At 36.4% G+C, this 72089-nt stretch overlaps 5 protein-coding genes and 1 pseudogene across 9 annotated transcripts; 1 reads left to right on the top strand and 5 right to left on the bottom strand.

The window, feature by feature from the left end:
- Nucleotides 1-14234: 14234 nt before the first annotated feature.
- Nucleotides 14235-18724, top strand: LOC111370537 (ubiquitin-like modifier-activating enzyme atg7). Of its 5 annotated transcripts, none has more exons than XM_022992283.1 (10): nt 14235-14386; nt 14884-15029; nt 16862-16974; nt 17064-17118; nt 17203-17297; nt 17465-17654; nt 17763-17868; nt 17951-18096; nt 18216-18345; nt 18396-18724. In XM_022992283.1, exons 1-9 carry the CDS (start codon nt 14373-14375, stop codon nt 18299-18301), a joined length of 951 nt encoding a protein of 316 aa, XP_022848051.1. In that variant the 5' UTR covers nt 14235-14372; the 3' UTR covers nt 18302-18345; nt 18396-18724. The 5 variants fall into 5 exon arrangements, with proteins under 5 accessions (XP_022848051.1, XP_022848050.1, XP_022848049.1 ...); XM_022992282.1 differs by having other exon boundaries at nt 18414-18724; XM_022992281.1 differs by having other exon boundaries at nt 18216-18724.
- Nucleotides 18725-19170: 446 nt separating this feature from the next.
- LOC111370294 (senescence-specific cysteine protease SAG39-like) lies at nt 19171-20613 on the bottom strand. Its single transcript, XM_022991969.1, has 2 exons — nt 20006-20613; nt 19171-19894 (listed from the first exon to the last, which is right to left on the bottom strand). The coding sequence occupies exons 1-2, from the start codon at nt 20439-20441 to the stop codon at nt 19305-19307; spliced, it is 1026 nt and encodes a 341-aa protein (XP_022847737.1). The 5' UTR covers nt 20442-20613; the 3' UTR covers nt 19171-19304.
- Nucleotides 20614-22216: 1603 nt separating this feature from the next.
- Nucleotides 22217-23496, bottom strand: LOC111370538 (senescence-specific cysteine protease SAG39-like). Its single transcript, XM_022992286.1, has 2 exons — nt 23061-23496; nt 22217-22948 (listed from the first exon to the last, which is right to left on the bottom strand). Exons 1-2 carry the CDS (start codon nt 23494-23496, stop codon nt 22359-22361), a joined length of 1026 nt encoding a protein of 341 aa, XP_022848054.1. The 3' UTR covers nt 22217-22358.
- A 2668-nt stretch (nt 23497-26164) lies between these two features.
- On the bottom strand, nt 26165-27283 carry LOC111370540 (senescence-specific cysteine protease SAG39-like). Its single transcript, XM_022992287.1, has 2 exons — nt 26848-27283; nt 26165-26754 (listed from the first exon to the last, which is right to left on the bottom strand). The coding sequence occupies exons 1-2, from the start codon at nt 27281-27283 to the stop codon at nt 26165-26167; spliced, it is 1026 nt and encodes a 341-aa protein (XP_022848055.1).
- Nucleotides 27284-39221: 11938 nt separating this feature from the next.
- LOC111370082 (senescence-specific cysteine protease SAG39-like) lies at nt 39222-40405 on the bottom strand. Its single transcript, XM_022991789.1, has 2 exons — nt 39932-40405; nt 39222-39838 (listed from the first exon to the last, which is right to left on the bottom strand). Exons 1-2 carry the CDS (start codon nt 40365-40367, stop codon nt 39222-39224), a joined length of 1053 nt encoding a protein of 350 aa, XP_022847557.1. The 5' UTR covers nt 40368-40405.
- A 7016-nt stretch (nt 40406-47421) lies between these two features.
- LOC111370295 lies at nt 47422-62807 on the bottom strand (annotated as a pseudogene).
- Between the last annotated feature and the right edge of the window lie 9282 nt (nt 62808-72089).

Consider the following 72089-nt stretch of genomic DNA (forward strand, 5'->3'; position numbering starts at 1 on the left):
TTGTAAGCCAAGTATAGAGGAACATAGAAGACTGAATCCAAACATGAAGGAAGTAGTCAGGACAGAGGTACTAAAATTATTGGATGCAGGCGTTATTTACCCAATCTCAGAAAGTGCATGAATCAGCCCAATTCAAGTTGTGCCAAAGAAAGGGGAAATTACAGTGGTTCAAAATGAGATGAATGAGTTAATCCCCACCAGAACAGTAACAGGATGGAGAGTTTGCATCAATTATCGCAAACTCAATGTAGCTACACGAAAGGATCATTTTCCACTACCATTTATTAACTAGATGTTGGAGAGATTAGCAGGGCATTCACACTACTTCTTTCTTAATGGACACTCGAGCTACAATTAGATACCAGTCGCGCCAAATGATCAGGAGAAGACCACTTTCACTTGTCCCTACGACACTTTTGCCTACTGTAGGATGCCTTTTGGCCTTTGCAATGCTCCGACCACATTCCAGAGATGTATGATGGCAATATTCTCCGATATGATTGAAAGGTTTATCGAGGCGTTCATGGATGACTTCTCAGTATTTAAATCTTCATTCGATGAATGCTTGGAGCACTGAATTTGGTATTATAGAGATGCAAGGAGACTAACCTGGTTTTGAATTGAGAGAAATGCCAATTTATGGTGCAAGAAGGATTTGTACTTGGGCATCGAGTTTCAGCAAAAAGAATTGAGGTAGGCAAGGCAAAAATTCAAGTTATTGAGAAGTTACCACCGTCTACATCAATTAAAGGGTTCGCAGTTTCTTGGGGCATGCAGGGTTCTACTGGAGATTCATAAAGGATTTCTCAAAGATCACTAAATCGTTATGCAATCTGCTAATGAAAGACGTACCCTTTGGGTTTAGTGAAGAATGTCTCACAACATTCAACACTTTGAAGGAGAAACTCACGATAGCACTGGTAATTGTGGCACCAGACTGATAACTACCTTTTGAATTAATGTGTGTTGCCAGCGACCATGCTGAGGGTGCAATATTGGGACAGCGGAGAAACAAGTTTTTTCATATGATCTACTATGAAACAGAACTCTAAATGAAGCACAGATGAATTATGCCACCACTGAAAAGGAGCTTTTAGCTGTGGTATATGCGTTTGATAAGTTTAGGTCATATCTTGTGGGATCTAAGGTCATTGTCTACACAGATCATGTTGCACTGAAGTATCTGCTCACAAAAAAGGATGCAAAGTCGAGATTGATTCGTTGGGTGTTATTGCTATAAGAATTTGATATCGAAATAAGAGACAAGAAGGGCAGTGAGAATGTAGTAGTAGACCACCTATCCCGATTGGAGCCTAGGGAGACAAAAGAATTAGTGGACATCAATGAAATCTTCCCAGATGGGCAGATGTTGAGAGTAGATGAAGCACCTTGGTATGCAGACATCGTCAACTACTTGGACAGACCCATCCTACCGCCTAATTATTCAAGTCATCAGAGGAAAAAGTTCTTCTCTGAACTGAAGTACTATTTTTGGGAGGATCCAATTCTCTATGGGTGAGGGACTGATTAGATAGTAAGGAGATGCATACCTGAAGAAGAAATACCCAAGATTCTTGAGCACAACCATTCATCTGCATATGCAGGGCACTTTGGGGCTTCGAAAACGACTGTAAAGATTTTGCAATCAGGGTTTTACTGGCCTACACTGTTTAGGGATGCCTTCGAGTTTGTCAAGAGTTGTGATAGATGTCAACGTACTAGAAATATCTTAAAGTGGAATGAAATGCCACTGAATGACATTTTGGAAGTGGAGATATTCGATGTCTAGGGAATTGACGTCATGGGACATTTTCCTCCTTCGTTCTGAAATCAGTACATCTTGGTAACTGTGGAGTATGTATCTAAATAGGTGAAAGCAGTTGCACTACCAACAAACGACGCGAAGGCAGTGATTGGATTCTTGAAGAAGTATATTTTCACCCGATATGGTATACTGCAGGCTATAATTAGTGACAGGGACAAACACTTCTGTAATCGCCAGTTTGAGCAGTTGTTGAATAAATATGGCGTAAAATACCACGTAGCTACCCCATATCATCCACAAACCAGCGGGCAAGTTGAAGTATCTAATTGGTAGTTGAAGAGAATACTTGAAGTTACAGTAAATTCATCAAGAAAAGACTGGTCGTAAAAGTTGAACGATGCACTGTGGGCTTATAGGACAGCATTCAAGACACCGATAGGCATGTCTCCATACCGCCTAATTTTTGGAAAAGCGTGCCATCTACCACTAGAGATTGAACACCGGGTATGTTGGACTGTGAAACAGTTAAACATGGATTTGAATGCCGTCGATGAAAAGCGTCTACTGTAACTTAATGAGTTGGTTGAGTTCAGAATGGAAGCTTATGAAAACTCAAAGATCTACAAAGAACGAACTAAAAAGTGGCATGACATGCATATTCAAAGGCGAGAGTTCGAAGTGGGACAGAAAGTTCTATTATATAACTCGAGACTCAAGCATTTCCCTAGAAAATTAAGGTGAAGGTGGTCGGGTCCTTTCATTGTCACTAAAGTTCTACCATATAGAGCCATTCAGGTCAGTTATGAAACAAAAGGTACATTCACAGTCAATGGGCAAAGGCTGAAACATTACTGGGGCAGTGACTTCCCCAAGCAAAAGTCTACCGTTCAAGGGGTTCGTAGAAGTTACAACCGCCTACATCAGTTAAATGGGTTCGCAGTTTCTTGGGGCATGTGGGGTTCTACATGATATTCATAAAGGATTTCTCAAATATCACTAAGCGACTATACAATCTGCTAATGAAAGGCGTACCCTTTGAGTTTAGTGAGGAATATCTCATAGCATTCAACACTTTGAAGGAGAAACTCACGATAGCACCTGTAATTGTGGCACCAGACTGAGAACTACCTTTTGAATTTATGTGTGATGCTAGTGATCACGCCGTGGGTGCAGTATTGAGACAGCGGAGAAACAGGGTTTTCCATGTGATCTACTATGCAAGCAAAACTCTAAATGAAGCACATATCAATTATACCACCATTGAAAAAGAGCTTTTAGCCGTGGTATATGCATTTGATAAGTTTAGGTCATATCTTGTGGTATCTAAGGTCATTGTCTACACAGATCATGTTGCACTGAAGTATCTGCTCACAAAAAAGGATGCAAAGCGGAGATTGATTCGTTGGGTGTTTTTGCTGTAAGAATTTGATATCGAAATAAGAGACAAGAAGGGCAGTGAGAATATAGTAGCAGACTACCTATCCCGATTGGAGCCTAGGGAGACAAAATAATTAGTGAACATCAATGAAATCTTCCCAGATGAGTAGATGTTGAGAGTAGATGAAGCACCTTAGTATGCAGACATCGTCAACTACTTGGCTAGATCCATCCCACCGCCTGATTACTCAAGTCACTAGAGGAAAAAGTTCTTCTCTGAACTGAAGTACTATTTTTGGGAGGGTCCAATTCTCTATAGGCGAGGGGTTGATCAGATAATAAGGAGATGCATACCTCAAGAAGAAATACCTGAGACTTTTAAGCACTGCCATTCATCTGCATATACAGGGCACTTTAGGGCTTCGAAAACAGCTGCAAAGATTTTTCAATCAGGGTTTATTAGCCTACACTGTTTAGGGACGCTTTCGAGTTTGTCAAGAGGTGTGACAGATGTCAACGCACTAAAAATATCTCAAGGAGGAATGTAATGCTACTGAATAACATTTTGGAAGTGGAGATATTCGATGTCTACGGAATTGACTTCATGGGACCTTTCCCTCCTTCGTTCTCAAATCAGTACATCTTGGTAACTGTGGGTTATGTATCTAAATGGATGGAAGCAGTTGCACTACCAACAAACGACGCAAAGGCAGTGATTGGATTCTTGAAGAAGTATATTTTCACCCGATATGGTACACCGTGGGCTATAATCAGTGAGGGGGACAAATACTTCTGTAGTCACCAATTTGAGCAGTTGTTGAATAAATATGGTGTAAAACACTGCGTAGCTACCCCATATCATCCACAAACTAGCGGGCAAGTTGAAGTATCTAATCGGTAGTTGAAGAGAATACTTGAAGTTATAGTAAATTCATCAAGAAAAGACTGGTCGAAAAAGTTGGATGATGCACTGTGGGCTTACAGGACAACATTCAAGACACCGATAGGCATGTCTCCATACCACCTAATTTTTGGAAAAGTGTGCCATCTGCTACTAGAGATTGAACACCGGGCATATTGGACTGTGAAACAGTTAAACATGGATTTGAATGCTGCCGGTGAAAAGCGTCTGCTGCAGCTTAATGAGTTGGTTGAGTTCAGAATGGAAGCTTATGAAAACTCAAAGCTCTACAAAGAATGAACCAAAAAGTGGCATGACATGCATATTCAAAGGGGAGAGTTCGAAGTGGGGTAGAAAGTTCTGCTATATAACTCGAAACTCAAGCTTTTCCCTGAAAAATTAAGGTCAAGGTGGTCGGGTCCTTACATTGTCACTAAATTTCTATCATATAGATCCATACATTTCAGTCATGAAACAAAAGGTACATTCACAGTCAATTGGCAAAAGTTGAAACACTATTGGGGCGGTGACTTTCCCAAGCAAAAGTCCACCATTCAACTCGGTTCGCCTAATTGAAGCAGAAGTGGAAAAGTCAAGCTATCGACTATAAATTAGCGCTGGGTGAGAGGCAACCCACTGTATCCTTTTAATTTATTTTTCTTTTTGCATTAGCTTAGGAATCTTTCAATTTCTCATTTACATTCTTTGATGTTTAGGTCATCGATCATCCATAGATGTTAAAAGAGTCTAAGCATGTTCCACCCAAGTCCCAATACATTTAGCACGAGTCATAATCGTGGATAAGATATTTTGGTGGTTGGGTGTGAGTTTCACGTATTTCGAGGCATTAATGAGGTTGTCTAAATTTTTTCGGGATCAAAGTTTGTTTTCAAGTTTAAAAATCAATTTTGGAACTATGTTCATGACATAAGCACAAACCCATATGGTTTAAAATGGTTTTGACACGTTTTGGGATGGTAGAAGGTCGGGTCGAGTCATATGTTGAAAATCGAGATTCGAAGAAAGTGTGACTAAAGTCGAGTTGTTTTTTTTAGAAGTCAAGTGTATTTTAAAATTTTTCTTTCATGACCATTCACTAAATTTAAAAAAAAAATGCAAAAAATAGCTTAATAATGCTGGGCGAGCACTCACCCAGCCTGATTAAGGGCCAATAGGCCTTTAATCATTAAAATGGGCAGCTGCCCGATTTTATACTGGGCAACTGCGCAGTTAAGCTGAAAAAAAAGATTCAGATTTTACAAAATAAAACATGCACACACACACCACCAACACAACACGGACACACACACACACACACACACGACCCAACACAAACACAAACACACACAACTCATGGATTAATACCCAAGATTGTTGGTGCAATTCAATCCATTGCATTCAATCAAGGAATTCAAGTTATGCATTTTTTCTCCTATCTCTTCTCTTCACATTTTGAGCCGAAATTTCAATCATATTCCTAGGCATATTGAGGAGTTTGGGATGAATTAAATGGTTTAGTGGATTTGTGTGTGATTAAAAAAAAAATGAGGCTTTGATTCAAACATTACTCTCTTGCAACTTAGAACAAAATTTAGTGCCTTTAAGGTGTATGATAAATTGCCTAAGACGAGATTATTAGGTAAGTAGGGAAAGTCTAGTAATTGGAAACAATGATATGTGTTGGAGATTGTTTTTGGTATTGAAATTCGCAAAAATTGCATTAGAAAACACCAATAATTTGAATTGTACACCATGGATACATATCAACAAACTCAACACAAATTTCGTCCCTCCCCCCTTCATCTAGCCCAAACAACCTCCATTTAATCTCAAATTTGGGCGTGAGTTGGACCAACATATAAACTTTCATATGCCCAGAGATCGCTCTAGAAAAGTTCATTCTTTCCTAAAGTAGCCTAGTGGTGAAAATCCTTAGTCAATTTTGGGGTACAAATGTGTGATCAATCTTTTTATGTTAGTTTAGGGAATGTGAGTGGTATTATATTCATTTATTCGAGACATACCCTATACAATAACATTTTCTCAAGCATGGAATAGGTTGTTACATTTTGGCACATGAAAATCGGCAAAGTTTGGGGGTATTCTCCACTTTACCTTATTTTTATGCTTGTTACCTATATGCTTACATTCTCTATATTCATATGTAGGTACAAAATGCCACCAAAAAGAAAGGTTTCAACTCAAGAAAAAGGGAAGTCTAAAGTTAGCGAAACCTTGACCCATCGCCAACGGGTAAATGGAAATCTGGATGACGAGGATATTCTATGGTTTGTGAACGTTGAGACTCGTGACAATTTTGAGTCGAAGTGGAAAGATAAGAAAGTTTATCAAGAGCGACGGGTCATACTTGAAGATTTCGGAGGAATGTTATTGGAGAGAATCATACACCATTGTGGGTGGGAAAAAGTTATTGATACGCCTCACGCGACATACCCTACATTGGTAAAGGAATTCTTCGCCAACTACAATGCTGACATTGATAACCCAGAATCTTCACATAGAAATCAAACATGGGTTAGAGGAAAATGGATCAAGTTCGGCCCAACAACAATTGACAGGTATTATGGGTTGAATCACACTCATGTAGAGCCATTACCTGGGGAGCAAGACATGGCACTAGTAACACATTCTCTATATGGTAGAGAAGTTGATTGGACACTTAATTCATCTCGATTCCTGCATAACGAGCTAACTCCAGAGCTCAGACTCTTGCACATCATCTTCTGCACAAACATTTACCCTACATCCTAGAGGACGAGATTCAATGAAGAAAGGGCAAGGTTACTTTATCGTATGGCAAGAGTGCGTAAGTTTGACCTGGGAGCCCATATATATGCCTCCATACAAGAGTTGGCCTCGTCCATAGATACTCAGCACAGTATTATGTTTCCTTGCTTAATCAGTGGGATTTTTCTAGTAGCCGGGGTACCACTGTTGCCAAGAGAAGAGAGTGTAGCTCCCGATGCACCAATCAGTAAAAGAACAATTGAAAATTCAGAGGCTAGATTGAGAGGAGTAGAGAGAGTACATTGTCTTGAATCGGGACCTCATCAACCCCAGCAAGTCCCAGATGCTAATATAGTCCTCCTTAGTAGATAGTTGTCTTAGATGCAGGTAACTCAAGTAGAGCTGGGTAGATCTATTGGCACCATGACAAATGCTTTGGAGGCAATGAGCGAACACAACTGGATATGCAGAAGGAGTTGCAAAGTGGAAGTGTACAAGTGTGAGGGTTCCAGCTAAGTGATGACTGAACACGCTATGATCAAAGAACAATCACTTTTGCTTATAGTCAAGTAAATGAGCAGATGATGGGTTTCGGGGGTCAACTGGAGATAATGATCGGAATGTACACTGGATAGCAAGAGCCATCAAATCTCTTAGAACCACAAGTTCATCCAGCCAGGCAGACCAACCCGATACCTCTACTCATCAGCATCCACCCTCAGAAAATATCTGATCTTTTACTCTTTCGTTTTGCGTACTTTTGCTCTTGCATTGGGGACAATGTAATATTTTGTTTGGGGTGGCATAACTTTGGTTTCCATTTTTCGTCCCATTATTTATATTCATCAGCAGCTGTATTTAATTTTTATTTTATGTGTGATTGTTGAGTGATAAAAAGAAGTGGAAAGTTCCAATGTTTTGTCTATTTCTTTTATAAATTTGTGTGCTTGTGTGGGTTTGATAATCTTGCCGGCTATGATGTGATTATCGGACATTTATAAACTGTGGATATGATGCTGAATAGATTAACTAATACTTGTTGATGTAATACTTGACACTCTTTATCCACGTCACTCATGACTGCATGTTGAGTTAGTGATTGAAATTTTTTTGACACAAGGTAGAAGAAGAATGATAATCCTCTACTGAATTAACTCGTAAACCACCTTAAAACGGTTTGGAAATGGTTGAGCAATTATAGGGCTACATTGAGATAAGTGGGGGCTCCATGAGTGAATTTTGTTTCGTGGATTGCCTAGATAAGTGAGGTGAAGATTAGTTGAAAGCCTTAAGTTGGGTTGGTTTTTGAAGCTAAATGTCTAGAAAAATAAAGAGGGGCATAAAATTTAGCTTGTGTAAACATGACACTTCTTTCCTAGCCTTTATTACTTGAGCAATTAAACCTGCAAGGGTTTAAAACTTGGTGCCTTAAAGCCAACTGGTTTGGGAGTCATGGCCTAAAGCTCGCTAAAGGAGTCATATAGAAAGCAAGAAAGGGAGAAGTTGACAAAAGGTCATATGATCAAGCCTTTATAAGTCGAGTGAATAAGCCTGCAAGGTTTCAAAATCTGGTGCCCTAAAACCAATTGGTTTGGAAATTATCGATCTAAAACTCGTTACAAGGGTTATATAGAAAGCAAATGAGAAGATGATAGAAAAAAAAAATAAGAGACAATAACATGAATAAAACCCCTCTGACATTTGGTTGATAGAACTATACCTTTGATGTGAGGCAAGTGGCTTAGTTTAATCTTAAGGTTTGAAACAATCAAATTAGGAAAGTGTTGACGTAAATTTGTAGTAGTGAGATCTATCCAAACTAAGAGAAGGTAAGGCTTTTAATACTTTAAATTCTAACCTTAGAACACTTTGGGATTATTGAGTGAAAAGAATAAGCTTGGGGTGTGTATCTCTCGAGCGATGAAATGATATATTTAACCACTATGGGTAAGGAATAAACCAATCATGATCTTGATATGTTGACATGAGTTCACACACACGTTAAGTCTTGCATTTGACATGTAAATGTGGATTTTATTCTGGCACTATTGAAACGTTTCTCATGTTGATTACTGAATTTCAATCCCGAGACATGGTAGGTTATTAAGCCATGTTTTGTGTAGAGTTAAGTTATTATCTTGTTTGAGAATAAACAATAGTTCAAGTTTTGAGGATTTGATAAGTGTATTTTTTACACACTTATTTGGCCACAAAACATGATTAAGTGTTGATCAAAGCATTTGAATTATGGTTAATTTTATGTAATTATATTTTGTAGGACTATATTGATGAATGTAGCGAAATTCAAGAGAAAAGAAACGAAAAAGGATAAAAAAAAGGAAGAAATCCAAAGTATGAGGACTAAGTTGTAACATTTCAATAGTTGATTCAGACTACAAAATGAAGATTAAAGATATTACGGGTTCAATTGGATGCAATTGAAAGTTAAAGGGTTGAAAATGCAAGAGAAAGGGCTTAAAAGAATAAAAAATCGACTTCGAGGACTAAAATGTAACATATGGAAGAAATTTTACCTGGGCGACAGCCCAGTTATAAAAATCGGGCAATCACCCCATATGTTTTTCTTATTACCAAGAAGAAAATCGCCCAGGCCAATCGCGGCGAAATTTTTCTGATTTCCTTTTCTAATTAAAACTCTTATGAAAACAAATCTTTGGAGTCTTTTAAAAGCTCTAGGGACGTCCAAAAATGAGGAGAACACATTGGGATGCAAGAAACCACATTTTGGAGAGGATTTTGAGTGGAATTAACAAAGGATTGCACGAAGATCAAGAAGATTTATCAAGAATTCATAACCCGATGATGCTTCTTCTTCAATATATGATGTATTTCGATATTATTTCCATGTTAGGCTAGATTTACATGTACTAGGAGATCGATGTACCATGTGATGAGATCTTTAAATTTCTAGTTTTACAATTTGATATCAAAACACGTTTTGATTGTTTGAATGATTTATATGCAATTATTGCTTTCCGCAGTTAAAGACTCGTAATTATGTGAGTTTGAATGACTTGTTCTTGCATTTGAGGGAAATAGAATAGGTTCAACACTGTATAAATCATCATAGGGTCCGATAGGGAATAGAAATATACTATTATGCCCTACGTGAATCTATAAGTGCTTACAAAATCGCATGCATTTTTATATATACACTTTTCATAGAGATATAGGCCGGTGATATGTAAAAATCTGTTCAATACATCTTCAGAGAGAATATTGGATAGATTTAGGAGCATTGATTCGTCAATAACTCAATCTTGTTGTCACATTGTAAAATTAGGGTTTGAGGTGATTGTTGCATGGGAAATTGTGATCCTAGTACGCTTAATTTACATTGAATACTACAAATTTACGTTTTTGACAGTTGTTTTGCATTCTAGGTTGTTAAAAATCGTGTCTTGTATATTAATCTTATTTCAATCGTAAAAATTGCATAAACTAGGGTTTGCATTCCAATTTAGGGTTTTCTTTCTAAATTAGGGTTTATTTAGGTAAACATTCATATTGAGTAATTTAGTTTCGATTAAGACTACGACAGGTAAAATTAAATTACTCAATCTCTATAGGATGATATTCAGACTCTAAAAATTCATTTTATTACTTGTTAACAAATCGTGCACTTGCGGTGATTTTAATCGAAAGAAAATATTTCGTGAACAACATACCTCGTGAGTATAAAAGTTTACCACTTTGTCTAGCATTTGAATCCAATTACAAAATTTGTGGAGGTGCATTCATTTGGATAAATTGTTTTATCATGAAATAGCACAACTTCTTGTTTATATAAATTTAGAAAATTTATTTAAGGAAGGAATATTTTTTAAGTTATGATGTTAAGTTTGAGTCTATCTTAGGTTTGTGGGGAGGTTAGTATTGGTGGTGTAAATTGCTTTCTCAATTTTAGTTTGGATCTACCTAGGACTTCCGGGATAGAGATTTTGTCTAAAATTATATCTTTAATAGAAGTTAGAAAAGAAGAATGATCACTTCAAGATAATAACTTGAGCCACGATAGAATTAGAATTTATTGCTCTAACAGTGCAGGTAAAGAAACGAATGATTTAGACATTTCATATTAGATATTCTATATGGGTTTTTCTTCTTTTATAGTCCACGTCGAACCCCTCATGTAAAGGGGCTGTGAACAGTGTTGTGTGTCCTTTCTATATAATCAGAGCATGTGTCAACCGAGCTATAACAGCTAGATCGGAAAATTTTGTGCATAACAATAATTCAAGACATATACATCATGGACATAATATCATTGGAAAATTGCTCTCAACTTGAACAATATTGATTAATTTTGTCAAGTCGAAAGGACACCTAGCGAATCTATTTACAAATGGTTATCTAGATAGAGAGAATGGACTACGCATCAAGAGAACTAGTTGTAAAGCCTAATTTTATGGGTCAACTTAATGGAAACCTATCCTTTTTTATTGAAAATCTCATAGACTAGGTTCAATATGAAAATTAATCATGACTATCTCGATTGTAAGCACTTACAAATTTAACTTCTCTCCATTTTTATTATGTAAATAAGTTCCAACTTGGTCAGTTCTATGAGAATATTTTTTTTAATTATTTTTTTAACGATTTTCTTGAATGTACTTGTAGAACTTAGAGTTCATGACCAAAATATTGAATAAAATAAGGAATCAAATTTGATATGAGAGATAATATGTTAATTCTGTTACATAGATCACTTACACTATTGACTGATTGTTCAAAATGTTGTTTCCATTGTTTAGTCAAGTAAGTTCAATGGATTTTTACTAAAGAAATTTTGAAAGAAAAAGCTACCTGTTACCTTTTAGATTGTAGTCGTCATCCTCTTTTATTTAGTCAACTTATTACATTCATGTGAAGAATGTTGAAATTTGCATATTGTTTAATGATTATGTTTGAATCGATTAAGTCTCCAATGGATAAAATGATTTGGTGGGTCTATTCAAGGGCAATGAGGGCATAAAGGAGTCGTGAGTCATGAACTTCGAATGGAGTGTGATCTTGACCACTACATCATATCTCAATTTGAAATTGTGTGATCTAATAGTTAGAATAAATTTTCGTGCAATTATTCCAAATAGACAAACAAATCATGCTTCAATGTCATGGAATTTTACCAAGCATTTTGCCAGGTTTACACTTGGTAAACTGAGATTGGCAATTAGATACAAAATAATTTTAATACTGTCAATCACAATCACTCATTCCCCCCTAGCACAATTTCCTTGTAATATCCCCTGTACAAGGGGCTTTATCGTAGACATATTGGAATCTATAAATTGGACTCACATAATTTCATTTTATTTATCCATATTGAATTCTAGAACAAATGATTTATAAAAGTCATTCTCCTTCCAAACCTATTAAAAATAGTTTTTAAATTATCTTCGAGTTATAGTGTTTAATATTATCCAGAATACGATCAAGTTTGGCTTGTTCAACAAAATTAACATTATCTTGTGTTAATTTTTAAAGAACCATGGTGCCATGAAAGTCTTACGTCCTTTTGATTAATCTATTTTAATAAGATTTGTAATTAAATGCCTCTCTTTCGTTCTTTTCTCTTTTCTTTTTAATCTCCTTATAATTTTGAGAAGTTAGAAAAAGTCCGCTGAAGTGAACAAGATGAGTGGCTTTTTTTTTGCTATATTGAAAGTTTGTTTGGTATAGATTTAAAGTCAATTAAAATCAATTTTTTGACTGTTATTTCACTATTTCAGCCTTCATTTTTGAATTCTTTTCTCACAGATAAGATCTACTTTATCTCTAACGATCAAAAAATTGATTTCAAAATTCCTCCCAAACAAACTGGTGCTCAATTCCAATTGTTCCTCCATTTCTAGCAGGTCTTTATTTTGTTCATTTTCATACCCATGTCTTGATTTTGATTGGTCGAAATTTTATCCAATATTTTGTATATTAATTAGACGAATAGAATATAAATAGGGTAATTATATCACCACTACAAATTTTACTAAATACACTATAATTTTCTTATTTACTAAAATAATCATAAGTAAAATTACATAATTAGAATTTTAATATACTTTTTAATTAAATAAATTATTATCACACCACGAAAGTAAAACTTAATTTCTTTCTTCATTTTTTCTCAACATTTTAGTGTTCATAGTTTTTCCAGCGACTTTTGCCTTCTTTCATGGTGACAAAATAAAAATTTTCCTCACTGTAAATGAATTCATTTTTTCTATTTATTTGTCGAGTTTGAAAATTAAGGATCTTATTTTTTGTTGAGTCAAACAGATTTATTATGATTATAAAACAAGTAAGTAAAATTATAAATTTATGTTTCAACTTTCGAGAATTTTTGTGTATGAGATCTATTAGTTTCCTTGGATTTTTGTGTAAGTATATGAATTTCTCTCCATCTATAATACACCAAATCATAAAAAAAAATTGAGAAAAAAAGAAAAAGGATGATGGGAAGTCAAACATAGAATCTTTCTGCAAATGGTCTGAATGTACTTTAAAGAATTTAACATGATGTTACAATTAAAATCTCATTAAAAGCAATTAGAAAGGCTATTGTGGTGCAAAATTTTTGTGACGAAAAGATTTTTTTACCAATAATGCACTTGGTACAAAATCTCTATGACGAAAAGATAATGCAAATTCTTGTTTTAGAATTAATGAAAATGTTTAAATGATGAAAAAAATGAGAAGTAATATTGGGATGATAAGTACACCACTTTTTTTTTTTTTTTTTTTTTTTTCCTTTTTTTTTTTAAAATAATATTGTACGGCTAACAATTCATTTATTTTCAATTTGACCCATTTACTATGTATTATTTGATTGAATAATCCTTTATATTGGAATGGATGAAGAGTCAAAAGGTTAAATCCACGCGAGGGGATGAGTCAAGCGAATTTTGAATTAGAATTCTAAACTTTTGTCCATCCTTCGTCATAATAATACCTCAAGGTTTGTCGCGATAACTTGGCATTATGGCATATCTACCATACGCCATTTTTAGTTTTTATTGGATACTAAGTATAATTGTAAATTTGTTGTAGTGTATTTGTTGAAAATATATTTTAATTTTGGTGTGATTATAATGTGGTGTAGGAAATAAATGTTGTGGTGGTAGTTACCCATATAAATATGCACCAAAGTTTTTCAACCTTCAAATAAAATAAGGAAAAAAGGCTTCCGAGGTATAGTCTAGTGATGTAAAGGACAGGAGAGAGACAGTCGTAATGTGGGGGTTCGATTCATGAAATATGAAATTAGATTCCTTGTAGGCGTAATGTACAAATCGCTCTTGTTCCTTATGTGACATATTCCACAATTTATCTCCCCCAAAGCTCTGAGGATGGGACGGTGAGGCCTCAAATTTGGGTTTCAACCTTTTTATTGATTTATTTTTTCTTTTTTAATAAGGAAAAAAGGAAGAAGGAAAAAGAAGAGCATATGACAATCGTCCATCTGTATTTGACTCTCTGTGCGGAGTAACCTTAACAGCATCAAAAGCAACGTGAGGTACCTGTATCTCTATTTCAAATTTCTGTAAATTTTTTGGGAAGTCAATGCAGAGTTACAGGTAATATTTTTTGGGAGAAAATTATAGAATTTCAAGATGTGCATCGATTATTCTGCTCGATTTTCTATCTGGGTCTGGATTTTTTGTTGAAACTCTCGCGATTTCATTGTGTAGTTTTCAGTTATGGTTGATTAGTTTGGTGGGGGTACATTTACTCGAATCTTGAGTCATACTTCAATACTGTAGTTTTTCATATAGTCCGTGCAGCATTCTTGAAGTGATGGTGTAATATGCCTTCAATAAGAGCTGTAGTTTGTGGAACTCAAGAATAACGTCAATTGGTTGGGTTATTAATATTTGCATTCACTGGTTTAAGAATTTGATTTTAACTTTTTAAAAGTAACAAATATGGTTTTCATAACTTAAATTTCCGAACCTAATGCATTGGATTCTTTCTTGTTAATTGTAATTTAGCTTTATGCTTTCATTCATGTTCTATAAGATATTTTTGTTGGAGGAACCTTTCTTCACCTAAACTAAACTGGAGACAAAATCAGACTGGCCAGAATGGTGGACCATAGGAAGGAAACCACTCTTCAATTTGCACCTTTTCAGAGTGCTGTGGAAGAGGGTTTTTGGCGTAGTTTGTCTTCATTGAAGCTCAACAAGCTATGGCTCGATGAGTCTCCAATTCCAATAACTGGTAAACCTTCTGTTACATTTGACTTAGATTTACATGCCAAGAAGTCATCCCTGATTTTTGCTGTTTATAGCCCGTTCTTCAAAAGTTACAATTTGTTGGAGGGAATTTTGCACCTTGATATATTTTTGGCTTATTTTCTGTCTTGTAACCAGGAAAAGATCAAACTAATATTTTACAAATCATGCATAGCACCTAGTTTATGCTTGCACAAATTGCAAGTTTAGGGGTTGGCTTAAGCTAGAGAGAAAAGGTTCATGCTGATCTGTGGATCTATGTGTTGGCGATGTGTCATCTAAGGTAGGCAGGGTGGTGTAAACTAGAAAGTGATTAAAAAATGTGTATTTTTCATTTATGAAACATGATACTGTCAATACTGCATCAGGAATGACTATTAACCAGAGTTATTAATTAAGATTGTGCATTATTGTATCAAAATTGATGAATAAAATACGGGAAGCTCTTGGGGTATAGGGTGATTGCACAAATTTTAACAGTGCTTTGCCAAGGCTTTAAAGCCTTAAATTCTCTTGGGCATCCTTTCATATTTGTCAATCCTGGAGCAAATGTATCATCTCTTGAAAATTTATGGGAGACATTATTATGAGTAATTTTGACCTAACCAATGATGGATGATGTGAAGAAAGGATAGCATTGACTATTGGATAATGAACATATTTTATGTGGCACACTAAGCCTATCTTTGGCTCATGTTTATAAACTGTTTATAAACCCTTAAACCACTTTTTATTCTCACATCTCAAGGATCCTACAAGTACTACCCACTCATTTCTATCCATTTATAATTTAAATTGTTTACAAACACTTCCTAAACATGTTCTAAGGTTCTTAGAAGGGTTTTTACATGGTTAGATGGTTGTTTTTAGCATTAAAGGAAAAATGAGTTTTGGAAAGCGAGAGGCAGAGTGCACAGGTTAGGCCATAAAAGCTCGTATGAGATCCTAACAAAGTCATGTCATGCTCAATTATCTCTTAATCTAGGCTTATTAGGCCCTTTAATCATTGTTGTAGCTCACTATGTGTTCCATACCCCGTTATCTCCATGTAGCTTCTAAATAGTATGGTAAACAACTATGGGCTCTATATCGGCTAGAGTGTCATCCTCTTAATTTAAACTAATGGACCTCCAAGCAAACACAATGATATAATGGAAGCATAAAAACAGGTGGTCTGCTAACCATGAAATGGTCTTTAGCCTTGGCTATAATTTTATTTCTTGTATTTCTTGTATTTCTTGGTTTCCTATCTCTGATTGCATTCCTGATGAATAAAGCATAATATCCTGTCATGATGTCTGAGCATGTAGGATTGTTTCGTCTGATTTCATGTCAGTTTATTTTTGCACCATGCTCACATCATCAAGTGTCAGAACATTTAACTCGTCTTTCCGAATTATTGCCTACTGAATCAAGTGAACAATCAGCAGTGCTAGAACCAAGCCATAGGAATAGGAATAAGTGTTCTGTCCCTGGCATTCTCTATAATACAAATATATATGAAGGCTTCCAGGCTCTTGACAAGCAAAATTTTACTTAACGCAGAAGCGAAGAAAGTATCTTTGTTGTACATTTCAATATGCAATCCATGTTTTACAATATTCTCGGTAATGAACTTTTAAATTGTTTAGGATACCTTCCATGCCACACCCGAAACTACTAGTGTAACCAGATAAAAGGCGGATTACCCAGGTGGCAAATATGCATCTCATATCAGCTTACTTTTCTTTAAATGTCTGATCTGGGAGATCATTCATTCGGGAAAAGCTGAGGACAATAGCACAATTTTTTCAAGATTCCTTGTTATCTCATTTGCAGACTTAATTAAATGGAGCTTTTATTACTGGTTTGCTTTCCCTGCTCTGATGCTTGATCCTCCTGCAACCTCGGTTATGTTGAAGCCAGCTTCCCACTTGTTTAGCTTAGAAGAGGTGATAGGAATATTAATAATATGGAGAATACTTCTAGCTACTCATTGAGATGTTGGTTTTAATTTAAAAGATACTGTTGCGGCTTATAGGCTGAGTCCCTAGCAGTTGCTTGTAATGAGTGGCATAACCTGTCATCAACAACAGGTAGAGGATTTCATGAGCACGTGTTGATCCATTGTCAATGCTTTTCTTTGTATTTGTGGGGCTAAATCCTCTAGTCTCTTGCAGATATTCCATTCTTCCTGGTTTCTATTGATACAAATTCAATTGCTACTGTTAGGCATCTGATTGACTTTGAAGACTGCCGAAGTAATGGTCATAAGGTCTGTTAATACCACTTAAATATTTGGAAATCTATATGATTATATAGTAATCAAAATGGCTGAAATCCTATTACTGACAAAAACTAATGGAATTCTATATTAGCTTCAATTATTCATAATGGAAGAAACATTTAATTTACATAAATGCATGTCTTTATTCCCTGCTGGTTCTGTTTGGATTTTATGATCCTTATCATCTTCCAAATAATCCCGGCTGGCCTCTTCAAAACTTTCTATTATATATTCATGTAAGATGGAGACTTGAAAAAGTTCCATTTTTATGCCACCGCGAGAATCGTGGTTTTGCGGATCTTGGACTGTCCTTGGTGGGTGAAGCATTGATATCAAATTCACAAGGTAGGGCAGTGGTAATTGAGCAACAACACTTTTCGGGTTCACTTGTCTCATATATATAATTACAATTTTATATGATAAGAGATCTCTGAAAATGTGAACTTTATTTAGGTTGGAAAACCAATTATAATATGCCAAATGCTGTGGGTTGGGAAAGGAATAGAGGAAGAATGGTTCCAAGGTTTATCAGCCTTGCTAACACCATGGATCCAACTAGGTATCTTCTATAAATTATCACTCCACCTACAGAACAGTATTTTTGGTTTTTTCCTCACTACTTTGTGGCTCATTGTTAACAGGTTAGCCAGATCAGCTGCAGATTTGATCTTGAAGCCAATGAGATGGCGTGCCTTGCCTTCATTAAACCTCGATGTTTTGTCTTCGGCAAGATGCCTCCTCCTTGGAGCTGGCACACTTGGATGCCTAGTTTGCTCGAATGCTTATGGTTAGCATTTGAGCACTCTGGTTAAAATTTTATCATTTGTTTGGCTTGATAATCGAAAGCTTATATCTTGAATCGCATTGCCGTCTCTGCATTATTTTCGTATGCACATCCATATTTAGCCATCCGGTGCTCGTACTTCTCAACAATGGATGCTTCATTGAAGGCTGCAAGAAGTTGCCAGGCAAGAAGATCTCCCAAGGACTAACGAAAGAGCAAGAATAAATTTTTGATCAAATTGCAAATCCATAGGTAAGTATTCCACTTCATATGGCACTACAAAAATAATATATTTTCACAAGTTTATATGGTTTTCGTAGGGTTAATTTGAATGAAAAGGCATACAAGAACAAGGTATATATGGATAACAAATTGTTTCTTCAATGATTTCTGTCTTAAGTGAAAGCATTACCACTGTAATGTGAATATCTTTTTGCGGCTTTGACAAGGAATTGCCAAGCATAAAGGCACCGGCGGGTTATGTATGAATTGACAACAATTTCAATTACGTGGACGTTGCTACTGTAATTGGTTTTTTGTTTTGTTAACATTACATGCATTTCATGTGTGTATGCAGTGTGTTTTGGATACTGTTTCGGATCTTAATCCAATTTCAAGTATATTTCTATCATATTTTGATCACTAGCGATTGGACATAAAAATATTAATATATTATTTCGTTGGTCTGTATTCTATAATCCCACAATTTTTGGGATGTAAAAAACTAAAAATTATGATAATCTAAACACGGATCATTCAATGGATTCGGTTCATTTGAGAAAAGTAGTCATTAAACACAAGGGTCGAGCTGGTTACGCAACTCAACTCAATACCTTAGGATATTCATGAACTAATGAGCAGAGTCTTTCAGGAACAATGCTCCAATGCTTGTGCTAGCATTCAGAATGCAATATAGCGATAAACTAGCAACATAGTTTAAGAATGGGGATCACATCATCTATCTGATGGAATATTCCTATATGAAGTTTCTTGAAAGTAGGTTTTGTTTTTTTTTTTTGTTTTTTTTTTTTTTAAGTATATGTAGATACTTGATGTGATTATGCAAACTGCTGGCGATTATAGCCTATTGTTTTTATATATAAATTTCATACAAGTTCTATTTACATGAGCATGAGTAGGTATTTTGACAACAGATATACACAAGGTGAAATGACGAAATCTTGTTCGAAATGGCTTCTTATCTTGCTGTTTTAAGCAGTTGGATAAGAAGCTTGCATCGCAATGCCACAGAGTCCTTCCTCAGCATCAATGCCCCTCTGCATTCTAATGTATCCATTCTCACCCCAACTTGTCCCCCAAGAATTCTTAACCAACCAATACTTAGTACCATCACTAGCTGTCCCATAACCGACTGCTGTAACGCCATGGTCCAGATCAGTCCCGCAGTCTCCAGTGAAAACTCCACTCTTATAGAACTGGAAGTCGGATCCACTAGCATCAATGGCAACAGATACCGGTTGTTTAGCCACGGCTTTAAGCAATGCTGACTCGCTATTGGCTGGAACATCCTCGTATCCTGTAATCTTGGCAGCATGGGAGGATTCCTTCTTACTGTTGCAAGTGTTGTCTGTTCCGGCATATGGGTAAATAGATTCAGTTGTAAGTCCATGATTCTTGATGATGAACTGAAACGCATTATCCATTAGACCTCCACTGCAGCCCATATCTTCACTTGTGTCGCAATCCACAAGTTCTTGTTCAGATAATGAAATCAATTTTCCTGTTGAAAGCTGGTTTATTCCTTCAGTGGCTGCAACAGCTGAGAATGCCCAGCAACATCCTATTGTATTTTTACAAATAGTTAGATAAACATAAAAAAAAAATATAATGTTAGAAGCAGATCAAATATAGAACAAAGAAAATGAGTTAAAAGATTAGTTTGTTAACCAACCACATTGGCCTTGGTCCTTCACACCAGTAACAGCTCCCTTCTTTCTCCAGTCCATGCTCGATGGAGCTGCGGTCATATTTTCATACCTAAATGACGACGCTTTAGGTGACTTTAGGAAAGGGGACATTTTGTATCCATTCCGAGATGCCTGAAACTCCTTGTTTGTCAGATCAGCAAATTGATTTATGCCAAGCTGGTAAGATCGAGTGCCTGCTTTATTAAAAGTCTCGATGTACTCCACATTCTCCTTGAATATTTTGTATCGCGTAGCCTTCTCTGCGCTATTCTTATACTGGCGTCCATATTGTGTCATCCATTGCTCGTGTTTTTCCACCATGGATGCATCTTGCAATGAACGAGCTATGGCTTGAGATGCCCACATCTCCAACACCAGAATTGCAACAAAAATAAGCTTCCAACTGCGAGTCGAAGCCATTCTTTTGAGTAGGAGAGTTTAATGTATTTGAATTTAATGATCTGAAGAAATGTGTTGTGCATCCATTCGAGAGACACAGAGGTATTTATAGAATTCATGGGGTTCATTCTTCTTCAAAATATCATCTTGTTGCATATCAAAGTCCCTGGAAAGTCCGGCAAGTTATGGATGAAAGGGAAATCATGGCTCAATTCCGTGGCTGCTGCTTCATTACATTCAATTAATTAAAGAATGCTTTTATGTCCCGATGAAATATTTTTTTTTATTATTAATAAAAGCATTCAATGAATTCCGTGGCCGATGCTTTATTATTATAAAATAAAAAAAACTGTCTTATCAATTGCTTATGCATTTCTTACTCATTTTCAGCACTAATACTGTACTTATTAATCTCAATAGCTGGTAGAAGCATCGAACTGGGAATTTTTATATTTTTGAAGGAAGATTTGAATTAGAAATACCTAATTCAAGATGCATAGGTTTGATAATGTTGCCACCCTAAAATGTTGAAGTTCTTGACAAGTAATTTTAACTCAACAATATCCATAAAGTAATGGGAACAACACGCGTAGAAAATTGCTTCTTCACTATCTTGATCATAAGCGTTTGCAATCTGCAACGTAATATTGCAACTGCACAAGTCATGAATAAGTTATAAAGTAATGAGAAAAGTTGAATCCTAAGAAGACTTACCTATTTGTGTTTTAGAGATTTATTACTAGTTGATTGAATTGTTAGAGATATACATAAATTAGGTTGATCATTTTAACAAGCCAATCAATTGGCAAGCAACTAATAAAATTAAAGCAATCAAAACTGATAACATTAGCTTAGAGAATATTTGAATGTGAGAAAGTACAAGGATTTTAACTTCACTTAATTATTCACTAATTTCTATCAAGTTCTAGGTTATATTTAATGTTGACGACCGATGTCCCTTCAATGTTCGACAGTTCCTCTCGAGTAAACTCAAAACTTATTATGATGTATGGACTCTCGGTATAATTAAGATTAACAAACGAAAGTGTTAATCACAACCAATATCATCCACTATCACACAAATCACGGTGATATATTTCCCTTCCCTTCAAAATCTTTGTTAAGAGAGCTAAACACACCTTTCAAATTCGAACTTATTTTCGTTTTCTTTCCATTTTCATCAGTGGAGCTCACATTCGGAAGAAAAAAAAAAAAAAACAAAATCAATAATAATGAACTTTGAAATACCCTATTCGTATATCATAAAGCCTTTGTTTAAGAGTCTTATCAACACTATCATATCAATTATCTAATAACTACCAAGGTTTCAATCGTGTTGCAGAGCCTATTGTACAATGGTCTAGCTAGTTGCCAGATATTTTGGCATCATAATATAAATCATCACCATCTGTAAATCCTTGAAGAATCCGAAATGTAAATTTCTTTTACTTGATGTTGATTTAAGTTGTAATCCAGTGTAGTCTGGTATAAAAATTCTAAGGTCCGTTGAATAGTTCGAGTATGTTTCATTGGACTCGTTATACAATGTATAAAATTATAATTTCTTCTTCTTCTTATAAAGTGCAATTTGCTATAAAGTCAACTGCTACTGTCAAGAACATAATACATCCTTGAAGTTGGATTATTTGAAAATGGAATCCAGTTAATTTTTCACCTTTTTCTTCCCCTGAATGCTATGGAATTCCATTTTACGAAGTTTCTTCAAGTATATTCTTTATTCACACATTGGAATCATCATTTGATAGAGATACTTAATGCAAACCACTGGCAATAATTGCCTATCATTTTCATATAAATTTCATTACAGTATTCATTTACAGAAGCAGGAGCAGAAAATTTGACAACAGATATACACAAGGTGAGATGAAGAAGTCTTGATGGAAGTAACTATCAAGTGTGAGACGATATCTTGATGTTCTATGCTGTTGGATAAGAAGCTTGCATGGCAATGCCACAGAGTCCTTCCTCAGCATCAATATCCCTTTGCATTCTAATGTATCCATTCTCACCCCAACTTGTTCCCCAAGAATTCTTAACCAACCAATACTTAGTACCATCACTAGCTGTCCCATAACCGACTGCTGTAACGCCATGGTCCAGATCAGTCCCGCAGTCTCCAGTGAAAACTCCACTCTTATAGAACTGGAAGTCGGATCCACTAGCATCAATGGCAACAGATACCGGTTGTTTAGCCACGGCTTTAAGCAATGCTGACTCGCTATTGGCTGGAACATCCTCGTATCCTGTAATCTTGGCAGCATGGGAGGATTCCTTCTCACTGTTGCAAGAGTTGTCTGTTCCGGCATATGGGTAAATAGATTCAGTTGTAAGTCCGTGATTCTTGATGATGAACTGAAACGCATTATCCATTAGACCTCCACTGCAGCCCATATCTTCACTTGTGTCGCAATCCACAAGTTCTTGTTCAGATAATGAAATCAATTTTCCTGTTGAAAGCTGGTTTATTCCTTCAGTGGCTGCAACAGCTGAGAATGCCCAGCAACATCCTATTGTATTTTTACAAATAGTTAGATAAAATTAAAAATATATATATAATGTTAGAAGCAAATCAAATATAGAACAAAGAAAATGAGTTAAAAGATTAGTTTGTTAACCAACCACATTGGCCTTGGTCCTTCACACCAGTAACAGCTCCCTTCTTTCTCCAGTCCATGCTCGATGGAGCCGCGGTCATATTTTCATACCTAAATGACGACGCTTTAGGTGACTTTAGGAAAGGGGACATTTTGTATCCATTCCGAGATGCCTGAAACTCCTTGTTTGTCAGATCAGCAAATTGATTGATGCCAAGCTGATAAGATCGAGTGCCTGCTTTATTAAAAGTCTCGATGTACTCCACATTCTCCTTGAATATTTTGTATCGCGTAGCCTTCTCTGCACTATTCTTATACTGGCGTCCATATTGTGTCATCCATTGCTCGTGTTTTTCAACCATGGATGCATCTTGCAATGAACGAGCTATGGCTTGAGATGCCCACATCTCCAACACCAGAATTGCCACAAAAATAAGCTTCCAACTGCGCGTCAAAGCCATTCTTTTGAGTAGGAGAGTTTAATGTATTTGAATTTAATGATCTGAAGAAATGTGTTGTGCATCCATTCGAGAGACACAGAGGTATTTATAGAATTCATGGAGTTCATTCTTCTTCAAAATATCATCTTGCTGCATTTCAAAGTCCCTGGAAAGTCCGGCAAGTTATGGATGAAAGGGAAATCATGGCTCAATTCCGTGGCTGCTGCTTCATTACATTCAATTAATTAAAGAATGCTTTTATGTCCCGATGAAATATTTTTTTTATTATTAATAAAAGCATTCAATGAATTCCGTGGCCGATGCTTTATTATTATAAAATAAAAAAAACTGTCTTATCAATTGCTTACTGCATTTCTTACTCATTTTCAGCACTAATACTGTACTTATTAATCTCAATAGCTGGTAGAAGCATCGAACTGGGAATTTTTATATTTTTGAAGGAAGATTTGAATTAGAAATAACTAATTTAAGATGCATAGGTTTGATAATGTTGCCACCCTAAAATGTTGAAGTTCTTGACAATTAATTTTAACTCAACAATATCCATAAAGTAATGGGAACAACACTCGTAGAAAATTGCTTCTTCACTATCTTGATCATAAGCGTTTGCAATCTGCAACGTAATAATGCAACTGCACAAGTCATGAATAAGTTATAAAGTGATGAGAAAAGTTGAATCCTAAGAAGACTTACCTATTTGTGTTTTAGAGATTTATTACTAGTTGATTGAATTGTTAGAGATATACATAAATTAGGTTGATCATTTTAACAAGCTAATCAATTGGCAAGCAACTCATAAAATTAAAGCAATCAAAACTGATAACATTAGCTTAGAGAATATTTGAATGTGAGAAAGTACTCGGATTTTGACTTCACTTAATTATCCACTTTAATTTCTATCAAGTTTTAGGTTATATTCAATGTTGACGATCGATGCCTCTTCAATGTTCGACAATTCTTCTCGAATAAACTCAAAACTTACTATGATGTACGGATTCTCAAAATGATTAAAAATTACAAACTAAAATGTTAATCACAACCAGTATCATCCACGATCCCACTTCTATTCCCTTCAAAACCTTTGTTAAGAGAGCTAAACCACTTTTCACCTCTCTAAAAACTATCCTAAAATTGGCCAAGAAATAAGAAATCAATTAACTCTATGACAAGTAATAAAACATCCAGTAAATGTTTGGAAACTAAAAAAAAAAAAAAAGATCATGGAAATTTAATCTTCAACTTAGGCTTCACATCATCTTCACAATTTAGCACATTTTGTGAAAACGAGAGAAAATACAAAAGTACAAGAAATACACTACCAAACCATGTAATTGAAGTAAAAATGAGAGAAAAGACTTGGAACCCCTCCCTAGGAAAGGATTCAGGAGTGGAAATGAGTTTTAATCTCCTTCCCTTTCAATCTTCTCAATTTCTTCAAAGTTCCTTTTCTATTCTTCCCTATTGTTTTCCCTCTTCTTTGAGCATCCAATAAATGTTCAAAAATCCTCCCCAAAAATGTACCCAGGATAAGCTAGAAAAGTGAAATTTTGAAGGGTTGTGCTGTTGTCCTATATGTTTCTAAGTTCGAAATTCAAAAATGCCATCTAGAAAAAAATGAATTACATAGGAAAAATGTCCTAATTTCATTTTGGAACAATGCTTATATAGCATAGAAAAATCATAAATTTTTTTTACAGAAATAAGACTTGATAGGTTTCCACCAAAAAAAAAAAAAAAAAAAGGGACAACAGAGTGCTGACACGACATCAACCTGTCAAAAGCCTGTGAAAAAAGCCTATGCCTGAGGCTTTTTTCTACATTTTGGCCATCTTTTCTATTTTTTATTTGAATTTCCCAATTCACCGTAAACATGTTTTTTTCCATCTCTATAATCAAAATCACAAAAGCTCAGTCTTGACCCTTTCACTTTGCTTCAAATTTAAACTCATTTTCGTTTTCTTTCCATTTTCTTCAGTGTAGCTCACATTCGAAAATAAAACCCAAAACATGAAAATAAACCAAAATCAATAATAATGAACAAGGAATAATACTCAGTATATCATAAAGCCTTTGTTTAAGAGTCTTATCAATACTATCATATCAATTATCTAATAACTTACCAATGTTTCAATCCGGTTGCAGAGCCATGTGTACTAGATTCTTCCTAGTTGAAGAATACTTTTACTTGCTGTTAATCTAAGTTTAGTCTGGTATATAAATTCTCTAAGGTCCATTGAATAGTTCGAGTATATTTCATCGGACTCTTTATACAATGAAACAACTTTAATTTCTTTTTCTTCTTTAATAAAGTGCAATTTGCTAAAAAAGTCAACTGCTATATTATACTGTCAAGAACATGAATACATCATTGAATTTGGATTATATGAAAATGGAATCCAGTTTCTTTCACCATGTCGTTTCCTGATTGCTATGGAATTCCCTTTTAAGAAGTTTCAAGTATATTCTTCACGCACACATTGAAATCATCATTTGATAGAGATACTTTATGCAAACCACTGGAAATAATTGCCTACATATTCGTATAAATTTCATTACAGTGTTCATTTACAGAAGCATGAGAAGGAAATTTGACAACAGATATACACAAGGTGAAATGACGAGGTCTTGATGTAAATAACTATTTAGTGTGAGATGACATCTTGAAGTTTTATGCAGTTGGATAAGAAGCTTGCATGGCAATGCCACAGATTCCTTCCGCAGCATCAATGTCCCTTTGCATTCTAATGTATCCATTCTCACCCCAACTTGTTCCCCAGGAATTCTTAACTAACCAATACTTAGTACCGTCACTAGCTGTCCCATAACCGACTGCTGTAACTCCATGGTCTAGATCAGTCCCGCATTCTCCAGTGAAAACTCCACTCTTATAGAACTGGAAGTCGGATCCACTAGCATCAATGGCAACAGATACCGGTTGTTTAGCCACGGCTTTAAGCAACGCTGACTCGCTATTGGCCGGAACATCCTCGAATCCTGTAATCTTGGCAGCATGGGAGGATTCCTTCTTACTGTTGCAAGAGTTGTCTGTTCCGGCATATGGGTAATTAGATTCAGTTGTAAGTCCTTGATTCTTGATGATGAACTGAAACGCATTATCCATTAGACCTCCATTGCAGCCCATATCTTCACTTGTGTCACAATCCACAAGTTCTTGTTCAGATAATGAAATCAATTTTCCTGTTGCAAGCTGGTTTATTCCTTCAGTGGCTGCAACGGCTGAGAAAGCCCAGCAACATCCTATTGTATTTGTACAAATTACAAATAGTTAGATGAAAAACAGATTTGATGTTAGAATCAGGAAATATATAACAAAGAATTGAGTTAACCAACCACATTGGCCTTGGTCCTTCACACCAGTAACAGCTCCCTTCTTTCTCCAGTCCATGCTCGATGGAGCTGCGGTCATATTTTCATACCTAAATGACGACGCTTTAGGTGACTTTAGGAAAGGGGACATTTTGTATCCATTCCGAGATGCCTGAAACTCCTTGTTTGTCAGATCAGCAAATTGATTGATGCCAAGCTGATAAGATCGAGTGCCTGCTTTATTAAAAGTCTCGATGTACTCCACATTCTCCTTGAATATTTTGTATCGCGTAGCCTTCTCTGCACTATTCTTATACTGGCGTCCATATTGTGTCATCCATTGCTCGTGTTTTTCAACCATGGATGCATCTTGCAAAGAACGAGCTATGGCTTGAGATGCCCACATCTCCAACACAAGAATTGCAACAAAAATAAGCTTCCAACTGCGAGTCGAAGCCATTCTTTCGAGTAGGAGAGTTTAATGTATTTGAATTTAATGATATGAAGAAATGTTTTGTGCAACCATTCGAGAGACACAGAGGTATTTATAGAATTCATGGAGTTCATTCTTCTTCAAAATATCATCTTGTTGCATTTCAAAGTCCCTGGAAAGCCCGGCAAGTTATGGATGAAAGGGAAATCATAGCTCAATTCCGTGGCTGCTGCTTCATTACATTCAATTAATTAAAGAATGCTTTTATGTCCCGATGAAATATTTTTTTTATTATTAATAAAAGCATTCAATGAATTCCGTGGCCGATGCTTTATTATTATAAAATAAAAAAAACTGTCTTATCAATTGCTTACTGCATTTCTTACTCATTTTCAGCACGAATACTGCACTTATTAATCTCAATGGCTGGTAGAAGCATCGAACTGGGAAGTTTTATATTTTTGAAGGAAGATTTGAACTAGAAATTAATAATTCAAGATGCATAGGTTTGTTAATATTGCCAGCCTAAAATCTTGAAGTTCTTGACAATTAATCTTAACTCGACAATATCCATAAAGTAATCGCAACAACATGCATAGAAAATTGCTTCTTCACTATCTTGATTATAAGCGTTTGCATTAATCTGGGACAACGCAAGTGCACAAGTCATGAATAAGTTATAAATTGATGAGAAAAGTTGAATCCTTAGAAGACTGCCCTATTTGTGTTTTAGTGATTTAATACTAGTTGATTGAATTGTTGGAGATATACATAAATTAGTTTGATCATTTTAACAAACTAATCAATTGGCAAGCAACTAATAAAATTAACGCAATCAAAACTGATAACATTAGCTTAGAGAATATTTGAATGTTAGAAAGTACTAGGATTTTGACTTCACTTAATTATCCACTTTAATTTCTATCAAGTTTTAGGTTATATTTAATGTTGACGATTGATGCCTCTTCAATGTTCGACAGTTCCTCTCGAATAAACTCAAAACTTACTATGATGTACGGATTCTCAAAATGATTAAAAATTACAAACTAGAATGTTAATCACAGCCAATACCATCCACGATCACACTTCTATTCCCTTCAAAACCTTTGTTAAGAGAGCTAAACCACTTTTCACCTCTCTAAAAACTGATCCTAAAATTGGCCAAGAAATAAGAAATCAATTAACTCTATTACAAGTAATAAAACATCCAGTAAATGTTCGGAAACTAAAAAAAAAAAAAAAGAAAAAGGTCATGGAAATTTAATCTTCAACTTAGGCTTCACATCATCTTCACGATTTAGCACATTTTGTGAAAACGAGAGAAAATACAAAAGTACAAGAAATACACCTCCAAACCATGTAAGAAAAGTAAAAATGAGAGAAAAGACTTGGAACCCCTCCCTAGGAAAGGATTCAGGAGTGGTATTGAGTTTTAATCTTCTTCCCTTTCAATCTTCTCAATTTCTTCGAAGTTCCTTTGTATTCTTCCCTATTGTTTTCCCTCTTCTTTGACCATCCAATAAATGTTCAAAAATCCTCCCCATAAATGTTCCCAAGATAAGCTAGAAAAGTGAAATTTCAAAGGGTTGTGCTGTTGTCTTATAGGTTTCTAAGTTCGAAATTCGAAAATGCCATCTAGAAAAAAAGGAATTACATAGGAGAAATGTCCTAATTTCATTTTGGAACAATCCTTATATAGCATAGAAAAATCATCAAAAATTTTATAGAAATCACACTTGGTAGGTTTCCACCAAAAAAAAAAAAAAAGGACAACAGAGTGCTGACACGATAGCACCCCGTCAAAAGCTGTGAAAAAGCCTGTACTCGAGGCTTTTTCTTCATTTTGACCATCTTTTCCTTTTTTTTATTTGAATTTCCTAATTCACCATAATTATGTTTCTTTCTGTATAATCAAAATCACGAAAGCTCAGTCTTGACCCTTTCACTTTGCTTCAAATTCAAACTCTGTGAGAAGAAGAGAAGCTGGTGAAGCTGAGCAAGAGAAGAGAGGAAGGGGGCTGGTTCTGCTGGTTCTGCCGGGCTTCTAGGCGCCAGGAGTGGGTGCCCAGGCGCCCAGTTTCTGCCTCCCCGGCAGTAACATGGCGCCTGGGCGCCACTTCCATGGCGNNTGTTCTTCATGTATTTTGGATTTTTTCACTTTGCCAACTTAGTTTGTTTCTTGGGCATTCATTGGGAATTGTTTTCCCAACAAACTCATTTTCGTTTCTTTCCATTTTCTTCAATGTAGCTCACATTCGAAAATAAAACCTAAAACATGAAAATAAACCAAAATCAATAATAATGAACACGGAAATACTCTGTTAGTATATCATAAAGCCTTTGTTTAAGAGTCTTATCAATACTATCATATCAATTATCTAATAACTTACCAATGTTTCAATCCTGTTGCAGAGCCTAGTGTACTAGATTCTAGCTAGTTGAAGAATACTTTTACTTGCTGTTAATCTTGTAAGTATTATGCCTTAAATTCAATCAATTTTGAATATAAATATTTTTGATATGTAATTAATCCAATTAAATGACAGATCTATTGTTTAATTAATAGACAATTAAATAAATAATAGAGTCCGTAAATTCAAATCTTTGTAATTGTTAATCACAAGGAGTTGTGATTGTGAGATACAAATTACATCTGATTGAATTTTAAATCATCCGTGATCGTAAGTAATAACGAGATACGGATATCGTTATTACGGATAGACCATCACGTATGACATTTCTTACTTGTGAAGTAAGTAACTAATTTCATAAGTTAAAGTGTGGTGACACTTAAATGAACACATGGATGTTCTATTATAGAACAAAACATTGGAGATCCATCGAGAGATTCCCCATGGATAACTATCTGAGTGTCAGTGGTTAATCTCTAACGTTCGATAGTGGAATTGGTCCTTTGACTTGAGATCGTCATGGCATCTTATATGAGGACAGTCATATTTTGGCGGTGTTGGATGTTGCTCTGCAAAGGGCCACTAATACGACATCGTTCAGGTACGTCAAGAATCGTATGAAGGTTGTGATTGATCAATAAAGGATACGTCACTCATAGATAGTAGGAGATTATGATCTGTGTTTCATTCAATTAAGTCGATGATGGAATTCTTGGCCAAGGTGTACTTATAAATCGAAAAAGAGTTTTCGACTTATATTGACTTAATAGTGGAGTGAAAGATATGATCGTTAATCGAGATTGACACACTTCCATATCTCGTAATTGATCGGATCATATTGACGAATGGATTATAGTTTCACGGTAAACGAACGAATTTGGTTTTGTCATACCACGTGACATTTTCCGTCACATGTATTGTTCTGACACATTGCTAGATGTCAATCTGGGACGGCGAGTGTGAACTGATGATAAATTAAAAGGGTGTTTTAATTTATCAATTTTGATTAGATCAAAATAATATTTCACATCATTAGGCATCGTGATCGGGAACCTGATGGGTCGCACACAAAAGAGAATAGGAATATTGCAAATTTGTCAATTAATTAATTTAACAATGTTGGATAAATTTATTAATTGGGTTTGTTATTTATAGGCCTGAATGAATTAATTTGATTAATTAATTTACGGACCGGATTTAATTAAATAGATTAATTAAATATTGGATCGAATCGAGCCAGACCCATTTGGGCTTATATAAATACATGGCTAAAGTTTTCAATCCATATGATTTTTCTCATAATTATTCTTACTAGCACAAGAGGAGAAAACTCTAGTAGCTGCAATCCTATTCTCTGTGTGGATCACCGTTGGAGGCTAGATAATTGGACAGTTGTGGGTGGCAAATCAAGATTGGTGGAACGAAAAGAAAAGCAAAAGGTTTGCAGAATTCTTCAAAGATACAATTTTTATCACGATTTCTATCTAAACACAAAGGGATTCTCGGTGGGAATCGAAATAATTTTAATTTTTCACTGTACATATATAAGTAGATTCCCAACAGTGGTATCGGAGCCTACTTTGTGTTTGTTAGAAATTGCTTTGCATGTTGGAACAATTAAATGTTAATTGTTTTTCTTGTTTTAACGATTAAGGAAATAAATAATTTTTCATGTTCAAAATCAGATTTTGAATAGAAATTATCTTTGGGATTGGAATAATATATGACATCTGTTTACAAAAAAAAAAGAGACAGTATGTCAAGGGGCAGCCGAAGACGCGACGCAGCTGGCAATGGCGCCCGGCAGCTGCATGCTTGCCACTGCTGAAGCGACGAGCTCGCCGTCGGGCGAAAGCAGCGGCATACTACAGCAGCGCATGGCTGCTGCTGAAGGCAAGGAAGTCGCCGCTTTTGTAAGCGGCGACTCCCCGCTGCACATATTGAGTCGCCGCCTCCTAAAACCAAGAAGGGAGCGCCGACAAAGAAGGAATTAATCTAGGGTTTTCAGTCGCTGTTGGGTGTGAAGTTGGGGACGGGGGCTTCTCGATAAATTTGAGAAATTGGAGGTCCCTCTCTGCAATTTAGTAGTAAGGGTCAGTTTTGCAATTTCTGAACTAAGACTTGTTCTGAAATTTTCGAAATATGAAGGGCCTGCTTAAAATTTGCGAAATTGAGAGGTCTTGAGTATAATTTGAAAATGGGTCAAAATGTAAATTTCAAAAGGGGATTTGAATTTAAAATATAAAATGTTTTTAAATTTGATTTTAAATGGGTTTGACCTATAATTTCAATTTTTGACCCAAATTAAAATTTCATTTAAAATTGACGATTTTTTATATTTACTTTAAAATTAGATTTTAACTTAAATATTAAACTTTGAGCCTAATTTTAATTTTATTTTATTTAGTAGTTTTATCCTAAATTAAAATGTTAATTCAATTTAAATTAGAATTGGATTCTAATTTAGTGTTTAATTAAATTATTCACCAAAATATATTCTAAAAATTAGCATTGGATTCTAATTTGACATTTAATTAAATTTTGATTTTAATTAATTTGTCCTACCTTAAAATTTGACCCTAAATTGAATTTTATTTTATTTAAGAGTGTTATCCTAAATGAAATATTAATTCAATTTAAATTAGAGTTTGACTCTAATTTAATACTTAATTAAAATTTGATTTTAATTAATTATTCACCCAAATATGTTATTGAAGTTAGCATTGGATTCTAAGTTGACATTTAATTAAAATTTGATTTTAATTAAATCAATTCACACTAAAATTTGTTTCAATTAGAGTTGGACTCTAATTTCATATTTAATTAAGATTTGATTTTAATTAAATTATCCCACCCTATACTTGTTGAATTAGAGTTGGACTCTAATTCGGTATTTAATTAAAATTTGATTTTAATTAAATATGTCCGCTAATTAAATAATTGATTAATATGATTAATTAATTATTTAATTGTTCCGATCCATTTGTCTGAAAGAGTTTAGACGGTCTTAATTGTTAGAAACTTGAAACATGTTTTTATATAATATTAGATATTATATAAGAATACATTTATGTGACAAATGCATTATTAGTGAATGATTATGGACTCAATCATATGGATGTATTGAATTGTTGATTTTTATTCTTGTTGTTTTGTGGGCCGTGAGCTCTTAATTATTTTGGGCCTGCGAGCTCTTAATCGTTTTGGACCTACGAGTTCGTTATTATTATTATTATTATTACTATGGGCCTGCAAGTCCAATTTCATTTAGGTCTGTGTGCCAAATAGTATAGGAGACAGATTGTAGCTGGACTAATTGAAGAAACAAGAAGAGGAGGGGACCATGGAGATGGTACATTGATACTGTTCAATACTATACCCCCTAGGAATTGACCAACTAGTCTTCCTTATAGCTCGGAAAGACTAGATAGTAAAAGTCCATAATCATCCGCACCATTATATTATGTTACATATATATTTATTTGCATGGTAGATGTATAATAACATATATATTATTGTTACGATGAGACCTTTGAATGCAAAATCCCTCCACAAAATATTAAGTCACATTTATAATTGTCTTCCATCATTATAGTGAAAAATCAGAGTCCCAAATCGTCTCAACTTATTGAGTACACTCAAGGCTGGTCTATTAGGGATATGTTTAACACTATGAAATATTAGATATTTCTGAATGATGGGTTCGACTTAACTAAAACTTATCTTTTGTTGAGTACACTCAAGGAGATAAATTTTAGATGCATCTTAAGCTAACACATAAGATGTGTGAAAACAAAGAGTTGTCAGTTTAATGATCTGGGAGTTGTATGGAGATACAATTGATAATAGTATCTACCCAAATGTTATATTAAGGTTTGTTGAGTACACTCAAGGTCTTAATATAAAAGATGGGATCTCAGCCCACTGGGAGTCAAGTATGAACTCCATAAATTTATGTAAGATTTATGTAACAGGATCATAAATTTTATTTAAACAGTGGGAGCATAATTAATTTAATAAAAGTCAATGTTAAGTTAATTGATGCATTTTATATATTATTCTTTTTCTTTTCGTCATTTATATTTATTGAATCAAGAGTAACCATGTGAGTTTGAGAGGCATATTGGATGCCAAGAACCAAATTAAATCTTCTTGATTAGGCACTGCAATTTGAGAATTGTTCTCAAGAATGAGAAAGTTGGTTGTCCTTAAGTAACATTTTCCAGAGACATCTGGTGATGACTCAATTAAGGAAGAGGTGGCTGCTATAATAAACGCAGTGATGACAATAGTACTGCAACGTATATGATGCTTGCAACTACGTCACTGAATTATAAAAGCAACTTGAGAGTATAAATGTTAACACATAATTCTTCATTACAAAGAGTTGTATGATAATAATCATGTGTGGAAAGATATGAGACTTCCAAACAACTATACTGATGCAAAATGACAGAGTTATCTTCAATCGATGCTTAGACACTGAAGATGATTAACGTCGAGAAATGTCTCAATTGAGTTCAATCATAAACCATGAACTAAGTAGTAACTTAGTTCTGCAATCTCTATTAGAGAAAGTTATTCACAACTAATTATGAATTTAAGGTGAATAAGCTCGAATGCACAATTATTAAGTTGCTTAACATGCTTAAGATTGTTAAGCCCAACATCAAAGTTAGTAGTGGGCAAGCCATTGATTCCTCTAAAGATATTAAGAGGAAGTCTAAAGGGGCTTTGTGAAAGCATCCAATATGGTTAAGGCCGTCAAAGTGAAGGATAATACCAAATCTAATGACCCTCGATTTCATTATAGAATGAAAGATCATTGGAAGAAATATTGCGTGGCTTACGTCTACTTCACGAGTTTTTTAGGTATTTGATACCAGATGTAGATCTCATATTTATACAAATATAGAGAAACTAAATAGAAATAGACCACTGTGAAAGGGAGAAGTTGACCTACACGTTGGAGATGAGCAAAGGTTGCTGCATTGCCTGTAGGAATATATTTCTTGCCATTGCCTTTTGGTTTAGTATTGGAATTAGAGAAATGTCGCTTTATACCCACCATAGCTGGAACATTAAAATGAATTTCATGTTCGGACATGAACTATTTTAATGTTAAGGATAATTGTTGTTCTTGTTTATCTTGATAAAGATTCTAATAGCCATGGTAAATTACAAAACGACGTTTATATTCCTTAATACTAAGATTCTATAATGAGAATAGAAATTATAAGGCATAAATGCGATAATCTAATTATTACTGAAATCTTGCATGGCGGACTTTGTCATATAGATGAAATGCAATTCCAAAGTTACATAAAGATGTATACTCAAGATTAATTGATTTTGACAAGTACAAATTATGCATGTCTGGTACAATGATCAAATCTTCTTTTACTAGAAAAAGAAGAATGGTCAGCATAATTACTGGTCTAATGCATAGTGATGCATATGGACTCATGTCTATTGATGTCAGGAAATATTTATCTTATTTCATCAATGATCATGTATACTTGATGAAACTCAAATATGAAACTCTTGAAAAGTTCAAGGGATTCAAACTAGAAATAGAGAAACAAATAGGTAAAGATACACTCACATTAAGATTCGATCAAGTGAGAGTATCTTAAAAATAAAATCTAGATCATCTAAGAGAGAATGAGATTCTCTTACAGTGAACTCCTCCATATACACTGCAGCATATTGGTGTATCTGAAAGGAAAAATCGTTAACTATTAGATATAACGCGATTAATAACAAGCCATGCGAATCTCCTAAAATTTTTTTGGGGTCATGCATTGATTGCAGTGTGCAATACACTAAATCATGTCAAATCTAAGTTGGTTAACAGAAATCTATACGAGTTATGGAAAGGCAGTAGTCCCAATTTATCTCATATAAAAGTTTGGGAGCCATGATGCTTATTTGAAGCGCCTTGAATCAGATAAGTTTGACACTAAATCTGATAACTACGTATTTGTGGGGATATTCAAAACAGACATTTGAATATAAATTTTATTATCATGAATAAAGTTTTTGTCTCACGACATATCGTCCTTTTAGAGAAAATGTTTACTCTAAGGGAGGACAGTGGGAGCAAAATAGAACTTGAAAGAGTTCAAGAGTCCACAGATATAGTTAACTAAGTAGATAAATTCGAGTTTGATCCCTCATCTGATATGGGACATACTCTTAACCAGGAAGTAAAGACTCCTGAGGGCATATTAGCTCTATGTGAATCTAGTAGGATCATTCGACCCTCAAGAAGGTGCGAATCCATGATTACTAATCAAGTATTACGGATCCAGGATAATGAACCTGCTAGTTGCAACAAAATAAAGTCAAGTGTTGACTTGGAAAAGACAGCAAGAGGCCATGATACTCGAGATGAACTCGTCGTATGTGAACAAGGTTTGGACCTTGGTCGAGCCTCCTCATGGAATAAAACCTATAAGGTTTTGTAAAAAGTTTACAAGGGAAATGTCGATATGGATGGGAATATCCATATATACAAAGCAAAGCTAGAAGCAAAGGTTAAGTGTTGACTTTGGTGAAACCTTTCTCCTGTGGCATTGCTGAAGTCTATTCGGGTTTTGCTTGCAACAGTTGCATACCGTGACTATAGGTTAAAAGAAGTCTCTTCGAGCTAAAATCTTCGATTTGATAGAAAAGTCAAAGTGTTTGATTTTATCAAATTTGAAGACGAATTGTGTTGTCTACAAGAAGATAGTGGAAGTATTGTCGTATTCCTAATATTATAGAAAACGACATCCCTATGTTTCAATCGTTAAAATAATAGTTGTTAAAGGACTTATTCATGAACAATATGGAAGAAGCAACTTGATCTATAAAGATAGATCTAGAAAATTGCCTAACTCATCGCAATTTACATAGATGAGAAGATTTCATATGGAGAAACTTATTTACTCTTAAGCGGTATGTTGAAAAGGTTCCAAACGTGAAGCAACCGTTGATTCAATAATAGAAACCTAATACATGACTATTTCAGAAGAAGCAAAGAGTTGCAATCTAGATCATGATGTGCATAAATGAACTTGGAGTAGTTCCTGATATTATTGATCACATGCCATTGTATTGTGATAACAATAGAGTCATTGCGAAAGCGAATGAACTAAGGTCTCATCAATGATCCAAACATATATTAAGGCGTTATAATCTCATCGGAGAGATAATAAATAGAAATGATGTAAAGAGAAGAACAAATTCCCAGATTTAACAATATTGCAGATCCACTGACAAAGAGTTGTCGTAGCATAAACATGATTGTCATGTAGACTTATTATATTGGATACATAAGTGATTGGATCTAGTGCAAGTGGGAGTTTGTAAGTATTATGCTCTAAGTCCAATCAACTTTGGACATAAATACTTTTGATATGTAATTAATGCAATTAAATGGCAGATCTATTATTTAATTAATAGACAATTAAATAAATAATAGAGTCCATAGATTCAAATATTCGTAATTGTTAATCACAAGGAGTTGTGATTGTGAGATACAAATTACATCTGATTGAATTTTAAATCATCCATGGTCGTAAGTAAGAACGAGATACGGATATTGTTATTACGGATAGACCATCACGTGTAACATTTCTTACTTGTGAAGTAAGTAGCTGATTTCACAAGTTAAAGTATGGTGACACTTAAATGAACATGTGGATGTTATGTTATAGAATAAAACATTGGAGACTCGTCGAGAGATTCCACATGGATAACTATCTGAGTGTCAGTGGTTAATCTCTAACGTTCGGTAGTGGAATTGGTCCTTTGACTTGAGGTTGTCATGGTATCTTATATGAGGACAGTCATACTTTGGCGATATTGGATATTGCTCTACAAAGGGCATCTAATACGACATCGTTTAGCTACGTCAAGAATCGTACGAAAGTTGTGATTGATCAATAAAGGATTCATCACTCTTAGATAGTAGAAGATTATGATCTGCATTTCATTCAATTAAATCGATGATAAAATCCTTGATCAAGGTGTACTTATAAGTTGAAAATGAGTTTTCGACTTATATTGACTTAATAGTCGAGCTTTTCGACTTATATTGATTTAATAGTGGAGTGAAAGATATGATCGTTAATCAAGATTGACACACTTCTATATCTCGTAATTGATCGGATCATATTGACGAATGGATTATAGTTTCACGGTAAACGACTGAATTTGATTTTGTCATACCACGTGACATTTCCCGTCACATGTACTGAAATGAAAAGTATTAATCCCACACGAAGTTTGTGAATAAATGATTGTCTGATAATGAGCAAGGAATACCCGTCTTTCTGTTAAACAGGATGTATTGAACTCATAATTCAATAGATACTTTTTATGAATGTCAACTAAGTATCGTAAGTAAATTGCTCTCGGTTGTTCAATCATTTGATAACCAAAGTCATTCTTTGATAAATGATCACTGCTCTGACACATTGCTAGATGTCAATCTGTGACGGCGAGTGTGAACTGATAATAAATTAAAATGGTGTTTTAATGTATCAATTTTGATTAGATCAAAATAATATTTTACATCGTTAGGCATCGTGATCGGGAACTTGATGGGTCGTACACAAAAGAGAATTGGAAAATTGCAAATTTGTGAATTAATTAATTTAACAATCGTTGAATAAATTAATTAATTGGGTTGGTTATTTATATGCCCGAATTAATTAATTGGATTAATTAATTCATGGACCGGATTTAATTAAATTGATTAATTAAATATTAGATCGAATCGGGCCAGACCCGTTTGAACTTATATAAATACATGGCTAGGATTTTCAATCCCTATGGTTTTTCTCATAATTATTCTTGCTAGCACAAGAGGAGAAAACCCTGGTAGCTGCAATCTTATTCTCTGTGTGGATCACCGTTGGAGGCTCGATAATTGGACAGCTGTGAGTGACAATCAAGATTGTTGGAACTAAAAGAAAAGCAAAAGGTTTGCAGAATTGTTCAAAGGTACAATATTTATCACGATTTATATCTAAACACAAAGGGATCCTCGGTGGGAATCGAAATAATTTTAATTTTCCGCTATGCATGTATAAGTAGATTCCCAACAAATCTAAGTTATAATACAGTGTAGTCTGGTATATAAATTCTCTGAGGTCCATTGAATAGTTCGAGTATGTTTCATCGGACTCTTTATACAATGAACACAACTTTAATTTCTTTTTCTTCTTTAAAGTGCAATTTGCTATAAAGTCAACTGCTATATTATACTGTCAAGAACATGAATACATCGTTGAATTTGGATTATACGAAAATGGAATCCAGTTTCTTTCACCATGTCGTTTCCTGATTGCTATGGAATTCCCTTTTACGAAGTTTCAAGTATATTTTTTATGCACACATTGAAATCATCATTTGATAGAGATACTTGATGCAAACCGCTGGCAATAATTGCCTACCATATTCGTATAAATTTCATTACAGTATTCATTTACAGAAGCATGAGAAGGAAATTTGACAACAGATACACACAAGGTGAAATGATGAAGTCTTGATGTAAATAACTACTAATTGAGAGACGACATCTTGACGTTTTTTGCAGTTGGATAAGAAGCTTGCATGGCAATGCCACAAAGTCCTTCCTCAGCATCAGTGTCCCTTTGCATTCTAATGTATCCATTCTCACCCCAACTTGTTCCCCAAGAATTCTTAACTAACCAATACTTAGTACCGTCACTAGCTGTCCCATAACCGACTGCTGTAACTCCATGGTCTAGATCAGTCCCGCATTCTCCAGTGAAAACTCCACTCTTATAGAACTGAAAGTCTGATCCACTAGCATCAATGGCAACAGATACCGGTTGTTTAGCCACGGCTTTAAGTAACGCTGACTCGCTATTGGCTGGAACATCCTCGTATCCTGTAATCTTGGCAGCATGGGAGGATTCCTTCTTACTGTTGCAAGTGTTGTCTGTTCCGGCATATGGGTAAATGGATTCAGTTGTAAGTCCGTGATTCTTGATGATGAACTGAAACGCATTATCCATTAAACCTCCATTGCAGCCCATATCTTCACTTGTGTCGCAATCCACAAGTTCTTGTTCAGATAATGAAATCAATTTTCCTGTTGAAAGCTGGTTTATTCCTTCAGTGGCTGCAACGGCTGAGAAAGCCCAGCAACATCCTATTGTATTTGTACAAATTACAAATAGTTAGATAAAAAACAGATTTGATGTTTGAATCAGGAAATATATAACAAAGAATTGAGTTAACCAACCACATTGGCCTTGGTCCTTAACCCCAGTAACAGCTCCCTTCTTTCTCCAGTCCATGCTCGATGGAGCCGCGGTCATATTTTCATACCTAAATGACGACGCTTTAGGTGACTTTAGGAAAGGGGACATTTTGTATCCATTCCGAGATGCCTGAAACTCCTTGTTTGTCAGATCAGCAAATTGGTTGATGCCAAGCTGATAAGACCGAGTCCCTACTTTATTAAAAATCTCAATGTACTCCATATTCTCCTTGAATATTTTGCATCGCATAGCCTTCTCTGCACTATTCTTATACTGGCGTCCATATTGTGTCATCCATTGCTCGTGTTTTTCAACCATGGATGCATCTTGCAATGAACGAGCTATGGCTTGAGATGCCCACATCTCCAACACCAGAATTGCAACAAAAATAAGCTTCCAACTGCGAGTCAAAGCCATTCTTTTGAGTAGGAGAGTTTAATGTATTTGAATTTAATGATCTGAAGAAATGTGTTGTGCATCCATTCGAGAGACACAGAGGTATTTATAGAAATCATGGAGTTCATTCTTCTTCAAAATATCATCTTGTTGCATTACAAAATCCCTGGAAAGCCCGGCAAGTTATGGATGAAGGGGAAATCATAGCTCAATTCCGTGGCTGCTGCTTCATTACATTCAATTAATTAAAGAATGCTTTTATGTCCCCATGAATTTTTTTTTTTAATTATTATTAATAAAAGCATTCAATTGATTCCGTGGCCCATGCTTTATTATTATAAAATAAAAAAACTATGTCTTATCAATTTCTTACTCATTTTCGGCACTAATACGGCACTTATTATTTATTAATCTCAATAGCTGGTAGAAGCATCGAACCGGGAAGTTTTATATTTTTGAAGGAAGATTTGAATTAGAAATTAATAATTCAAGATGCATAGGTTTGATAATATTGCAAACCTAAAATCTTGAAGTTCTTTGACAATTAATTTTAACTCAACAATATCCATAAAGTAATGGCAACAACATGCCTAGAAAATTGCTTCTTCACTAACTTGATTATAAGCGTTTGCAATCAGCGATGTAATGCTGCAAATGCACAAGTCATGAATAAGTTATAAAGTGATGAGAAAAAGTTGAATCCTAAGAAGTTAATACAAGTTGATTGAATTGTTAGAAATATAAATAAATTAGTTTGATCATTTTAACAAACTAATCAATTGGCAAGCAACTAATAAAATTAAAGCAATCAAAACTGATAACATTAGTTTAGAAAATATTTGAATGTGAGAAATTACTAGGATTTTGACTTCACTTAATTATCCTCTTTAATTTCTATAATCAAGTTCTAGGTTATATTTAACATTGACTACCGATGCCCCTTCAATGTTCGACAGTTCCTCTCGAGAAGGCTCGAAACTTATTATGATGTACGAATTGTCTGTATAATTAAAAATTACAAACTAAAGTGTTAAGCACAACCAATATCATCCACGATCACACAAACCACTGATATATTTCCATTCCCTTCAAAATCTTTGTTAAGAGAGCTTAACACACTTTTCACCTCTCGATAAACTAATCCTAGAATTTGTCAAAAAATAAGAAATCAATTATCTCTATTACGAGTAATAAAACATTCAGTAAATGTTTAATTAGAAACTAAAAAAATGATCGTAGAAATTTAATCTTCATCTTATGCTTAATCTTCAACTTAGGCTTACATCATCTTCACAATTTAGCACATTTTGTGAAAACGTGAGAAAATACGGAAGTACAAAAAATACACCCCCAAACCATGTAATTAAAGTAAAAATGAAAGAAAAGACTTGGAATGTTAGGGAGAGAACGCGTGGGTCGACTTTGGCTAACAAGTAATGAAATTGAGAAAATACAGCTAAAAATGGACACAAGTATTTACGTGGTTCACCCACATTTGGCTACGTCCACGGGCAAGTATAGGAGGATTTTACTGTAATGGGAGAATTACAACAACTCTCTAAATACAAGGAGATAACAAAAATTAATCTCTCTTGTAATAGAAAAACCAAGTAGGAAATACTTTAGGAAGAAACAATAATTTTTCTCTCTATTTTTATCTCTCTACTCACAATTTTCTCTCCACTTAATCTTTTCTTTTCTCTCTATTTTTTTCCTCTCTTTTCTGGCTTGTGTAGCTGCCACGTATTCTACCTCCGTTGTAGACGTAGCCACGATAGACTGTAGTTTCGAAACCCAGCTTATAGCTCCTCTAGCAAGAGTAAACACATATCCTGTGGTGGACTTGCTTTTGTCAAGATCACCTGCATAATCTGAATCAACATAGCCTTTGACAACAAAATCTGATCCTCCATAACATAGTGTAGCATTTGAGGTACCTTTGACATATCTCAGGATCCTCTTTACAGTACTTCAGTGCTCTTTACCAGGATTGGCCATGTATCGACTAACCACTCCCACTGCTTGTGCAATGTCTGGTCTTGTACAGATCATAGCAAACATCAGGCTACCCACTGCTGATGCATACGGTACTCGAGATATCTCCACTTTCTCTGCTTCATTGCTAGGACTCATACTTGAGGATAACTTGAAATTAATAGGAAGAGGGGTAGAGATTGGCTTACAATCTTGCATATTGAAGCGACGCAAGATTTTCTTCAAGTAGTTCTTCTGATTAAGCCAAATCTTCCTATTATTTCTGTCTCGGTAAATTTGCATCCCTAGAATCTTGTTTGCTGGTCCCAAGTCCTTCATTTCAAACTCCCTAGCCAACTGTGCCTTCAAATTTTCAATACTATCTTTGTTGGGGCCTGCTACCAACATGTCATCAACATACAACAACAGAATAATGAAATCATTATCACCAAATCTCATGTAGTATGCACACGGATCTGAACTAAGTCTGTTGTATCCAAGGCTCATGATGAAGGAATCAAATCTCTTATACCAACACCTTAGCGTCTGTTTGAGACCGTATAGAGATTTGTTCAACCTGCAAACCAAGTTCTCTTTTCCTTTTTCTTCAAAACCTTCTGGTTGGAGCATATAAATCTCTTCTTCAAGTTCTCCATGAAGAAATGCAGTTTTCACATCTAACTGCTCTAGGTGTAGGTCAAATGTAGCACACATCCCCAAGACTACTCGAATTGTTGTGAGTCGAACCACAGGAGAAAATATTTCATTGAAATCTATACCTTCTTTCTGAGCATACCCCTTCACCACCAGTCTCGCACGATACCGCTCCACTTGGTCATTGCCATCTCGTTTTATCTTATAGACCCATTTATTCCCAATGGCCTTCCTTCCATGTGGTAGTGGAACAAGATTCCATGTCTTGTTCTTATGAAGAGCTTCAATTTCTTCTTGCATTGCAGCCATCCACAGAGAAACTTCTTGGCTATTTATAGCCTCATGGAAAGTTGATGGCTCTCCATCTTCTGTCAGTAAGCAGTATGCAACATTGCCCTGCATAATGTATTCTGAGTGCCAAGCCGGTTCTCTTCTCTCCCGAGTTGATCGTCAAACATCTGGAGTACTAGATTCAGCTTGATCTTCGTGCTCTAGTGTTGCTTCAGAAGAATCTATATCTTCTCGTTCGTTTCCAACTTCGACTGTAGTAGTCTCTGATTTTTCTTTTGAAGTGTTATCATTTCCTTTTTCCTGTATTTTGCCTTCCGCAAATATGACATCTCTGCTGATTATCACCTTGTGGGCAGTGGGATCCCACAGTCGATACCCCTTGATTCCATCAGCATACCCTAAGAAAATACATTTTCTGGATTTTGGATCCAGCTTTGATGTCTCTTGGGTGTTGTACATAACGTACACATGACTTCCAAATATATGTAAGCGAGAATAATCAGCCGGTTTATTAGTCCACATTTCCATCGGCGTCTTCAAATCAATTGCGGTTGATGGCGACCGATTGATCACATAACAGGCGGTTTTGACTGCTTCTGCCCAAAATGACTTGGCTAAATTTGCAGTTCTCAACATTGCTCTTGTTCTTTCTAACAATGTTCTGTTCATCCGCTCTGCCACTCCATTTTGCTGTGGAGTGTATGCCACCGTGAACTGCCTCTTGATACCTTCTTGTTGACAGAAGTTATCAAATTCATCACCAGTATATTATCCTCCATTGTCAGTCCTCAGACACTTGATCTTCTTTTCAGATTCAAGCTCCACACGCGCTTTGAATATTTTGAAGACTGCAAACACGTCTGCCTTCCTCTTGATTGGATACACCCAACATCTCCTGGAGTAATCATCAATAAAAGATACAAAGTATCTTGCACCTCCTAAGGACATAACCGGTGCTTGCCAAACATCTGAATGGACCAGTTCCAAGATGGTTTTACTTTTAGCAGTAGAACTACTGAACTTCAATCTGTGCTGTTTACTAGTAATACAATGCTCACAAAAGGGTAATGAAACCTTTTTGAGCCCTGGAAGAAGCTTTTGTTCTGAGAGAATTTTCAAACCACGTTCAGACATGTGACCAAGCTTGCGATGCCACATCATCGTTAATTCTTCTGCTGAACCTGTCGATGCGATAGATGCTTCTCCTTCTTGTAGTGTTTCTCCTTTAAGCATGTACAAATTTGCAGCTATCTTTTCCGCTTTCATCACCACAAGCGCACCTTTGATTAATTTCATAATCCCATCTTGTATATGGGTTTTGCAGCCAATGCTATCTAATTGTCCTAAAGACAATAGATTTTTCTTCAAGCCTTTTACGTGCCGTACCTCCTTGATAGTGCGAATTGTACCATCATACATTTTCAATTTGATGGTACCAATACCAGCGATCTCCAAGACATGATCATTTCCCATAAACACAGATCCTCCTGGGATAGTTTCATATTGATGGAACCATTCCCTCATTGGTGTCATGTGCCATGTAGCTCCTGAATCCATAAGCCAAACATCAGAAAATTTCTTTCTGCCTTCAACAACTGTTGTTGCCTCGCTATATAAAATTTTACCATCATCTGAGGTGCTTGCTACACATCCCTGAGCTTTTGACGTCTCAGGACCTTTTCCTTTGGCTTCTTCATTCTTCTTGAGACTCCAACAATCCCTTTTTAAATGCCCTTTCTTGCCACAGTAATGACACTTGACATTTTTCTTACTCCTGGATTTTGATCTACTCTGATTATGACTCCTACTAGAGCCACGTTCCGTTGATCTCCCTCTCATCATCGTTAAAGCTTCCGCCTGATGCAAACTTGTCGATCTATCCTCCTTGTTTTTTCGCCGACTTTCTTCTTCAAGAACAGCAGCTGCAACATCATCGAAGACTAGAGTTTCAATGTTGTTGGTTAAGTTGATGATGAGTTGATCGTAGGAATCTGGCAGACTTTGAAGTAAGATTTCAGCACGTTCACCCACCTCTATATTATGCTCCATTGATGTGAGCTGTGAAAATAGAGTGTTGAGGGTGTTGATGTGGTCGGTCACCGTAGTTGACTCCATCATCCGAAGGGTGTAAAGCTTCCTCTTCAAGAAGTTTTGTTGTGTAACGATTTGGCCTCGTACAACTTTGTCAGCATATCCCATATTTCTTTCGCCGTCTTTTTCTCTGCCACACTTGACAATACTCCATCAGCTAGTGCAAGGTGCAGATTAGCAACTGCGTTGCTATCCATCTCGTTCCACTTAACATCGTCAGTGATCTCCACGGGCCTCTGTCCAATTGTCGCCAAAGCAGTTATCTTTTCTCAAAACGGCTTTTATTCTCATTTTCCATAATGAGGAATTGTTCCCATTGAACTTTTCAACCTCATACTTTGTCGCCATTTTTTTCACCAATACTATGATTTAACAACGACCCTACACAGAACCTTGCTCTGATACCACTGTTAGGGAGAAAATGCGTGGGTCGACTTTGGCTAACAAGTAATGAAATTGAGAAAATACAACTAAAAATGGACACAAGTATTTACGTGGTTCACCCACTTTTGGCTACGTCCACGGGCAAGTATAGGAGGATTTTACTGTAATAGGAGAATTACAACAACTCTCTAAATACAAGGAGATAACAACAATTAATCTCTCTTGTAATAGAAAAACCAAGTAGGAAATACTTTAGGAAGAAACAATAATTTTTCTCTCTATTTTTATCTCTCTACTCACAATTTTCTCTCCACTTAATCTTTTCTTTTCTCTCTATTTTTTTCCTCTCTTTTCTGGCTATTTCACTTGGCACGGTGGTTCTCTATTTATAGAGAAATTTGGCTGTAACCGTCTCAAACTGTTTGGCCCAAAAACTCCCAACAAGGTGGTGATGCAAGAGGATGGTAGGTTGCATGTTGGAGACTTGTTGGGCAATTAATAGCCATGCATGTGGGAGTCTTAATCCTAAAGAAAGCGGCTGAAAATTCCACCACCTGTTGTATTAAATGCTTGCAGGAAAATGTCATTTTTGTTAGTCAACATTAGTGGCTTTAATTTTCAACATTTTGCTCTATTTTGTGATAGTCAGAGCGCTTTGCATTTGGCAAAGAATCCAGCATTTCATCAGAGGACAAAGCATATTCGAGTCCAGTATCACTTTGTTCGCGAAAAGGTGGAAGAAGGAAGTATGGATATACAGAAAATCCATACAATGGACAATCTAGCAGATATGTTGACAAAGCCAATCTGTACTGACAAGTTCATATGGTGTCGATCCTCTATCGGCCTAGCAGAAACGTAATGGCATGGAAATGACAAGTATGGGAAGGATTGAAGTAGTCAACAAAAGTGACTTTAAGTGGGAGAAATGTTGAAAATTAAAGCCACGCGTGGGTCGACTTTGGCTAACATGGAACCCCTCCCTAGGAAAGGATTCAGGAGTCAAATTGTGTTTTAATCTTCTTCCCTTTCAATCTTCTCAATTTCTTCAAAGTTCCTATTTTATTCTTCCCTTTTGTTCTCTCTCTTTTTCGAGAATCCACTAAATGTTCAAGAATCCTCCCCAAAAATGTCCCCAAGATAAGCTAGAAAAGTGAGAATTTAAAGAGTCGTGCTGTTGGGTTTATAAGTTTGAAGTTCAAAAATGCAATCTGGACAAAAAGGAATTACACAGGGAAAAAATAATGCTATGTAACCCCGCAGGGGTCATAACCTTAGTCTAGGTATTGTTGGATGATAGATTGAATGGAAAATGAAATTAACTGACTTATTTAATTTCACCAATCATTTAATGCCACATTAATGCCACCTAAACTGGGTTATAACCTCTGTTTAGATAGCGTTAGATGATAGATTAGATGAAAAATGAAATACATCCCTGAAGTTGGATTATTTGAAAATGGAATCCAGTTAATTTTTGAATGCTTTGGAATTCCCCCATACGAAGTTTCTCTAAGTATACTTTTTTATGCACACATTGGAATTATCATTTGATAGAGATACTTAATGCAAATCACTGGCAATAATTGCCTATCATATTCATATAAATTTCATTATAGTATTCATTTATAGAAGCATGAGCAGAAAATTTGACAATAGATATACACAAGGTGAGATGAAGAAGTCTTGATGGAAATAACTATCAAGTGTGAGACAACATCTTGATGTTCTATGCTGTTGGATAAGAAGCTTGCATGGCAATGCCACAGAGTCCTTCCTCAGCATCAATATCCCTTTACATTCTAATGTATCCATGCTCACCCCAACTTGTTCCCCAAGAATTCTTAACTAACCAATACTTAGTACCATCACTAGCTGTCCCATAACCGACTACTGTAACACCATGGTCTAGATCAGTCCCGCATTCTCCAGTGAAAACTCCACTCTTATAGAACTGGAAGTCTGATCCACTAGCATCAATGGCAATAGATTCCGGTTGTCTAGCCACCACTTTAAGCAATGCTGACTCACTATTGGCCGGAACATCCTCGTATCCTATAATCTTGGCAGCATGGGAGGATTTTGAAAAGGGTGTTTTTGCACACTTATTTAGGTCACAAACATGACTTAAAAACGAGCAAAATGATTGAATTATGACTTAATCTTATACATTTGTGAATTGTAGGGAACAACTATGAACATGGTGAAATTCAGGAGAAAAGACGCGAGAAAGGACTAAAGTGACGCAAAGTGAGTTCAGGGACCAAAAGTGCAAATATCCAAAATTTGATCCTATGAACAAATCGAGTAATCGATTTAGCCAATTACCAATTTACGATATCGTGGATTGATGAAATGAAAAGAATGAAGCGAAAATGCCAAGAAATGAAGGATACAAGTGGGAGGACCAAACGCACATTTGTCATAGTAGATAGTACTATGCGACCGCATAGTACTATCCTCTATGCGGTCACATAGTAGCATACTACAAACAAGATGCCCCAAAATCTTACTCTATGCGGTCGCAAAGAGCAAATATCGAGGAAAAATTTAGTTTCCTTTTTCTTCCAAAACTCTTATGGAAACAATGTTTTTAGGGTCCTATAAATACAAAAACGTAAGGAGGCCATTTTTACATATTTTTGGGAGATTTTGAAGGAGAAATAAAGGATAGAACAAGAGAACAACATCGCGCCAAGTAAAGATCGGATTGAAGATTGATTTGGGTGATGTCGTTTCTTCAAATATTTTTATGTTTTATTCTTTTTAGCATGTTAGGCTAGATTTATCACTACTAGGAGATCGATGAACCTTCTAATACTACGTTTAATTGTTGTTTTGGATTTTTGACGTATTCGAACACAAGTTTCGGATTTGATTGATTTATTGCGTTTTTATTTTCATATGATTATTGTGCACGTAATTATATGATTGTGGTGGCCTATTTTATGCATTCGAAAGAAGGAAAAATAGGTTCGACATAGTATAAATCATCATAGGATCCGATAGGGGGATATAAATATACCTTTATGCCTTGTGTGAATCATTGGATATTCGTGAATTTATAATGCATTTCGGTATGTTAGTATTCGTCATAGAAATATAGTCGAATCATATAGTGGGATAGGTTTGGCATTGCTCAAGAGAGATTGCTAAATTAAAATAGGAATATCGATTCATCTTTTGTGGAATTGTGTGTCAAAGTTGCATAATTGACAATTGAACGGGTATTGCTTGGGGATTCGTGATCCTAGTACGTTTGTACATCCATTAACTCCATAAAATTCTAGTTAAATTGCATACAAGTTATTTTGCACTTAGTATAATTCTTCATTCATAATTACATCAACGGTTACATTTTGTTAGTTAAAGTATAAAACCTCAATTTGGTTGTCGTGTTTCGGTTAAGGTCGTACTAGATTAATTTGAACTAACTCAATCCTCGTGGGATCGATACTTGGACTCATAGACCATTTTACTACTTGTTAACGAACCGTACACTTGCGGTGGATTTTAAATAGGAATAAATAATTTTGTGAACAAGTTTTTGGCACCGTTACCGGGAATTGATATTTAGTTTTAATTTCATCTTTTGTGACACTAATTCGAACTTATTTAGATTAGTAATAGTTATCTTACTAGGTTTAGTTTGTTATTACTTCAATTTAATTTTGTGTTGATTTTACATTCTCAGGGCTTGTATGCAAGAAGCACCTGATCAAGACTTGGTTCTCATAGATTCAGAGATTGAACGTACATTTCGCCACAGGCAAAGAGAAGCAAGAGCGGCACAACAAATGGCTAACGAGTAAAATCAACCGGTAATTCCACTCAACGAAGGCATGACAGTTGAAGATGACGGGAATACAGTACTTGGGGACTTTATGGCTCCGTTGGTGGTCCAAAGTCAATCTAGCATTGTGTATCCTCCATTTGGGCAACCGAATTTCCAGCTGAAAACCAATGTAATTTAACTATTTCAGAATAGGCATCAATACCACTGGATGGCTAGTGAAAATCCGCATACACACATATCCCGATTTCTGGATATGTGTCAACACTTTAGGTATCATGGTATCTCGGATGATGTTATAAGATTGCGGCAGTTCCCACACATCTTGCGGGATAAAGCACTTAAATGGCTGGATTCACTTCCCGTCGCAAGCATCACCACTTGAGCTAGCCCACAAATTTTGCACCAAGTTCTTCTCACCAGCTAAGGTAGCCAAGATGCGGCATGATATCTCTATATTCAATCAATGTGCGTCCGAATAATTTGAAGAGGCATGGAATCGTTTCAAAAATATGTTAAGGAAGTGCCCACAATATGGCTTTGAGAAGAAGACACAGATCCGATTTTTCTACACTGGACTACTTCCATCCTTCAAGAGCATGGTGGATTCATCATCTGACGGATCTATCTCCACAAGAACAATTGATGGAGCATGAGAGCTATTTGAGAGTATGGCTACAACTTCAACCATGTGGTCTATAGATCGAGTAGTTCAAAAGAAATCGTAGGGCGTTTATGAAGTAGATACTTATTCAACACTGTCTGCAAAGATAGACCCTTTGTTCCATAAGGTTGAGAGCATTTCACAGACTGCCACTACTAAACAAGTCAAGAAGCCAAGTTGTGAAAAATGTGGAGCAGACCACAATACTGCTAATTGTCCAATTCTCGCACAGGGGGTCGAACATGCAGATTTTGTGCAATGGGGTCAACGCCAATAGAACAAACCACATTCAAAAACCTTCAATCAGGGTTGGAGAATACACCCAAACTTCTCGTGGAATAATCAGAATCAAAACAAACCACAAGATCAATATCAGCAGCAGGATAAAAAACCACCATTAGAAGAGATGTTTGAAAAGTTCATGATAACAACCAATCAGTATATGGAAGCCAACAACCAGTTTATGCGAAAGACAGATGCAACTCTTCAAGACCAAAGTGCAGCGATCAAAAATTTAGAGACACAAATGAGACAAATGGCAATCTCCATGACGGGTAGAACACCAGGAAATCTACCCAGCAACACTGAAATCAACCCTAAGGAGCACGCAAAAGCTATAACAACCAAAAGTGGAGTACAACTACCAGAGATACATGTAAAAAAATTGGTAGCTAGCAAGGAATCAGCACCAATATCAGATAGTGAAATTGTGGAACAGACTGAACAAACAACATGGGATGTGGTCAAGAAGAATTCCAATACATCACGGGGTACAACTACCATTCCTATGAACCCTCATGAACCTCCTATTCCATTCCCGCAGAGGTTGAAAAAGCATAAATTGGATCAGCAATATAGTAAGTTTCTTGAAATCTTCAAGAAACTACACATCAACATCCCATTTGCTGAAGCACTTGTTCAGATGCCGAGTTATGCAAAATTTCTGAAGGATATCCTCTCCAACAAGCAAAAGATAGAAGAACACAAAACAGTGATGCTAACGGAGGAATGCAGTGCCAGAATCCAGAGAAAGTTGCCTCCAAAATTAAAAGATCCAGGGAGTTTTACTGTTCCTTGCACTATTGGGAATTGTCATTTTGATAAAGCGTTGTGTGACTTAGGTGCAAGTATTAATTTAATGCCTCTCTCTGTTTTCAGGAAACTCGGCTTGGGAGAAGCTAAAGCCACAAGAGTTACGTTACAGTTAGCAGATGGATCCCTTACACATTCAAGAGGGATCATTGAAGACGTATTGGTAAAAGTAGAGAAGTTCATATTTTCAGCCGATTTTCTTATCTTGGATATGGAGGAAGATAAGGATGTTCCACTTATATTGGGGCGACCTTTCCTAGCTATTGAAAAAGCGATTGTTGATATTCAAAAAGGGCAGCTTATATTGAGGCTCGGCGAAGAGCAAATCTCGTTGAACGTGTTCAAGGCAATGAAATTCCCTACTGAGTCAGACAGTTGTTTCTAGATTGATGTAATTGATAGAGTAATTCAAGATACATTTCGGCTACATCATCCTTCCGATGCTTACGAGGCGTGCATTACACATTCTCCATTCATTCGCACTGATTCGAGTGAGATTGAAACATGTGCACGATTTTTGGAAACTAATCTGCCATACATGCGTAGACGTTACTTCGAAGAGCCGGGGAACTAGGACTACAAAGTCAGTGCCATCTATTCAGCAACCTTCCATATTCGAACTCAAGCAACTGCCACCACACCTTCGATATGCTTACCTAGGGGAATCTTCTACACTTCCGGTTATTATTTCAAGTATTGTCAGTGAGGTAGAGGAGGAGAAACTACTTCGGGTGCTAAGGGAGAGTAAAACAGCCATTGGATTGTTGATTGTAGACATCAAAGGGATCAGCCCGTCACTATGCATGCACAAAATACTCATGGAGGAAAAATTTAAACCAGGCATTGATGGTCAGTGGAGATTGAATCCACACATGAAGGAAGTGGTTAGGGCTGAAGTATTGAAGTTGCTCGATACAGGGATCATCTATCCAATATCAGATAGTGCGTGGATTAGTATAGCACAAGTTGTTCCCAAGAAAGGGGGTATCACAGTGATAGAAAACGAGAAAAATGAGTTGATTCCTACACGGACAGTGATTGGATGGAGAGTTTGCATCGATTACCGCAAACTAAACGCTGCTACTCGAAAGGATCACTTTCCACTACCGTTCATTGATAAGATACTGAAGAGACTAGCAGGGCATTCGCATTACTATTTTCTAGATGGTATTCCGGGTATAATCAGATTCCAGTAGCACCTGACGATCAGGAGAATACAGCTTTCACTTGCCCCTACAGTACCTTTGCATACCATAGGATGCCGTTTGGTTTATGCAACGCTCCTACAACTTTTCAGTACTGCATGATGGCTATCTTCTAAAATATGATTGAGAAATTCATCGAGGTATTCATGGACGATTTCTCAGTGTTCGGGTCTTCGTTTGATGAGTGCTTGGAGCATTTGAGTCTTGTACTACAGCGGTGTACGGAGACTAACTTGGTATTGAATTGGGAGAAATGCCACTTTATGGTACAGGAAGGGATTGTGCTAGGACACAGAATCTCAGCAAAGGGTATTGAAGTGGACAGAGCAAAGATTCAGGTGATCGAGAAATTGCCGTCACCTACATCCGTGAAAGGTGTTCGTAGTTTCCTCGGGCATGCCGGTTTCTACAGAAGGTTCATCAAGGATTTTTCAAAGATTACTAAACTATTGTGCTGTCTGTTGATGAAGGAATCCACATTTGAGTTCACATATGAGGGTCTACTCGCTTTTAACACCTTGAAGGAGAAGTTGATTTCAGCACCCGTGATCATCACACCAGATTGGAATCTGCCATTTGAATTAATGTGTGACGCCGGTGATTATGCTATTGGGGCCATCTTGGGACAACGAAGAAATAAGATATTTCACGTGATTTACTATGCAAGTAAGACCTTAAACGACGCTCAACTCAATTATGCCACCACAGAAAAAGAGCTCCATGTGGTAGTCTACGCCTTTGATAAATTTCGATCATATCTTGTGGGATCAAAGGTCATCGTTTACACAAATCACGCTGCTATCAAGTACTTAATGGAAAAGAAGAATGCAAAGCCCGGTCTCATTCGATGGATATTGTCGCTTTAAGAGTTTGACTTGGAAATCAGGGATAAGAAGGGCTGTGAAAATGTGGTGGCAGACCACTTGTCTCAACTCAAGACCACAGTACAAACAAAAATAGTGAAAATCAACGAAGTCTTCCCGGATGAACAAATTTTTGGTATGGGGGAGGCACCTTGGTATGCAGACATAGTTAACTACTTAGCCAGGTCTATCATGCCGCCTGATTACTCCAGTCATCAGAAGAAGAAATTTTTCTCTGAATTGAAATATTATTTTTGGGAGGATCCCATTCTATACAGGCGGGGGCTGATCAAATTGTTCGTCGCTGCGTACCTGAGAAAGAAGTGCCTTTGATATTAGAACATTGTCATTTATCTACATATACAAGGCATTTTGGTGCTTCAAAAACAGCGGCGAAGATCCTTCAATCAGGTTTTTATTGGCCTATAATATTTAAAGATGCTTTTGAATTCGTGAAAAGTTGTGATCGATGTCAACGCACCGGTAATATATTCAGGGGAAATGAAATGCCTTTGAACAGTATCCTGGAGGTGGAACTATTCGACGTCTGGGGGATCGATTTCATGGGACCATTTCCCCATCATTTTCTAATCAGTACATATTAGTGACTGTGGGTTACGTATCGAAGTGGGTAGAGGCTGTTGCATTGCCTACCAATGATGGGAAGATGGTGATTGAGTTTCTAAAGAAACATATCTTTACCCGCTTTGGAACACCGAGAGCTATAATCTGTGACGGGGGCAAACATTTTTACAATCGTCGGTTTGAATAATTGTTGGCTAAATATGGCGTTAAACATCGTGTAGCCACTGCTTATCATCCCCAAACCAGCGAACAGGTCAAAGTGTCCAATAGACAATTGAAGCGAATACTCGAAGTCATAGTAAGCTCGTCACGGAAGGATTGGTCTAAGAAACTGGACGACGCCTTGTGGGCCTATAGGACAGCATTCAAGACCGCTTTAGGAATGTCAACATATCGACTGGTTTTCGAGAAGGCATGCCACTTACCTCTTGAGATAGAACATCATGCTTACTGGGCAATGAAGAAATTGAATTTGGATTTGAAAGCTATGGGTGAAAAACGTCTACTACAACTTAATGAGCTGGACGAGTTCAGAGTGGAAGCCTATGAGAATTCAAGGCTCTACAAAGAGCGGACAAAGAAATGACATGATATGCACATTCAGAGGCGTGAATTTACGGTGGGGCAAAAAGTGTTATTCTACAACTCTAGGCTTAAGCTGTTTCCAGGAAAGCTGCGATCGAGGTGGTCTGGTCCGTATACCATTCCACAGGTTTTCCCACATGGGGCAGTTGAGATCACTCACGACAGCAAGGGAACATTCAAGGTCAATGGACAGCGTTTGAAGTACTATTGGGGAGGCGATTTTTTAAAAGAAAAGTCTACCGTTCATTTTCGATCACCAGAATGACGCAATAAGGTAGAGTCAAGCTATCGACTATAATCTAGCGCTGGGTGTGAGGCAACCCACTGTATCCTTTTATTCGCTTTCTTTTTGCATTATTTTTAGAATTATTTCATTTTCGCATTTACATTTTTCTAGTTCATCGGTCGTACATGCATGTTAATAGGATCGAATTATCATCTCCATAATTTTTTGGGCATTACCTACATTGGTCGGTTAGTTTGAAATGATTTTGGGTGTTTGAGAGTATGATTCACACATTTCTAGGTAAAAAAAAAATTATTTACGAGGGAAATATCTTTTTGGACTTCAGTGTGTTGAAAAAAAAAATTCATAGACATATACCGAAAGTAATTTGGGGAAAATTTTCTTCACTATGCAACCGCATAGAATTTAACTATGCGGCCGCATAGTTATAACCGGTCATGGACTTAAGTCCAAGACCGGCTCATTCGAAGGGCAATCACCCATCTTCATAGTACACCCCTCTCTCACCCTTAGGGCTCACTACCCTCATTCGACCACTCTCACACCCACTAACATTCCTACCCCTAATTCATTTCATCAATCGATCCCACATTCATTACTTGTCTTCAAGGCACAAAAGGTATTTTCTTCTTCCCTCCTTACATTTGAATTTGGGTTGTAGTTCCTCCTCTTTTCTACTTGTGAGTTCGGTTGAATGGGTGTGAGTTTGCTAGGGTCGAGCTTTCATTTGTGTTTTTGTTCTTTGGATGATTACCATTTGCCAAGTATTTTTTTAATGGAGATGAATTTTTATTGCACACAACGTGTTCAATGCATTTCCTAAGTGATATTTGTTGTGCATTTTGACCAATCTCGCATTGGACAATCTACCTATACGGGATACGCGTTCCCGTATACATAGTGGTCAAATGCATAGTAATTGAGCTCGACCCACTCACTTACCCACATTGAGGCACATGTGTTAGGCTCACGTCACTTTACCGCACCCACTTTGTCCCTTGCTTTAAATACCCGTACGACATCCATGTACGTGAAATTTGAATATGTACTACTCACACTACATACTTTCATATGCCCGGAGGTTGCTCGGGAAAACTTCAAGTTTTCTCGATGATGTCCAGGGGCGTACATGCACACTTAATCATCGAGTTACTTGATTCATTTTGGTTGTTTGGACCTCCGTTTGTGTGTAACTTGTTATTTTGCCTTCCTTAGACGTTCTTGAGCATGTCTTCTTGAACTTTGCATGTTATAACATGCACAATCATTTGAACGGCAATGTATCACATCACATCCATTTTGCAACACGTAGGCACACGGCATGTCACGGCACCCTACGTCTCCTATTTTCCACCATTATTTGGCATACCAAACGAAGTCCATTTGCTTTGAAATTTGAATATGTGGTAGATCTCATTGAATACTCTCATATGCCCGGAGCTTGCCTGGGAAAATTTCGATATTTTTTGATGATGTCCGGGGCCGAACATGCGTACTCGATCATTGATCCAATTTTTTTCAAATGTGCTTGTTTTGGCCTAAATTTCCAAATTTTCACCTCGACATTCTCTTAACACTACCGTCTTTGTCATATTTTGATAAGTGCACACTAAGGTGTCTATATGCATGTTGAAGCAAGTTTGGGGGATTTGTGCACTATTTGTCTCGCTTATCTCCTTCCCCCTATCATTTTTTTTTAAAAAAACTGCAGTTTACTGACTATTATTTCTTTATCTTTGCAGGATGCCCCCAAAGCGTACAACAAAAGGAAAGGAGAAAGTTGGTTCCACATCTGGCACAGCCCGGACTAGGGAACCCGAAGGGAGAGTCCGACGTTTTCTTTCTTCCAACCAAGCAGCCCACTATGCCAATGTTGTCCGGGAATGGGCGCTCATCCCCGAGAGACCAGTTAAGTTGGACGATTTCCGGGGTTTTGAATTGGTTTATCTAGTCCACAACTGCGGGTGAGAGAAGGTGATTGAAAGACCACACCCCGTCTATTAAAATTTGGTGCGGGAATTCTATGCAAATTTCAATGCTGAAATAGACACACCGGGATCCGACCATCTGCATCAGACTTGGGTTCGAGGCAAATGGCTCATGTTTGCACCTGAGGTAATACATGATTACTATCAGCTCACCTGGACAAATGTAGTCCCAATCCCGCATGATTTCAATTAGGTTGAAGTTGCAGAAGTTTTATTGGGACGTGAAAATGCTTGGCCGCTCCCTACTGCTGATTGGTATCAGATTGACCTCATTCCGTCTATAGCCATCCTATGGTTGTTCATTTGCCACAACATCGAGTCCATCTCCCATAGGTTGACATTCACAGATCAAAAGGCGGGTTTCATCTACCACTTAGTTTGGGGCAACAAGATTGACTTGGCCACTTACATTTACAATCAGATACGCATTACAGGCGCATGGGGTGACAGACACACATCACTAATTTTTTCGAGCTTGATAAGTGAAATTTGTAAAGCTGTCGGCATACAAGTTCAGCCAGGGAAGGCACCGAAGAAACCAAGTCCATTTATCAAACACCTAACACTCGAGGCCCAGGACCGCGCCAGGATTAAACATCAACAGAAATTGGAAAACGAGTGTCGACGACAGCAACAGGCTGTAGAGGGGCCAGCAGCTGAGGACTTTGAAATGCCACAGGCTCCACTACCATCGGCTGACGTGGACACCCAGTTATTGCGGCAGATGTTTGCTACTATGACTGGACACGACCGAGACATACAACAACTTCAGCAATCCTTTGAGGCACTATCTACCACCATCCAGCAGGTGCAGACGTATATGATATCTGCACGAAACTTTGCATCCACTTCCAGCATTGAATCCATTGCAGCACGCCGACAGATGAGTATCTTTGACGGGCGTTTGGGCATGTAAGTTGGCCAGATGGACGGTATACAGTGGCGGGTAAACGAGTCTTAGGACCGTTTGGGGAGTTTGGAGACGAGGGTTCAGGCCATGCAGATGGACCAGACCCAGCAGTCTGCAATGTTGAGAAAGATCTTGTCCCGCTTTCCCTCTCCTCCTGGCAATAATGATGTCGGGCCCAGCTTTCCGTCCCAGCCATTGTTTTGATCAGGGAGTACTGTTGTCCCCATTTTGTTTTTTCATTTTCATTTTGTCCTTCAAATTATGTCTTTAATCTTTTGTTAATCTTATATTAGGGACAATGTATTAACCAAGTTTGGGGGGAGTGACATAATTTTAAGTCTCTATCTGTGTTCATCATTATCTATCTTCCACTATTTTCCATTACTGCATAATGTGTGCATGATGTGTGTTAAAAAAATTAATTTTGCATTTTATTCAGTTATTTTAAATTTTCTTCATGCATGCTTGTGTGGGCTTGATAACCTTATTAGCTATGATGATATTATTGGACTAGTTTAAACTTCAAAAACTTTGGATCTGGTGTTGATTAGACTACCTGATACTTGTTGATGCAACACTTGACTTTGTATATGCACGCTATTCATGTTTGACATATTAGGAGAATGATTGGATTTTGGGTATAACATAGGAAACGAATGATAACCCCCTATTGAATTAGTCCATGAACTACCTTAAGACAGTTTGGTGATAGTTGAGCTATTATAGGAAAGCATTGAGATGAGCGGGGCTCCGTGCATGAAATTTATTGTGTATATTGCCTAGACCAGTGGGATGAAGAGTCGGTGAAAATCTTAAATTGGGGGTTGGTTTTGGAAACTAAATGTCTAGAAAAATAACAAAGGGCACAAATTTAATATGTGAGAATAAAACACTCATTTTCATGCCTATATGACTCGAGCAAGTAAGCTTGTAAGGATATTTCAAAATATGGTGCCCTAAAGTCAACTGGTTTGGGAGTCACCGACCCAAAGCTCGATACACGGGTCATATAGAAAGCAAGAGGGAAAGAAGTTAATAAAAAGTCATCTTATCGAGCCTTTATAACTCGAGTGAATAAGTCTGCAAGGGTTTAAAACCTGGTGCCCTAAAGCCAATTGGTTTGGGAGTCACCGGCCTAAAGCTCATTACATGGGTTATATAGAAAGCAAATGAGAAGATGACAATCAATCAGAAATTAAAGAAAGGTGAGAAAAACAAAAGAGAGACAAAACATGACGAAAAGCCCTTAGACATTTGGTTGAAGAGACTGTACCTCTGAGGTGAGACAAGTAATCTAGTTTGATCTTGAGATCAAATCTAGGAGAGCCTTCACTTTTTGAAATGTAGACTTGTGATAGTAATGCTAAATCCGAACTACGAGAGGGTGAGGACTACAACTATATAAATTCCTAATCTTAAAACACAACCCTGGGATAATTGAGTGAAAAGAATAAGTTTGGGAGGTTGTGTATCTCTCGAGCGAGTAAGGATATATTTGACCACTTGGGGTTGGGACTCAAATTCATCATAAACCTGATATGTTGGCATGAATTCACACACGCACATCAATTTACATTAAACAGGTAAGGATTGATGTCATGTTTGCACAGATAAATTTTTAAATACTCAGTCCAATCCTGAGCCACAACAGGGTATTAAGCCATATTTGTTCAGAATTAAGCACTATATTGCTTGAGGACAAACAATAGTTCAAGTTTGGGGGATTTGATAAGGGTGTTTTTGCACACTTATTTAGGTCACAAACATGACTTAAAAATGAGCAAAATGATTGAATTGTGACTTAATATTGTACATTTGTGAATTGTAGGGAACAACGATCAACATGGTGAAATTCAAGAGAAAAGATGCGAAAAAGGACTAAAGTGACGCAAAGTGAAAGTTCAGGGACCAAAAGTGCAAATATCCAAAAGTGATCCAATGAACAAATCGAGAAATCGATTTAGCCAATTACCAATTGAGGATATCATGGGTTGATGAAATGAAAAGAATGAAGCGAGGATGCTGAGAAGTGAAGGATGCAAGTGGGAGGACCAAAACGCATAGCTGTCATAGTAGATAGTACTATGCGACCGCATAGTACTATCCTCTATGCGGTTGCATAGTAGCATACTGCAAACAAAGATGCCCCAAAATTTTACTCTATGCGACCGCATGGAGTTTCTCTATGCGGTCGCATAGAGCAATTATCGAGAAAAAATTTAGTTTCATTTTTCTTCCGAAACTCTTACGGAAACAATATTTTTAGGGTCCTATAAGTACAAAAACTCGACCAGAACGTAAGGAGGCCATTTTTACATGTTTTTGGGAGATTTTGAAGGAGAAACAAAGGATAGAACAAGAGAACAACATCGCGCCAAGTGAAGATCGGATTAAAGATTGATTCGGGTGATGTCGTTTCTTCAGATATTTTTATGTTTTATTTTTTTTAGCATGTTAGGCTAGATTTATCACTACTAGGAGATCGATGAACCTTCTAATACTACGTTTAATTGTTGTTTTGGATTTTTGACGTATTCGAACACAAGTTCCTGATTTGATTGATTTATTGCATTTTTATTTTCATATGATTATTGTGCACGTAATTATATGATTGTGATGGCCTGTTTTATGCATTTGAAAGAAGGAAAAATAGGTTCGACATAGTATAAACCATCATAGGGTCCGATAGGGGATAAAAATATACCTCTATGCCTTGTGTGAATCATTGGATATTCGTGAATTCATAATGCATTTCGGTATGTTAGTATTCGTCATAGAAATATAGTCGAATCATATAGTGGTATAGGTTTGACATTACTCGAGAGAGATTGCTAAATTAAAATAGGAATATCGATTCATCTTTTGTGGAATTGTGTGTCAAAGTTGCATAATTGACAATTGAACGGGTATTGCTTGAGTATTCGTGATCCCAGTACGTTAGTACATCCATTAACTCCATAAAATTCTAGTTAAATTGCATACAAGTTATTTTGCACTTAGTATAATTCTTCATTCATAATTACATCAACGGTTACATTTTGTTAGTTAAAGTATAAAACCTCAATTTGGTTGTCGTGTTTCGGTTAAGGTCGTACTAGATTAATTTGAACTAACTCAATCCTCGTGGGATCGAAACTTGGACTCATAGTCCATTTTACTACTAGATTCAGTTGTAAGTATTGACCTGATGGTTGACTTCTTGTTTTGATTATTACAAACAAATTGCGTTTGATTCTAACAAATTAAACTTTAAGTGACTGATAGTGATTATTGCAAAATTATGACACAAAAGATCTAGATTAGGAATCATACAACCTTGACGCAAAACTATATATACACAAGATTTACGAACAAGGAAATGGAAATCAAGCTTTCACGCACCAAATTGCATTGGATGAAGAAATTGAAGACATTAGCTATAGATGCATTTGTATACTCAAGTGTAAAGGTAAAACATTTTAATATCTCGCATCGATTATAGCTCAAACAATTTTTATGCATGAGAATTATCATGACAAACTTTACTTACATAAAAATTATTTTTAAAAGATAATTAATTTGATTTTTCACAATTAAATCCTTATAAAATTACTTATCTATATGAAGTACATTAGAAAACCCTACAAGTTTCTTAAAGAACATTTTTCATAAAAAAGTAAAATTTGATGGGAAATAGTTGGCTCATCCGGACCTCTAGATGGGGTCTTCCGGACGTCCGGATGCGATGTCCAACGGTCACATTTTTTAACCGTTTGGCAAACGGCTAGTTAATCATCTGGATAACAAGCGAACGTCCGAATCACTTGTCCGGATCTCCTGATTGATGGCTATAAATACTTCTCTTTATACCTCTTTTACGGTAAGCTTTGAGAATATTAAAGAGAGTTATTTATTGATCTTATCTACCTTATTTTTCAATCTTTAAGAGATCAAAATATTTATTTGTTGAAAAACTTTTTGAATGAGTAACTTTTTCAAAAATCATATATCTCAATAAAAGTTTTCACACAATACTTGAGCAATATTCTTTGTGATTTATTGAAGTGTTTGTACCTAATTCTCTCTTAATATTTAGTTGTGTTCATACCATTTGTTAAGAGAGAAACCTTTCAATTGTAACTTTGATTTTCTTGTGGGTGGAGTTGAGGTCTCGGAAAGCTCAACGTGTAAAAGGATCAGTGCTTCTTAGTTGCAAGTCACAGGAGGTATTGTAAGGGTTGGATTGCACCATAAAGTCAATAAAAGATAGTTAAAAAGGCCTTGCTCGTGACGGAGAGTTTGGTAACGGGGGACGTAGATCGTGATTGGATCGAACCTCCTTATTACATCATTTGCACTCTCTTTTCCCTTCCTCTTATTATTTTGTGTTGTCTTGTTTATTCATAGTTATTTGCTTAAATTTGCGTTTATTTTAGAAAAAGGTTCAAATAACCAATTCACCCCCCTCTTGGTTAATTATTCTTCAGCCTTCAGTAAGTCCGTGATTCTTGATGATGAACTGAAATGCATTATCCATTAGACCTCCATTGCAGCCCATATCTTCACTTGTGTCACAATCCACAAGTTCGTGTTCGGATAATGAAATCAATTTTCCTGTTGAAAGCTGGTTTATTCCTTCAGTGGCTGCAACGGCTGAGAAAGCCCAACAACATCCTATTGTATTTGTACAAATTACAAATAGTTAGATAAAAAACAGATTTGATGTTAGAATCAGGAAATATATAACAACGAATTAAGTTAACCAACCACATTGGCCTTGGTCCTTAACACCAGTAACAGCTCCCTTCTTTCTCCAGTCCATGCTCGATGGAGCCGCAGTCATATTTTCATACCTAAATGACACGCTTTAGGTGACTTTAGGAAAGGGGACATTTTGTATCCATTCCGAGATGCCTGAAACTCCTTATTTGTCAGATCAGCAAATTGATTGATGCCAAGCTGATAAGACCCAGTCCCTGCTTTATTAAAAGTCTCGATGTACTCCACATTCTCCTTGAATATTTTGCATCGCATTGCCTTCTCTGCACCATTCTTATGCTGGCGTCCATATTGTGTCATCCATTGCTCGTGTTTTTCAACCATGGATGCATCTTGCAATGAACGAGCTATGGCTTGAGATGCCCACATCTCCAACACCAGAATTGCAATAAAAATAAGCTTCCAACTGCGAGTCGAAGCCATTCTTTTGAGTAGGAGAGTTTAATGTATTTGAATTTAATGATCTGAAGAAATGTGTTGTGCATCCATTCGAGAGACACAGAGGTATTTATAGAATTCATGGAGTTCATTCTTCTTCAAAATATCATCTTGTTGCATTACAAAGTCCCTGGAAAGCCCGGCAAGTTATGGATGAAGGGGAAATCATAGGTCAATTCCGTGGCTGCTTCTTCATTACATTCAATTAATTAAAGAATGCTTTTATGTCCCCATGAACTTTTTTTTTATTATTATTAATAAAAGCATTCAATTAATTCCGTGGCCGATGCTTTATTATTATAAAATAAAAAACTATGTCTTATCAATTGCTTACTGCATTTTCTTACTCATTTTCAGCACTAATACGGCACTTATTATTTATTAATCTCAATGGCTGGTAGAAGCATCAAACTGGGAAGTTTTATGTTTTTGAAGGAAGATTTGAATTAGAAATTAATAATTCAAGATGCATAGGTTTGATAATTTTGCAAACCTAAAATCTTGAAGTTCTTTGACAATTAATTTTAACTCGACAATATCCATAAAGTAATGGCAACAACATGCCTAGAAAATTGCTTCTTCACTAACTTGATTATAAGCGTTTGCAATCAGCGATGTAATGCTGCAAATGCACTAGTCATGAATAAGTTATAAAGTGATGAAAAAAAGTTGAATCCTAAGAAGTTAATAAGGGTTGATTGAATTGTTAGAAATATAAATAAATTAGTTTGATCATTTTAACAAACTAATCAATTGGCAAGCAACTACTAAAATTAAAGCAATCAAAACTGATAACATTAGTTTAGAGAATATTTGAATGTGAGAAATTACTAGGATTTTGACTTCACTTAATTATCCTCTTTAATTTCTATAATCAAGTTCTAGGTTATATTTAACATTGACTACCGATGCCCCGTCAATGTTCGATAGTTCCTCTCGAGTAGACTCGAAACTTATTATGATGTACGGATTGTCGGTATAATTAAAAATTACAAACTAAAGTGCTAAGCACAACCAATATCATCCACGATCACACAAACCACTGATATATTTCCATTCCCTTCAAAACCTTTGTTAAGAGAGCTAAACACACTTTTCACCTCTCGATAAACTGATCCTAAAATTTGACAAAAAATAAGAAATCAATTATCTCTATTACGAGTAATAAAACATCCAGTAAATGTTTAATTAGAAACTAAAAAATGATCGTAGAAATTTAATCTTCAACTTATGCTTAATCTTCAACTTAGGCTTACATCATTTTCACAATTTAGCACATTTTGTGAAAACGTGAGAAAATACGGAAGTGCAAGAAATACACCCCCAAACCATGTAATTAAAGTAAAAATGAAAGAAAAGACCTGGAACCCCTCCCTAGAAAAGGATTTAGGAGTCAAATTGTGTTTTAATCTTCTTCCCTTTCAATCTTCTCAATTTCTTCAAAGTTCCTATTTTATTCATCCCTTTTGTTCTCTCTCTTTTTTGAGAATCCACTAAATGTTCAAGAATCCTCCCCAAAAATGTCCCCAAGATAAGCTAGAAAAATGAAAATTTAAAGAGTTGTGCTGTTGGGTTTATAAGTTTGAAGTTCGATGTTCAAAAATGCAATCTGGACAAAAAGGAATTACACAGGGAAAAAATAATTCTATGTAACTGTAGGAACCCTAGGACCATTTCAAAACATCAAAAACGCAAGACTAAGGATTAAGATTTGCAGATCTGAAAAACAATAAAGAGAACACAAGCGATTTTTGGCCGAAGCCCCGAGGTTCAACGATTTATCAAATCGCCTAATCCTCGTTGAGCATCCACAAAGGAATAAGCTCGAATCCACTAGAACAAACACCGGCCAAATTACAGAAGTTTTTGAATCACAAAAGGAACACACATGTAGAACCCCAAATAATTTTAAACACCTTAGTTGCACTAGGACATGAATATTGGATGGCTAAAGTATACTTCAGATTTTTAGTCTCATTTGAGACCCATTTACGACATAGAAAACATTCGATTTGAAGAATGATATCTAAAGAAAAGTTGTAGCTCTTTGAGTTAGATTTCCAACGCACTTTGAATTACCTCAATCAAATATCAGGAGAAAAAGTTATGATAGAAATACTAAAGGCTGAACAGTATCAACCGAAGTACGCGAAACATGAAAAGTCAAATTCCTACACGATTTTCTAGCACATTCTTAAACCTATAACTCCCACATAAATGGTACCCGTATTAATGAGTATTAGGCCCTTCACTTGCCCTTAAATTGTGAGATTTTCACCTATAAATAGGCCCCAATGCATACACATTTTTCATACCAAGACAAAAGTTTCTAAGAATAAAAGAGCGAGTTTTCAAGTTTAGAAAAAAGAGAAAGGAGAGAGAGGAGAATTAGTTTTTTCTAAAAGTTTTGGTGCTATCAAGAAGTGTTTTCCAAGCATCAATTCTCAACGGAGTATTTTTTTTGAAACATCAAAAAAGTGCATTTTTTAACAAGGTTCAAAGCATCAATCAAGGTAGGTAGAGGTGCAAAGTGTTAATTCGTGTTAATTTATAAGTTTCTAGCAAATGAAGATTTATGTTAATGGTTGTATGTCTAATGGTACCTCCGATACGACATACACTTCCACGTCTAATGGTACCTATGGGTACGGCATGTACTTCCGGTCGTGGCGTTGTGTTAAGTCATGACTCTACGTGTTTGGGATTCTATCGAAAATCCTACTATGAAAATGTTTCTAAAGTTACAGCTTTGAAATGTATAACTTGATCACGAATGCACCAATGATATCTATTGAGTTTTTTTAACTAACAGGTTTAATCCCTTCTCTATAGATTGATATGATTCTACCTTGTGCCTAGATGATGGAAAAGATGGAGAGTGGTGTAATGAGCTCATGGAAAATTCGGTGAACAAGTTATTTAGGTTTATTTTTGTGAATGTTTTCAATGTTATTTCTTTAAAGTATTTGAATAACGTTTAACGCGAGAACAAGTTGTGTTTTCTTCAAATAAATTACGTTCCCTTTTTTTTTATTCAGTGTTTTATTTAAAGTATTCGAAAGGTTGTTTTTAAAATTATCATTGTAAAAATTAAACTTCCGCTAAAACATATTCTCCTATGACTAAACCACCGGTTTTAAGTAAATTAACGTTCCGGTCCACAAGGGGTCAGGGCATTACACCTCCATGTCTAATGGTACCTCCAGGTACGGCATGTACTTTTGGTCAAGGCGTTATGTTAAGTCATGACTCTACGTATTTGGGATTCTACCGAAAATCCTACTATGAAAAGGTTTCTAAAGTTACAGCTTTGAAATGTATAGCTTGATCACGAATGCACCAATGATATCTATTGAGTTTTTTTAACTCACGGGTTTAACCCCTTCTCTAAAAATTGATATGATTCTACCTTGAGTCTGGATGATGGAAAAGATGGAGAGTGGTCCAACGAGCCCATGGAAAACCCGGTGAACAAGTTATTTAGATTTATTTTTGTGAACGTTTTCAATGTTATTTCTTTAAAGTATTTGAATAACGCTGAACGCGAGAACAAGTTGTGTTTTCTTCAAATAAATTACGTTTCGTTTTTTTGATTCAGTGTTTTATTTAAAGTATTCGAAAAGTTGTTAAAATTATCATTGTAAAAATTAAGCTTCCGCTAAAACATATTCTCCTATGACTAAACCACCGATTTTAAGTAAATTAGCGTTCCGGTCCACAAGGGGTCGGGGCATTACACCTCCATGTCTAATGGTACCTACGGGTACGGCATGTACTTCCGATCGAGGTGTTGTGTTAAGTCATGACTCTACGTGTTTGGGATTCTACCGAAAATTCTACTATGAAAAGGTTTCTAAAGTTACAGCTTTGAAATGTATAGCTTGATCACGAATGTACCAATGATATCTATTGAGTTTTTTTAACTCACAGGTTTAACCCCTTCTCTACAGATTGATATGATTCTACCTTGGACCTGGATGATGGAAAAGATGGAGAGTGGTGCAACGAGCCCATGGAAAACCCGGTGAACAAGTTATTTAGATTTATTTTTGTGAACGTTTTCAATGTTATTTCTTTAAAGTATTTGAATAACGCTGAACGTGAGAACAAGTTGTGTTTTCTTCAAATAAATTACGTTCCTTTTTTTTATTTAGTGTTTTATTTAAAATATTTGAAAGGTTGTTGTTAAAATTATCATTGTAAAAATTAAGCTTCCGCTAAAACATATTCTCCGATGACTAAACCACCGGTTAGTTAAGTAAAGTAAGTAGCGTTCCGTTCCACAAGGGTTCGGAGCATTACAGCATGGTATTAGAGCACGATTTAGCCGGTTCTGTAGACAAGTATTTTTTTTTTAAATGAAAAAGTCTAAGATACTCCATGGCATCTTGCATCCATCCATCAATCTCATCCTACAGCCCAAGAATGTTCAAAGTCAATATTTTCATGAAAAGACTATGTTATGATGCTTTGCGATGCTATGGTACAACTTATGCTTATTTTCAAAGATATACTATGCCAGTTAGAAATGATTTGAAAGATGTGTTTTTTTTTTTCAAAAGATATGCATTTGGCTAGAATTTATAGGTAGAATGTTATGTAACAGTAGCCATTTTTTCGAGAGTAAAAAAAAAAGTGTATAATATGTGAAAATGCAACAGATATAGCTCGTAGAACGGCTATAGCATATAGAGGAGCATTGAACCGTAGAATCGTCATTCAATCCTATGAGAATTACGTGACTGATCTGATCCGTCCACTTGACGAACATATACATGATGTCTATGAGAGATGCATGACAGTGGTGAACGCTGGAATGGAGATAACGCATATTGAGGCTATAAATAACTCATACACCCCCTTCCACCTCAATGGGGAGATATGGGAGTCACGGTTAGGGATGTAATGCTAGAAGAGCACCCAAATATATTTGAGTTTGAAGTGTATTGCCAATCACTCCTAGACCTATGGAGGGAAAACTTATAACCGCAACTAGAGATAGTAATTGAACTTGATGAAGAAGAAGAGCCTGAAGAAGGGAATGATCCAGAGCCCAAGCCACAGGTTGAGATGGACATAGAATCCGGACCTGAGGCGGAAGACCCCTCTGGAGATGAGGCTCCACCAAAGAAGATCCATAGAACTTATAGGGATTAGATTTAAATCCTTGTAACAACTTCTTTTATGTCAAGGAATAAAACTTTATCTTCTTTGTTAGAATTCGAAGTATGAAACTAATAAGAACCATACGTGTTGTCTAAAGGAAAATGGTCTGCGCAAACCAAACCAACTTGATAAGAGATCTCCTCCAAGCGATCCAAGACCTTAGCAGGCAAAACCCGAACCAAGCGCAACCCCTACCACTAGCTCCTAATGCTCCTTCAACCTATGCTTCAGTGGTTGAGCAATTTAGAAGAGACAAGCCCCCTAACTTCAATGGAGTAGCTGATCCACTTGCAGCCGAGGAGTGGCTTCGCAAGTTGAAGAGAATATTTCGATTGATAGGGTGCACGGACGCCCAAAAGGCCCAGTGTGCTGAGTTTATGTTCTCCGGGGATGCAAGCCACTGGTAGGACTCGATGTCAAGGACGAGGACCCCAGAGCCACAACCGGAATTGACTTGGGAGCGATTTAAAGAGGAAGTAATGGACAAGTACTTCCCACAGTCTTTGAGGGAACACAAAGAAAGTGAATTTCTCCAACTCAAGCAATGTACTATGTCCCTGACTGAGTATGAAAGGAAATTTGACCAACTTTCAAGGTATGCTCCACATCTGGTGGATACGGAGGACAAGAAAGTCAGGAGGTTTGAACAAGGGTTGAACCCAGATATAAGCATGATACTTATATCCCATCGTTTCACCTCATACCGTGAAATGCTAGAAAGAGCTCATGCTATCTGGTACCTGAAGACTAGCGCCGAGCAATATAGTCAATTGTTCAATCAACTGGACAATGGCAGTATGGGTAAAAAGAAATGGAATGGCCAGGATAAGGGAAAGGGCAAATGGCAGAACAAGAAAGCTAATGGCGGAGCCAATGCCAATAAGAGCATTGTGCTCGTTATAGAGCCATGTCCTAAGTGTGGAAAGACGCATCGTGGTGTGTGTTTGCAAGGAAAGAATGTTTCTTTTCAGATGTGGCAAGCCAGGGCATAATTTTAAGGATTGCCCTACATTTACCCCCAAGAAAGATGATAACAATGACCAGAACCAGAAAGGAAAAGCACGAGTTTTTGCAATGACTCAAAAAGATGCAGAGGAAAACTCGAATGTCATAGCAGGTACTTTATTGATAGCCAATACGCCTGCTTATATATTGTTTGATTCAGGAGCCACACACTCCTTTGTATCGACAACTTTTATGGCTAAATCTAGTATTACCTGTGATAAGTCGGAAGGTACATTAGAGGTTAGCATTCCTTCAGGCAACTCTTTGAGTACTGATAGAATAGCCAAATTAGTAAGTATTGAAGTTGAGGGAAAACCAATGGAAGCGAACCTATACATGATAGAAATGAAGAATTTTGATGTAATACTAGGCATGGATTGGTTGGGTTGTAATTACGCTACCATCCGATGTAAGGAAAGGAAGGTATCATTTCAAAAACCAGGAGAAGAACCATTTTCATTCATTGGAATGAAGACAAAACCCCTTATTCGACTAGTATCGGCTTTACAAGCTGAGAAGATGTTGAGAAGAGAGACATGTCAAGGATATTTAGTAAACATCTCAGGAGAGAAACAGGAGACGATAAAGGTTGAAGACGTACCAATAGTACGAAAATTCGTAGATGTGTTTCCAGAAGATCTATCTGGTATTACACCAGATAGGCAAGTGAAATTCACCACAGACCTAATTCTCGGAGCGGCACCAATGTCAAAAGCCCCATACCGAATGGCCCCGAAGGAACTACAAGAGTTAAAGAAGCAGTTCCAAGAACTCCTAGATATGGGCTTTATACGGCCAAGTGTATCACCATGGGGTGTGCCGATGTTGTTCGTGAAGAAAAATGATGGAAGCATGAGGATGTGCATCGATTATAGGGAGTTAAATTGATTAATTATCAAAAATAAGTACCCACTCCCGAGAATCGAGGATCTGTTAGATCAACTGAAAGGAGCTAAGGTATTTTCCAAGATCGACTTACGATCGGGATACCATCAATTGAAAGTAAAGTCAAAAAAATATACTTAAGACAACTTTCAGAACTCGTTATGGACACTACGAGTTTACAGATATGCCGTTTGGACTAACCAATGCACTTGCAGCGTTCATCTACCTGATGAATCGTGTATTTCATCAATACCTGGATAAATTTGTCAGTCTTCATTGATGAGATTCTGATATATTCTAAGAGTAAGGAGTAACATGAAGAGCACCTAAGAATAGCATTAGAGGTATTACGCAAGGAGAAGCTGTATGCCAAATTCAAGAAGTGTGAGTTCTGGCTTGAACGAGTTAGATTTCTTGGACATATAGTCACTGTCAAAGGGATTGAGATAGATCCAGCGAAAGTGGAAGCAGTAACCAACTGGAAAGCACCAACTAATGCTGGCGAAGTACGGAGCTTTCTAGGATTAACAGGATATTATCGGAGATTCATAGAAAGATTCTCCAAAATAACTGGACCAATGACGCAGCTTACAAGGAAGGGAGTAAAATTTCAATGGACGGATAAATGTGAACAAAATTTCCAAGAACTTAAATAGAGGTTGATATCAGCACCCGTGTTAACAATACCTGAGGGTACTGAAGGGTTTGTTATATACAGTGATGCATCCAAGCAAGGATTGGGATGTGTGCTGATGTAGAATGAAAAAGTGATAGCCTATACATCAAGACAATTGAAGAAACATGAGCAGAACTACCTGACGCATGATTTAGAACTTGCAGCGGTAGTACACGCCTTGAAGATATGGTGACACTACTTGTATGCAGGGAAGTGCGATATCTACACAGATCACAAGAGTCTCAAATATTTATTCACACGGAAGGAATTGAATATGCGACAAAGATGATGGTTGGAATTGGTAAATGATTACGACTGTACTATCCATTACCATCCAGATAAGGCTAATGTTGTGGCCGACGCCTTAAATAGAAAATCAATGGGACAGTTGGCGTCACTACCCACTTTTTAAATGGAGTTAGTCAAGGCTTGGAAAAGTTGTAGATCGAAGTGGTTACCATACCAAGACAAGTCACTGCTCGTCTAGCAGCTTTGATAATTCGACCTACTCTTAGAGATCGAATTATAGAGACACAAGATAATGACCCATTCTTGTTGAAGATCAAGAATGAAATTGGTACTGATAAGAGAAAGGATTTTGGAATAGTTTCGGATCAGGCACTGATGTTTAAGGGGAGAATTTGTGTGCCTAAGGATGAAGTCTTAAGAAACGAGATATTGAAAAAGGCCCATTCCACCCCGTACACCGCACATCCTGATGGTACGAAAATGTATCGAGACCTCTGAGATACATTTTGGTGGAGAAATATGAAAAAAAGTATAGGGTTGTACGTAGAAAAGTGCATGGTATGTCAACATGTTAAGGCAGAACACCAAAGACCGGTTGGATTGTTAAATCCACTGGACATACCCGAATGGAAATTGAAAAATATCACAATGGACTTTGTGGTTGGATTCCCGAAGTCAGCAAAAGGAAACAATGCTGTATGGGTAATAGTGGATCGATTAACAAAGTCAGCTCATTTTATTCCAGTGAAAATTACATTCAGTTTAGACCAATTGGCACAGTTGTACATTAAGGAGGTTGTGAGATTACACGGCGTACCTGTGTCCATTGTGTCTAACAAAGACCCAAGGTTCACATCCAAATTTTGAAAAAGTCTACAAAGATCTATGGGAACGAAGCTGAACTTTAGTATAACATATCACCCTCAGTCCGATGGTCAATCTGAAAGGACCATCCAAACTTTGGAAGACATGCTGAGAGCATGTGTGTTGGATCTAGGGGGTAGTTGGGAGTCATACATACCCCTAGTAGAATTCGCATATAATATCAGTTTTCAAGCAACTATCGGGATGGCACCATAGGAAGCTCTCTATGGTAGAAGATGTAGGTCCCCTGTTCATTGGGATGAAGCCGGGGAGAAGAGAGTTTTGGGACCAGAAATAATTGAAATGACAGTTGAGGTAATCGATAAGATTCGTGCAAGGATAAAGGCAGCACAGAATCGACAGAAGAGCTATGCGG

This window comes from Olea europaea, chromosome 21 (assembly GCF_002742605.1).
Source record: "Olea europaea var. sylvestris chromosome 21, O_europaea_v1, whole genome shotgun sequence".
Lineage (NCBI taxonomy): Eukaryota > Viridiplantae > Streptophyta > Magnoliopsida > Lamiales > Oleaceae > Olea > Olea europaea.

What these genes read in the sequence shown, in the direction of transcription:
- LOC111370537 (XM_022992281.1), top strand. An exon ending in ACTTGTTTAGCTTAGAAGAG is followed by an intron (nt 16,975 to 17,063) that starts GTGATAGGAATA and finishes TGCGGCTTATAG; the next exon opens with GCTGAGTCCCTAGCAGTTGC. An exon ending in AGTTTGCTCGAATGCTTATG is followed by an intron (nt 18,097 to 18,215) that starts GTTAGCATTTGA and finishes ATCCATATTTAG; the next exon opens with CCATCCGGTGCTCGTACTTC.
- LOC111370294 (XM_022991969.1), bottom strand. Translation starts at nt 20,441, where the DNA reads ATGGCTTCGACTCGCAGTTGGAAGCTTATTTTTGTTGCAATTCTGGTG. An exon ending in GAAGGACCAAGGCCAATGTG is followed by an intron (nt 19,895 to 20,005) that starts GTTGGTTAACAA and finishes AAAATACAATAG; the next exon opens with GATGTTGCTGGGCATTCTCA.
- LOC111370538 (XM_022992286.1), bottom strand. Translation starts at nt 23,496, where the DNA reads ATGGCTTTGACGCGCAGTTGGAAGCTTATTTTTGTGGCAATTCTGGTG. An exon ending in GAAGGACCAAGGCCAATGTG is followed by an intron (nt 22,949 to 23,060) that starts GTTGGTTAACAA and finishes AAAATACAATAG; the next exon opens with GATGTTGCTGGGCATTCTCA.
- LOC111370540 (XM_022992287.1), bottom strand. Translation starts at nt 27,283, where the DNA reads ATGGCTTCGACTCGCAGTTGGAAGCTTATTTTTGTTGCAATTCTTGTG. An exon ending in GAAGGACCAAGGCCAATGTG is followed by an intron (nt 26,755 to 26,847) that starts GTTGGTTAACTC and finishes CAAATACAATAG; the next exon opens with GATGTTGCTGGGCTTTCTCA.
- LOC111370082 (XM_022991789.1), bottom strand. Translation starts at nt 40,367, where the DNA reads ATGGCTTTGACTCGCAGTTGGAAGCTTATTTTTGTTGCAATTCTGGTG. An exon ending in TAAGGACCAAGGCCAATGTG is followed by an intron (nt 39,839 to 39,931) that starts GTTGGTTAACTC and finishes CAAATACAATAG; the next exon opens with GATGTTGCTGGGCTTTCTCA.